The sequence below is a fragment of the Gossypium arboreum genome, chromosome 7, assembly GCF_025698485.1.
Source record: "Gossypium arboreum isolate Shixiya-1 chromosome 7, ASM2569848v2, whole genome shotgun sequence".
NCBI lineage: Eukaryota > Viridiplantae > Streptophyta > Magnoliopsida > Malvales > Malvaceae > Gossypium > Gossypium arboreum.
Genome location: NC_069076.1, coordinates 78,303,304 through 78,375,392, shown reverse-complemented (window position 1 = coordinate 78,375,392; position 72,089 = coordinate 78,303,304). Strand labels below are relative to the sequence as shown.

Genomic DNA, 72,089 nt, shown 5'->3' with positions numbered 1-72,089 from the left:
AAAGGTAAGATAAGTTTAGTAACACCTCAAGCTTGACTCCGGTGACGGTTTCGGGCGTAGGGGTGTTACATTAATCATTGAAGTGATCGTGGGAAATTTTAGTTTGGCAACTCGAAAAACGTTACAGTATTAATAACAGAACTTACAGTCCAAAATCGTTTACATAAAATCAGATTTATAGAAAACACTTTATTAACTAGTTTTAAAAACAACGCGACGCTTCCGAGACCTCTGCAAACCGAGGCTAGCTTCAGAACACTTAAATATACCTGAAAGGGAAATAATTAAAGAGGGTGAACTACACGAGCTCAGTGTGAGTTTGACAAGTGACTAATCACAGAATTACGGAACCCAATTCAATAGCAAAACAAGCTTACAAATATACGCAGATTCAAAAAGTAAACTTGGAATCAACGTCCCAACAGAATGTAACAACTCAAGCACACCAAGTCACACACGGACACTCAGTCACAAGTGTTATTCAGTGAGATAACCTTACACCTAATACACTCAAATAGATGCATATGAATGCAGTCAAGTAATAAAGACCCACCCATCCAACCAAAACATCTCTCTGTCCCCCGACCATACCCCAAAAGAGTTGTTTAAGCTTATCAAACACACCACATAGGACCCCGAAAGGCCTATCCAACCCTACACACCATGTATGTAGACTAAGCCACTTAGATATTAATGCGCAGTAGGGCTGGCGTATATGCAGTACAATGCAATGCGGTAATCTACTGTACAAATATGTTGCAGTTTAAACTGCCAGATCAGGTAATGGTATGCAGCAAAGCTGACATACGTGTGGTACAGTGCGGTAAATCGCTGTACGAGTAAGTTACAGTAAACTGCCAGATCAAATCAGAATCGGTCTTTTTTCTCTTCACAACCAAAACCCCAAAAGTTTTATGCAAATGCATGTATACAGACAGATGTACAAAATCAAAATACAAAATTTCCAGACAGTCATTCGGACATAGAAACTCACATCCAGTCAAACAATTACAGAATTACCGTGCAGTCACAGAATACGCACCACACACAATTACTCACACACCAATCACTCAGAACCAGAATTGCGTACATTCAGCTACTCGGATTCAGAATCAGTTGCATAGTAACCTCAAGTAACAATTAAAAAATCTGCTTAAATAAAGGTATATCTATATAACTTACACCAATCTAGGCCGAATCGAAGTCCTAATCACCTTTGGTAAGACTTAGCTAGGAGTCGAAACATACATAATCACAATCAAGCTTTGATTTTCCATAGAACAAAATTTAGCGAGGTAGGGCCACACGACTATGTACTTCGGGCCGTTTGGAAATGCTTAGGCAGTGTGGGGGTCAACACGCCCATGTGGAGGGACACATGTCTATGTGGAATGAGGCGTACGCCCGTGTGACCTAGGGACACGACCGTGTGATCCGGCCGTGTAACTCTCTGTCTGATTGTACTAAAATAGAGTGCAAGGCAGACACAGTCGTGTGAGGGTCTCACATGCCCATGTGCCCACCAAACATGACCATGCATCCAAAAAACATGCCCGTGTAGGATCTCTAAATCCCCAAATTAGCCACACGGCTATGTGCCCAGGGGACACAGCCCTGTGAAAATCGACTAATTTCCCCAAATCAGCCACTCAACCGTGTGGCACCCAAATTAGCCCAGAAACCCTAATTCCCAGTTGCACATGGGCATGTGAACCGCCCGTGTGGGGGCACATGCCCGTGTGGCCACCCGTGTGGTCACGAAACCACATCGAAATTGACTGAAAGCTCAGTTTTGTGACATCAGAACAAACCCCAGTCATTAACCACTCTTTAAACAATAAAATCTTACAGAAATCTTCTAGATTCAACAACAATTTCATGTAAAAAATAAACAGTTCAGAACACAAACACCAGATGCTGAATTTCACAGCAATTCGGTACCAATACCCAATTTAGTACACACTCGAGATTATCAAATACTACAAAATTGAATTAACAAATAAAAGAATTGAATAGAAGAGTTTCGAAACCCACACTTGATTTGTGATTTAAGTACCCGCAAAAAACTCGAACACTACACCTCTCCAACCAATGCTTTTACCGACGAAGGAGTGACCAAGTGACAAACAAGAAATGTAAATTGAGCAGCGCATATAACACATATTTGACGGTAAGAGAACAAAAAATTCTTTATAAACCAAAGGTTAAGTTTGAATTTTGAAAAAAAAAAGAAAAAAGAAAAACAATAAACAGACAGAGAAAAGAGAGAGGAGAATGTGAGATTGTGAAAAGATTTCTCTTTTTTTTTCACATCTCCCAATAAAAATAAATAAAATAAGTATTTTAAACCTAAAACAAAAATAAACCAAAATTATTTCCCCATATCACACGTATAAGGACTCAAACCCAAAACCTCAAGGAAAACTAACTTACAACCAACCACTATACCAGCAAGCCCATTTTGACACTAAAACGTGGAAAAAAACTCAAATACCTGATCTAGCCGCTGGCCCTACTTACAAATCTCAAAACTTCTAACCCTAAAACCAGAAAATTACAGAAGGTTTTTTGAAGGCGTCTAGGATGACTTTATTACATTCAACCCCTAATGTCTTATTTATAGAGGTGTTGAAAACCCAAATTAGGTCATTGGCATGTCCTAGGTCTTCATATAAGTTTGATTACACAGATGAAAATAACCCTGAAGTACTTGGGTAACATGTCGGCTTTGTGTCGCGCGACACCCCTTGAATGGCACAGCACGACACTCTTATACAACCTTGTGTCATTCCTTTGGTGCTTTGACATCCCAAGAAGCTTGTGCATCACTTGATCCTTACTTCCACATCAGTTGGGCCTTTATATCTCCATCCTACACAATCAATTGAACCAATTAGCACAACCTAAGACCCATGTCGGCCTATTGAGTCACAACATCTACAAAATGTGTTAAAAACACTTGTTTTTATTAACTTTTAATCCTAAGGCCTAATTATTGAAAACGTAAGTTAAAATCCTATATTGCCTAGAAAACAAGCTCCTTGAATACAGAATTGACCCGAATTGACAATTACATTTGACTGCAGGTTAAATACCCCCACGCTTAAGTCTTTGCTTGTCCTCAAGCAAACTACCCAAAAATAAAAACAAAAACTAAAACTGCGAACAAGAAATAAATAGGCAAGAAAAAGAAAATGTGCTTGAGCCTGCTTGATACATGAGATTAGATCGGAACATTGACACTAGAATGATTTGCCTAAATATATAATTCTAGCTAGAAATTTAAATAATTCAATGTTATTTACATCTAAACAGGTTAGTTCAATAAATTACAAAGTAAACATGTCAAAGAAAATTAAATATAAAGCTTCATCAAAATGTATGTACAAATATAGTACTTACTTGTGCATAATATAGTTAGTTTGAATATTTTTCTCTTACTCAGGTTATTTTAATCCGCGCCTTGAACTATAATGCAATAATATTTCCCCGTTCTAATAACCGTGGATTTTTCTCGAGCATTTTTTATAAAGGTTATACTAGTTATACTACATTGTTCCAATACCAATAGATTTTACCGAGTATTTTCTATTTAATTCGAACATCCTATATTTCTACATATATAATAACCTATTCATATCTACTTTTATCACTTGGTATATTTAATCTATTTTTCGTATTTACAATATAATGAACTTAACTAATTAGTCTAAATATAAACAACCTAAATTATTTAGTTTCAAGCTAAATTTACAATTTACACAAACAACTTGGGTATATGCTCCTAACCAATCACTTGTATTTCTACAAGCTCAAGTACAAACATGTAATTAAAAATTGGAAATAAAGCAAAGAAAATAACCAAAAAATTATTTTCTTTTAATTTTTTTAAAAATATTTTCCTAAGTCACCCCCACACTTTATTCGACACATTGTCCATAATGTGTAATTTAAATATAAAGGAAAGAGGTTACCCGATTGGCATTATACATGCAATCTCAATTGGTGGGACTACTCCTCCTTTCGGTTTTAGCTCACAAATGCAGTGCCATCATAAATTGCGGGGTTACTACTGAGAAGAATGCAATATATAAAATACCAAAGCTCCTAAAAAATTTAAAATAAACTAATAACCAACATCCCAAAAACTTAAGTTCAATGTTTGAATTAAAAATAACTTAAAAATTGTCCAAAATTAATCGGAATCAATTTTCGACTCATCGTCATCGTCATCGTCATCGTCATCGTCATCTTCTACCAATTGTGGGAATCGTATAAATAGCTTTAGTAGTGGCATTGGTATCGACCATCCATTCTATTGTCAATGTGAATTAGGATGTTGCTCATGTCTTGTTGATCTGCTGTAATTTGGTGTAGCTTATTAAACTAGCTTTCGTACTTGAGGAGCTTGAATACTAGCAATTTTAGTATGTTTTAGTTATGTTTTCTTAGTTTAGTTAAATTCAATCAAAAGTATATTTTGAATCTTTTATTGTCCTTAGGGGTCGAATGAGGCCTAAATGCAAGACCATTCAAAGGCATAGGAAATAAAAGTTGGTCACTGTGTTTGTAACACCCCTTACCCTTGTTTGACGCCAGAACAAGGTACGAGGCATTACCAAACTTAATCACTAATCAACGTATAAAAACCGATTCGTAATTTCACTCTAATTTAAAAATTTTTCAAACACATTCAAGTTGTCCCTTAAAAAGAGCTTACAAGGCCCATATCATGCTTTAATTCAACCACACACATAGGCAAGCATGCACATTCATAAATTGCATCATTTAATTAATAACATAATCAAGACTATCTACATTAAATGACTTTATACAATAGAAACCTTCAAATAACATAGGTCAGTATTTTAAGCCAATTCCTAGCAACTTAATAACAATTAAACGAGTCTCCATACATGCCAAAAACTTAAAATACTTTAAAACCTTTATATATCGATCAATAGTTTGATAGTGTGATTTAACCTCCGGCGACCTCCAACTCGAGCTAACATCTGCGACACTATAGGAAAAAGGAAAGGAAGGGAGTAAGCAGTATAGCTTAGTAAGTAAGTATGTAAATATTAATAAACAATACATTATCATACTTTAAACAAAGTCACAATATGTTCCCGGAATATTACCATCACAAACACACATACTTTCACTATTACAATCATAAACAGGTTCAAAATAAGCTGTCTAGTAGAGTTCCAGAAACTAAATTATTTATTTTTGGAGCTATAGAACTTCAAATTACAAACTGTTAATTTTCCTTGAAACTAGATATATTCTTACCATAAAATTTTGAGAATTTTTGGTCTAGCCAATTAGTACATTTTATTCATTGAAGTTACCCCTGTTTCACTACTCAACTGTTCTAACCACTCTTCACTACGAATCAATTTTATCCTCGTACAGAATTCAAAGGATGTTCTCATTTATTTAATTTGAAACTAGACTCATTAAGGATTTCAAGCATATAAATTATATCCCCTAATTATTTTTGTACAATCTTTAATGATTTTTCCAAGTCAGAATAGGGGATCACATAGTCATTCTGAACTAGTCTCTCAAAAACTTAAATATCTCATAATATAGAATTCCTTTGCTTGCTCTGTTTCTGTTATATGAAAATAGACTCATTAAGCTCTAATTTTATATCTCATTCAGCCTCTGATTCAATTTCTAATATTTTTGGTAAATTTTTAGATTCATGTCACTGCAACTATCCAGAACAGTTTTATTGTCAATTTTGATCTTTCACACTTCAATTGTATTCATCACTTTCCCATAACAATCTTTCCAATTTCCAATCACATATCGATCATATTGCTCATAAGTTACACACGTATATACTTACACTTATCATCACAAAGTCATACACAATTTCATTTAATCAATTTCCCGGTTGAACGCTTGAATAATAATGAGATCTGTGATGGTATCGCTTTACACCCACCTTTAAAATCGAAGCTCTCTTGTACACATAGTGGCCTTCACTTAATACCACTCATGTGACCTAGGTCGATTGTACACATAATTTTGGCTCTCTTGTACACATGGTGAACACTTAGTACCACCCATGTGACCTAGCTAGTTTATCTCGTAGCTCTCTTGTCTACATGGTGTCCTTCACCTGGAACCACATATGCGACCTAGCTACATATATCCCATAGCTCTCTTGTCTACATGGTGTACACATAGTATCACCCATGTGACCTAGCTACATCATAATGTCTCGTAGCTCTCTTGTACACATGATGTGCACTCAGCACCATACATGTGACCTAGCTACATACCATCTGTATCATCCAATCTTTCCGAAGGTTCAACCGGGATTTCTCTCTCTTTCTAATACTTGATTCCATACTTCCAATAGTCAATTATGATTCAAAAATCAGCTAAAATACATAAAATATGCTGAAATACAAAAACATAATAAAGATATTGTATTATTTACATACAAACTTACATACTTTCTCATTTCCATGTCGAATTAATATTGAACATTTAAATCATCATAATTATACTTACTTTCAACACCTCGAAAATCATAGTAAATATATCAATTTTACATTGAAACATGCATAAATTAATGCTTATTATACATATGAACTTACCTCGATACTAAAACCGGCCATTTTACCAACTTTCTCGATTTTCAATTTTCTCCCATTCTAGATTCAAATCTCGTTTTTCGGGATATTAAACATCATATTTTACTTATTTAATTAATTTAATATTCAAAACAGTCCTTAACTCAAACTTTGGAAAAATTACAATTTTGCCCCTAAACTTTTGCATATTTACACTTTTACCCCTAGGCTCAGGAATTAAACTTCATCCCTTATTCTTATGTTTTATGACATGCTGATCATTTTTCCCTTCTATGGCAACATCAAATTCTCACTCTAACACATAGTTATGAATAATAACAACTTTTACCGATTAATCCGTTTTACTCATTTTTGCTTAAAACCGCTTAGCAAAAGTTGTTTAACATAATTTCAGCCTTCATATTCTACCATAAAACATCAAAATAAACACATTTCACCTATGGTTATTTTTCCAAATATGAACCCTAGCTTAAATTATTGCTAGAATAAGCTTAATCAAGTTACCGGGATTCCAAAATCGTAAAGAACTTGAAAAACGGGGCTAGAACGGACTTACTATTGAGCTTGGAAAGCTTGAAAACCCTAGCCATGGCTTCCCCCATGCTAATTTCGGCCTCCATGAAAAAGATGAGTCAATTTTGGCTTTATTTTCCCTTTTTATTTCTTTTAATTACCAAATACTAAAATGCCCTTAAGGCCTTTCTTTAAAATTTTGTCCTATTCATGCCCATTTTTGTCCAAATGAAATATAATGGTCTAATTACCATTTAAGTGCCTCCTCTTTAAACCCCCATTTCAATCAAGTACTCATGAATTAGAACACATATTTTGCAACTTTTGCAATTTAGTCCTAAAAGTCCAATTAAGCACTTTATCAGTAAAATTACTTAACAATATTTTTACACAATATTTTAATCAATAAATAAACCTTAAAAATTAATGGGAATAAATTTTTCAACTTCAAATTCATGGTTTTAAAACCATCATTCTGTTTAGGCCCTAAATTGGGCTGTTAAAGCAACTTCTGCAAATAAGCCCTAATAGGCAAATTAAACATGCAATCTATAAAATTTCTTATCAATACTCTAACACATGCATCTAATCACTTGGTAAATCATAAAAATTAATCGAAATAAACTTTTCTATCTTAGATTTGTGGTTTTGCAACCACTATTCCATTTAGGCCCTATTTCGAGATGTTATAGTGTTGCAACATGGGGAGTTTAAGTTGTAACATAAGGAGTAGAATGCCAGAATTGCTACACTGTCATGGGTGTCGCGACATTGCCAAAGGGTGTGAGGATACACCCCTAAAACTACTCCTAAACCATGTATACTACCTTCAATGTCACGACACAAAGACTAAGGTGTCGCGACATCGGTCCTGTACGGAAAACACTTACGAGATATGGGCGTTTTGGTCTTTACAATGGAAATTAAACACGAGAAGGTCAACTTATCGAGGGTTAAGGGTGACGGTAACCCTAAATCTATAAATAAGCTCTTAAAATACTGTTTAGGGACAACTTTTGCATTTTAAGTTTTTCTTTGTAAATTTAGTCTATTTCTTTTTCCTTTTTTTAGGCTTTAGTTTTATTTTAGTTCTTTTCTATTTCGTGTCATCGGAGAACGTGAGTTGTAACCATGATCAAACTTTTGTGGATTCTATGCTTCAATCAATAAAATTCAAGATTCTCTTAAACTTTTCTCTTGATTTATTATTCATGTTTATCTTTATTTTCAAGATTACTTTTTAGGTTGTGCAAACCAAAGAGAATGATGACTTTGGGTTGTACCAAGCCTGAAACCAAATGGATTTATTTTTGCCCCATAATCCTCCACTACTATATATTAGTATACATCATATTTGTGTTCTTATTTATCTCTTTTTTTAGCCATCCTAGCCATCCAGTGTTTTTTGGTTTTGGGCGCAACATATGTCTGTCAAGTGGTTCAAATTCAAGATCTTTCTATGCAATAGTTACATGATAAGTGGGTTTTTTTTTATCAAATAACTCCGTCATTGAGCTCGAGGTTTTAGTTTTTCAGAGTAGTTCCCTCATTTACTGTGACTTGACTAATGACTAAACTAACTTCAATAAAACCCATATTGTGACGAACATTTGCTGCTGCAGAATAAACCAATTTTAAAATGGGATAACATGCTCGATAAGGCATGAGTTCTAATATCATAAGTGTTTCTTCGTAGGAATCTCCACAAATCTGATTAATTATTCATTTTTAGGAGATCCATATAGATCTAATCCTTCTATGGAGGATTAATAAGTGGAAATGTGATTAACTAATCCAAATATTCATTTGGTCAACTTTCTGGAATTTTGCGACACTTGCAGGATTAATGGCATTTCTAATGATGCCATTCAGCTACGGTTGTTTCCATTCTCATTGAGGAACAAAGCTAAACAGTGGTTGAACTCCTTACCATGAGGTTCTATCACTACATGGGACCAAATAATCGATAAATTTTTACTGAAATATTTTCCACTGGCTAAGACAGCCAAGCTGAGGAATGATATCTCTTCCTTTGTGCAAAGGGATTTAGAGACCCTATATGATACATGTGAGAGATATAAGGATTTATTGAGAAGGGGCCCTCACCATGGGTTACCTCTATGGCTACAGGTTCAAACATTCTACAATGGTTTGAATCCCTTGACTAGGTAATTGATCGATCAGTAGCCGTGGTACTTTGAACAACAAAACATCTGAAGCAGCTTATGAGTTTATAGAAGAAATGTCACTGAATAATTATCAATGGCAAGTCATGAGAACAAAGGCTAGCAAAACAGCCGGTGTTTTCAATCTAGATGTAGTCACCATGTTATCAAACCAAGTAGAACTTTTAAATAAGAAAATTGATGGTTTATATCGTTTTACGCAGGTACATCCGGTGATGCAGTGTGATAAGAATGGAGGAGGGATGAACAATCCAAAATGCTTATCCTACAGCCTTAGACAGAGAACGAACAAGTCAACTATATTGGTAATAATTCTAGACCTCAGAATAATCCATACAATAATGCTTATAATGCAGGTTAGAGGAACCATCCCAATTTTTCTCGGGGTGGTCAAGGAAATCAGAGACCACAACCTTCTCTAGGCTTCCAACAACAACCTTACTAGCAAGAGAAGAGGCTGAACTTGAGGAGATGCTGAAGAAATTCATTTCGCTATCAGAAACCTGCTTCCAAAACACTGAAACAACACTTAAAAATCAACAAGCATCGATTCAAGGGCTCGATAATCAAATAGGTCAGCTTGCTAAGTTGATTTCAGAAATACCACAAAGTAGCTTGCCTAGCAACACCGAAACTAACCCAAAAGAGTAACTTCATGCAATTACAGTTCCAGATGAAGAAGGGCTAGTTGAACTTGAACCATAACTAAGGCAAGAAAGTGTGGAAAGTCAAGGTAAGGTTGAGGTGAGCCACAGTGAACAAAAATTGGTAGGTAAGGAGTATAAACCTCATGTGCCATATCCAAATACGACGAAGAAAGACCACACAAACAAACAGTTTGGTAAATTTCTTAAACTTTTGAAAAATTTACATATCAACTTATCGTTTATTACATATCAACTTACCGTTTATTGAAGCTCTTTTGCAAACGGCCAATTTAATTAAATTTTTAAAGGAGCTTTTGGCAAACAAACGGAAGTTAGATGATTCGTTGTATGTGGAGTTAAATGCAGTGTGCTCAGCCATTTTACAAAACAAACTACCCAACAAATTGAAAGATTTAGGGAGTTTTACTATTCCTTATTTAATTGGTAGTTTAAATGTTAATAATGCTTTGGCTGATTTATAGGCAAATATTAATGTCATGCCCTATAAAATGTTTAAGCAACTAGGTCTTGGGAAACCCAAACAAACTAGGATGAGCATTCAATTGGCAGATAGAACCATTAGATTTCCTAGGCGTATTGTTGAAGATGTTCTTGTCAAAATTGAAAAATTTAAATTCCTAGTCAATTTTGTTGTCTTAGACATGGATGAGGATAGTGACGTACCTTTAATTCTAGGTCGGCCCTTTTTAGCAACTGCTAGAACTATCATTGATATTGGTACAGGTGAATTGATACTTCGTGTAGGTGATGATATGATTAAACTCCAAGCTCGTGACTCTGTTAGGACATCTAGTGATCGAGATGAATATACGAGTTCTGTTAATATGAGTAATCTTGTGGCTCAACATTCTTTGCCGGAGACGCCTCGAAAAAATGTGATAGAGCCACGTTCCAGCTCATATGAAAAAAATAGAACAACTCATGAAGAATGAAGGCTACAGATCCATGAACTAGATGAATGGCAGACACATGTCAAGAAGAAACCAAGAATACATGATGCAGAACCAAAGCGATGTCATGAAGAGCATAAGAATGGAAGAAATCAATTTAAGGTTGGGGACCAGATGTTGTTAGATAAAATGGACCCTCGAATTACCACTTCAGAGCTTAATGCGAACGGAGCAACTTCTTTTATGGTACTTAATGTCTTCCTATACGGTACAGTCAAGGTAAATCATTCTGTATTAGGAATTTTTAATGTAAATATTGCTCGACTCAAACCTTATCTTAGTAATAAAATTGACAGCGAGAAAGAGGAGTTTCGACTCCGCGAACCACCATGACCGTACGAATGCGAGGTAAGTCAAGCTTAGAATTTAAATAAACGCTTCTTGGGAGGCAACCCGAACATTAACATTACTAATTTCTTAATTTTATCTCACGATATTTTTAAAATTAATTTAAAAAAAGTTTTTTAACCTACACGGCTTGGACACATGGGCGTGTCCTTAGCCGTATGGATCCTATGACTTAGTTTTAAACTTTTAAAGAAATCGACAGTGAGTTACATGGCTTGGCAACATAGACATGTGACCCACACGGCCTAGGCACACGGGCATGTCCTTGGCTGCGTAAAGCTTGAAACTTAATTTTCTAAAAATCGACAGAGACATGGCTTAAAATAGTCCACACGGGTGTGTGACACGGCCATGTGGACCACACGAGTGTGTCCTTGTCCGTGTAAAACTTGGAGCTAAATTTTTTAATTTTAAAACAAGTCAGAGAGTTACATGGGCAAGACGCATGACCGTGTGCGAGACATGATCGAGTCATATGGCGTAGGAGAAGTGAAGGAGGTTGTACATGGCCATGCGACACAGCTATGTGACACACGGGTGTGTCTGAGGCCTTGTGAAGACTGGACTTATTTTATTAATCGCACACGAGCTGAATAGAAACCACAGGGGCATGTGACACGGCAGTGTGACATAGCCATGTGGCCCAACACGGGCCCTTACACGACTGTGTCACCCCATAAAAACGCTATTCCCTTTTCTTTTTTCTTGTTTTGTCTTCTTCCTCCCCTCTCAATCCCTAGCTGCTGCAACCGTCCAACCACCTATTTTCGACCGTTGTCTCATCCCTGACTAGACACCACACATAACCCTCCCCCGTTCCTTTCTCTCCTTCCTCTGCCCTTCATCGTCGAGCCTTCGACCTCGACTAGTCCCCTCTCTCCTCTCTTTTCCGTCCTAAGGCCAAACCATCCTTCCCCTCTTTTTCCTTCCTTTGTCGAACACCCCTTCACCCCGTACCAACCCCTATCCTTTCTCCCTCACCTCTCCCTTACCCCCACTGACTCTACTCTTTCCTCTAGCACAGCCCCACAACTCCTTCCACCATTCCACTACAGCCTGAGTAGCCCCTAACCACCACACCTTCTCTCTTGTGCCGTCCCCAATCTCGTTGCTCGACCCTTACTCATGCTTCGATTTCTTTTCTTTTTGTTCTTATTATTATTATTATTATTTATTAATATTAGTTTATTTTATTATGTTTCTTGCTTTTACTTATTTCTTTAGCTATTCTTGATTATTTAATCTCTTAAATATTGATTTTGTTTATTCTTCATATAAGTTTTGGACATGTTTTATTTTACTTTATTATTTTATTCCTTTCATTCATTCATATTATTCAATTCATTTGTTTTAGTTGATTTCATTTTAATTTTATTCTTGCTAGTTTTAATTATTCATTTAATTATTAATTCTTATTATTTTTATTTATTCTTTTTACGTTTTTGTTTAGTATTAGTATTTAGTTTTATCATGTTAAAAGACCATTTATTTATTAACTTAATTGTTAAGCTTCACTTAGATTTTAGTTTCCTCTTGATTATTTCTATTATGTTGGTTTGTCCATTTAATTTTTTTGATCGCTTTATTACAGGCATATTATGACGAAAACTTGTAGAAAGTCTAAGGTTGCCGTCCCTGCTTCGAAAAAGCGAAAGACCCATGGTGCGACTTCCTCCTCGAACGCTTTCTTCGAGGCAGCCACCCTTATCGTAGATTTTCTGCGGGCCCCGAGGAGGATCTATTTCAATTACTCAGACAACACCCACTCGGCCTAGGCTACTGTATCGATTGGGCTGCATTGGACAGGTCCACCTAGCTGACTATGTTCGCGTCTTCATTACCATAGCTTCGTGGGACAAATTCTTTTCTATCATCGAGCCCACCTACATAGAGCTTACTTTAAAGTTTTGTGCGACGTTTCTTGTACAGCAGGTCATGACGACTCATGATGAGCCAGACAACATCACTTTTCGACTTAGTGGTCTGGTGTGACATATGAGCGTCCCCGAGTTCGGTACTGCTATGGGACTTTACACAGAGGAATTTATGAGTGTCGAGAACTTCCTTCGACTCATCGGTACATCCATCATGCGCCATTACGTTGTTGGACCGATCTTACAGCGAGCCAAACACTTTATAATGCGAGTTTTTCGAAGGTGACGTCTCTCTCTCCAGCTTTACGGTATCTTCACGTACTTTTAGATTACACTTTGGCTGGTAGGAGGGAGCGCACCGGAGTCGTCAGTACTCACGACGCATATTTTCTATGGAGCATGGAACACAGACATATCTTTGATTTGGCATACTTCATCGCTCTAGCCTTCCGCCATCAGACTGACCGCCACAGGAAGGGCCCCATCTGTTTAAGCTCTTATGTGACTCGCCTCGCTCGACACTTCGGTCTCTTAGACACACCGGATCAGTCCTCCACACACACATTAGTCGGCTATATGTCCCCTCAGAAAATCTCGAGTATGATACACATGAGGATGATCGAGCGGTGTCGTGGAGTGGACCCCCTTAGTATCGATTGTTTCATTCTAACGCTCAGAATGAACCCGATGACTTCACTAATGATGTTCTTCCCTATCACGAGGATCCACCATAGCCTCCACCTTTGAGTAACTGCCATAATCCTTTTGCTCCTACTTCAATGACATCTTAGAGCAATTCACTCGTTTCGAGCAATACTATGCTCAGAGGTTTGACAGTCTTGACGCAACATTACAGAGGATCTGTTAGCATTTCTAGATCTCCTCTTCAGTGCTGACGACTCACGACACCAATGTGTAATATCCTGATTTTGGGCCTAGTCAGAATAGTGGTTTCGTGACCACAAAATATGAGATAGAAATAATTATTTTATGATTATTTTAAGGTCTATGATATGATTTCATGATTGTGTGAAAATTTCGTGAAGAAATTTTAAGCATAAAGTACTTAAATTGAAATTAGGGACTAAATCGAATAATTTGCAAAACTTGCATTCTAGAAGTTTCTAGTATGAAATTGTTTTGAAATATTAATTAGGAGGTCTTAAATAGCAATTTTAACAATTTCTAAGTCTATGGACAAAAATTGGACATGGATGGAATTTTTGGAAAGTTTAGTAGTAAGGGCATTTTGGTCATTTAGGGGTAAAATGAATTAAAATACAAAATTAAAAGCCAATTTTGCTCATCTTCAACCCCATGGCTGAATATAGCAAGGAGAAACCATGGCTAGGGTTTTTCAAGCTTCCAAGCTCGATTAGCAAGGAAAACTAAAATTCGGGCTAAAATAGGGAAAATACCAAGTTGTGGACGAAATGGTAAAAGTAGCCATTTTCGCATACGAGGTAAGTTCATGTGTAAATAATATAGCATAATTGTTATTTTTAAGTTATTGATGTTAATTATATGATATGCTAATTTTTTTTTTTATCGTGAAATATTATGCTTTGTGGTTAATGTTGAGTAATATGCAAATTATGTTTACTACTTGATAAATATGAATTGCTACCGAGTATCGGTTCCAATATTCCATGGAAGACGGCAATATGAGATCGAGGAAAAAAAGCCCGTTTGAACCTTAGGAATAGATTAGGATACAAGTGACATGTCACTAGGATGGTTGAGCATCCGAACTCGTTGAGTTGAGTCCGAGTTCACTTATGGATGCAAATGTCCGAACTCGTTGAGTTGAGTCCGAGTTCGTGAGATGTAACTAGGCATCCGAACTCGTTGATTTGAGTCCGAGTTCACTCATGGATGCAAATGCCCGAGCTTGTTGAGTTGAGTCCGAGTTCGCTTATGGGCGGGTTACATAGTAGCTTGGTTACATATGTGGCGCTTATGTGCAAACTTTCCACGTATCCGAATTATATTCCGATGTGTTCAACGGGTAAAGTTCTACTCAAATGGAGGAATACTCAAGATGAAAGGGACGTATTGGTAAGTGTTGTGAAATGGATAATTTGAACAGGTATGTACTTAACCCTCGGGTTGAAAACTCGATATAACAACAATATGGTAAGATGATAAATGAAAATGTGATATGAATGTCTTGGTGATGATTATGCAAATCATGTTTTATGTTTGCTTATATGGTTATGTTACTTGCTATTTGCATGTGAACTTACTAAGCATTATGCTTACTCCCTCCTTTTCATTCCTTTTAGTTTTGACAAGCTAGCTCGGAAATCGGGAACGGTCGGAGGCACGCTCACACTATCCGTATACCATCTTGGCATAATGGCTTGTATATTTTGAGTTTGGCATGTATAGCATTATAATCATTTTGTATATATGGTCTTATGATATGGTTATTGAGTGGTATAAAAATGCTTGGTAATGATTAGCCATTGGAATGGCTAATTATGATCATATTTGGTGTTATGTATGTCAAATTGCTAGCTAATCCATGGAAACCATGAAATAGGTAAAATTTACCATAAAATAGATTCAGACAGAAGTAGTGACGTGAATTTGAAAAATCACTAAAAATAATAGAAATGGAATTAAATAATGAATAAGTTATGGAATCGAATCTTGATGAGTCTATTTTCATATGGAAGAAGCAAAACAGGTATATGAGCTATATTTTATGAGATGTTTAAATTTTTTTGAAATAGGGCCAGAGCGATTTCTGGATCCCCTATTCTGATTTTGAAAATTCACCATAAATTGTAAAAATATAATTATAAGTCATGCCTTATATGTAAAGATTCCTTATTGAGTATAGTTTTAAGAGAAACAAATTTCATAATCATTGAAATTCTGTACAGAGAGATATCTGATTCGTAATACACAGAGGTCAGAGCAGCCGAACCCTGAAACAAGGGAGATTTTAACTAATAAACTGTACTAATTGGATCAACCAAAAATTCTAGAAAAAAAATTAGTAGATAGATATATGAGTCTAGTTTTAGTGAAAATTTACGGATCTTAATTTTAAGTTTTGGAACTTGAGATACAAATTTTTAAAGTGACTGTGATGCAGTTAGCCAGCTTGTCTGGAAATTTTAAAATGAATTGTATGAGTTGTTTAAGTAATGAATTAAGTCTGTTAACACCTCATGTTCGACTTTGACGGTCTCAAAGCATGCAGGCGTTACATAATGTGTCCGATAATGAGACCATTGAGTCCATTGATTTTATTTTATTTTATTTTATTTTATTTTTATTTTTATTTTTATTGTTATTTTCGTAGACTTATTTTACTTTTACATTTTGAAATACATTTTTATTTATTATGGTTGCTTCTAATTGAGTATAATCCCTTAATCTTCACTACTTGTGTAACGGCCCGATTTTGGGCCCAATCGGAATAATAGTTTCGGGATCACTGATCCGAGGGCGAAGAAATTATTTTTAATATTATTTTATGTGTTGTGGCATGATTATGTGAGACTATAAAAATTTTGGTGAATTAATTTTAGTGATTACATGCTTAATTGTGAAAAAGGACTAAGTCGCATAAAGTGAAAAAGTTCTATTTTGATGGCTAAGGGTGTCAAATAGCTAGAGAACCAAAATTGAGGGTCTTTAAAGGGAATATAGACCCTTAAAATAGTGGTGGCCAGCCATAGGGACAGGAGGGATGAGAAAGTCAAAATTAGGTGGCCTAAATTGATTAAAATAAAACCTAAGAAAAATGCTATCATCTTTTTGTTTTGCTCCTTCTTTGTAACACCCCCAACTCGTATCCATTGCCGGAATAGGGTACGAGGCATTACCAGAGTTTACTGAACATTTTTCAGATAATTTTGATTCATTTATTATTCATATTTTGAAAATAAACATAACGTTTCTCTATTGAGCCCTCGAAGCCCCAAACATACATTAAAAACCAATCGAAATTAAATCGGGATCATAAAAAAATTTCGCAAAATCTTAAATTATATTTTCATCTAAGTACTTACCATTTCAGTGCTCCTTATAATTAAACATGTTACCATTCAATCAATAGCTTGGCACTTGTCTAAGCGTCATACAACAATATTGTTAGTATACTTGCACATACTTCATATAAATTCAAGAATGATATACCTATTTTCTCAACATATCACACTTAAGTTCAATAATAGTCTCAACTTACATAATTTCCTTATATCAACATATCAAAGATAATTATATATGTACATGTCACGAATATATTATTCTCTTACTATTTCTTCATAAGCATATATCATTCATTTCGTTATATCAATATTTCATGCATCATCATTTCCTTATATCTTATGTATATTTACTTTGGTAATAGTTCGTATTAAACTTAACATAAATTAAATTCCATGTATCTATACTTATTTTATTTACCTATCTTCTTAATTATTTCATACAACTATTTTGTACATATATTTCCATATGACCAATTCCTGTAAACATTTCACACAACCATTTTGTACAACCAATTCATATAACGATTTGTCATCTGGTACATATTACCTGAATATTAGTTGTTCAACAGATATCTTGGCGTCTCTCTTCCACGATCTTATTTATCTTTGACATGATGTCATAGTGTCTTTCAACTATGGTCTTACTCATTTTCTGTCATGTTGCCATGGTATCTTTCAACCATGGTCTTATTCATTTCATGTCACGCTGCCATGGTATCTTTCAACCATGGTCTTACACATTTCATATCAGAGAGCACACTCCCATGAACCTCATCCTTACAGTGGGATTACCAGTCCAGGCTAAATCCCCTACAACGACAATTACTCTAATGAGCTTGGATTTGAATTACCAGTCCAAGCTAAATTCAGACCCTAATTCGGATTACCCGTCTGGGCTAAATCCATTTTCCACATATTCTTCGGGAGGGCTATATAAGGATAGGATCACCCGTCCGGGCTAGATCCTTTTTACCGTCAATTCCTTTTCAGAGATCCATCGAATTTTCCTTTCATTCAACTAGGATTTCTTCCCATTTTTATCAAATATATCAATGTTTTATCAATTTTCATACAATGAACATTCAAATCATATTCACATCAATAACATACATTCCAAGCATTTAAGAATATAATTCAAGTTACATAAACTTACCTAGCGAAATTGTAGAAATATTAAGATTTAGGGACACTTTGGTAATTTACCATTTTCCCAATTTTCACCCGATATTAAATTGACAATTTCATTCAATTTATTAATTTAGATAATAAAACAATTCATTCCCTTCAATTTAATCATTTTGATATTTTTACAAAATTGCCCCTGAAGTTTTACTTTTATTCAATTTAGTCCTCAAGCCTAAAACATGAAAATTAGCCATGCTAGCTGGATATTCATATATATTTTTCCTCCTCCTCCTCTCCATTCCACATCCTTAATGTATATAACACACTTGTAAGTAACATCATCTATAATTTTTATTATTTACTTTTATGAATATTCAAGCTGTCCATCTGTGTTATAGCCACTAAATTATTTATATCTGGAGCTCTAGAACTCCAAATTAAGATCCAATAATTTTACCTGAAACTAGACTCATATATATTCTTACCATAAAATTTTCAGAATTTTTGGTATAGTTAATAAGTACAGTTTATTCTTTAAAGTTACCCCTATTCTTCTGTCTGACAGTTGTGACCCTTCTTCACTAAAAATTAATTATCTTCTCGTACAGAATTTTAATGATGTTCCCATTTATTTATTTTGAAACTAGACTCATTATAAATTCTAAAAATATAAATTTAAGCCCATAATTATGTTTATCCAATTTTTTATGATTTTTCAAAGTCAGAACAGGGTAACCCGAAATCATTCTGATGTTGTCTCATAAAATTTATTATATCTCATGATTTGCAAATCCATTGCTTACAAAGTTTCTTCTATGAGAAACTAGACTCAATAAGATTTAATTTCATATTTTTTCATCTTACAATTCAATTTATACAATTTATGGTGATTTTTAAAAGTTAGTATACTGCTGCTGTCCAATATTGTTTTAGTGCAAGTTGTTTATTACCATTTTTCCCTTAAGCTTTAATAAATAACAATTTCGTCCCTACTCAATTAGCCTCTCAATTGAGCTGATTTTTCTTAATTAACACTTTATTCTATCACTTTAAACTACTTTAAAACTTTTGGAAATCATAATTTCAGCACTAGACTTTAATTCCAACATTTTCACAATTATGTCCTAAAATCAATTTCCATTAATTTTACTAACTTAATTCATACTCTATTTCTATTCAAGTTCCATCCCAACTCAAATTTAACTACTAAATTTTCAGCTTATTTAACTAGTTTCAAAATTTCCTCAAATTAGCCCTTCAACATAAAACTTATGATTTACTTTACAATTCAATCCTTATTTCATTTCTAACTTGAATTTCTATCAATTTAACCCTTATTTCATCATTTTACTCAACACGAACATTATCTAAAAATCTAATATCTTTCAAAATATCAACTTAATTTCATCAAAATCTTGTCCAAAGCTTCTAAAATATCAAAATTAAGTAAAAAGGGCTCAATTGACTTACCTATTAAACTTCCAAGCTTTACACCTTTGATTTTCCCTTTTCTTCTTTCTTTTCTCTTTTTCTTTCTTTCCTTCCCCTGCTTTCTGTTTCGTTTGCTTTGTTTCTTTATTTCTCTCTTTTTTTTTCCTTTTTTTTCCCTTTTTATATATACACACATGTATTTATACTTGAATAATAAGTATTATTTATTTATTCATGTGTATATTATTAGTACATTTGTATCCATTTGTAACTATACATTTGTCATTATTTAATATATTTATCATATAAAATCTTATAATATAATTATTTAATTAATAAATATCTATTTAATATCTAATACATGTATTACAAATGTATGTATTTTATCCATACACTTGTATATTTTATTTACTATACATTTGTCTTTATATTAATTTGTTTATCATATAAATATCTTATAATATAATTATAATAAATTAATTTAATATCATTTATTACTAATATATATATTAATTAAAATCTAAGTAAAAATCTTAGATTTTTATTTTATATCTTGCCTCACTTATGCTAAATGGCATAATTACCATTTTGGTCCTTTTATTTTCTTTTAATCTATAATTAAACTTTTACACTTTATTCAATTTAATCCTTTTATCCAATTATCCTTAATTAAGCTAAATTCACTTAATTAAACTCTAATTAACCACTCTGAACACTTTTTTTTTAGTAACGAAAACTCGAAAATACACTTTTCTGATACCCGCAAAATTCAGGTTATTACATTCTTCTCCATTGATATTCCTCCAAAAAAAAGGCCATGGAAGCTTGAAAAATTTTAGCAACTTAAATCCTTTGCAAGTAAGTGACTTTGAGGGCTTTTCTTAAATATTTTTGTACTTTTGAGATCTTTGTAGCATGAGCTTACAAGAGGGCTATTTTGCAAGATGATTGAAAGTATAGGGTTTTACCATGAATGTGTTCATGTTTTTTTCTGAAATTTTATGGAAGAAAATGAATCATGGTTGTGAAATAAACAACTTTTGTGAAGGGACTTCTCATGAAAAACCCTAATAGGGCCATTTTGTAAAGTTTGCAAAATAGATAGTAATGTTGTGAAATAATGGAAATTTTGGGTTGCTATAAGAGTAAAAAGGGTTCGGTTGGGCTTAAGATATAAATAATTTTGATAAAAATTGATTTTTGGACCTAGGGGTAAAATGGTCATTCTACAAAAGTCTAGGGGCGAAATGGTCATTTTGCCCAATTTTTAAATTTTCGATACCTAGATTAATAAAATGACTAAATGTGTGAATTTTCATCATTATAGATCAAAAATTACAAAATCTGGGCCTCGATCGGGGAAAAGTAAAGTAAGTGGACTAAGCCGAACTAGTCGTCAACATTTTGTAATTCGAGGTAAATTGTGTGTAAATAATACAACTACATTGTTATTATATGTGTTTGAATTTATATAGCATAATTGCTTGTTTGTGGAAATGATTATGTATGATGAATATTGAGATAGTAGAACTCTCGTTTGAACCTTAAGAAATAAATTAGATATTCATGCCATGACATTCGGGTTATTTGTGTGCTAGTGTAAGACATGTCTGGGACATGCATCGGCCACATTACGAGAGCCAGTGTAAGACCATGTTTGAGACATGGCATCGACATTGAGACAAGAACTAGTGTAAGACATGTCTGGGACATACATCGGCCTCGAGATGTAAGCCAGTGTAAGACATGTCTGGGACATACATCGGCTACGAGATGTGTTAGTGTAAGACCATGTTTGGGACATGGCATCGGTACAGATATGTGAGAGCTTGTGTAAGACCATGTTTGGGACATGGCATCAGCCTCGATTTCGATAGTCAGTGTAAGACCATGTCTGGGACATGGCATCGACTTGATGGATGAGCCAGTGAAAGACCATGTCTGGGACATGACATCGGCATTATACCCTATGTTTGAGGTTTAGAGAATATCCGATAGCTTTCTAAATGGTTCAACAGTAAGAGTTACAGTTTAAGTTAAATGAGAAAAGTATAACCATGTTGTGAGTGGTACAAGTACTTATTTGAAATGTATGAGACGTGAGCTCAATATATACGCTATGGGAATTGTATTGGTTAGTGACGAGTAAGTTATGCTTATGCCTACTTTTGTATTATAAGCATGATGATGAATGGTAAAATTGCTATTATATTTATTTGCATGCAACTTACTAAGCTTTATGCTTACTCTTTCTCTTTTCCATTTTCTTATAATGTTGCCTAACTAGCTCGAGGATCAACAGACGTCGGAGGCATCGATCACACTATCAACTGAAGTGCTCGGTATAATTAAATTTATCATTTTGAATATGGAATGTATAGAAACTTAGACTTTTGAGTTTTGTGTCATTGTTAATTGGCCAAATGTGATGGCTTACCTTAGCATTTGATTCATTTTGTATAAGGCCATGAAAAACGGATAATATTGAAAGTTATTATATGAATGCGAGATAGTCTTTCATGAATGTGAAATTGTTGTCATGTTTGAGTACATGAAATGTATATAAGCCTTAGCTATGGTTGTTTGGTCAAGAAGTCATATTAAGTTAGATTTTGATATGTTGGTTGGCATTAGATTGTGTTTCAGGGTGGCAAAAGGCTTGGTAGATAGCCTTATATTGTCCACACGAGTAGACACACAGGCGTGTGTCTAGGCCATGTATGACACACGGTCAGCCCCATGGGCGTGTTATTTGGCCGTGTGTCCCCTGTACGTAAAATTTGCAAGTCAGTATGCATGGTAGTAAACAACCATAGCTGTCGTATGAAGGGCACGGCCTAGCACACGGGCGTATGCCTTGGCCGTGTGACCCTTAAGGATTGCTGACGTCAGAAACAGAATGTCAAGGTTTTGAACATAGGCTAAGACACGGGCGTGTCGAGGCCGTGTGAGAGACATGGTCTATGGACATGGGCGTGTGCCAAGCAGTGTGAAAACCCCAGTAGGTTTGAATTGAAAAATAAATCTACACGGGTATAGGACACGGGCGTGTCCCTAGGTGCTTAGGCCGTGCGTGTCACACGGGCCATCAGCACGACCATGTTCAAGTTCCACAAGGGCGTATTGCCCATCTACACGGACGTGTGCCATATTTGAAAAGTCATTTTCCTAGTGTTGGTTAAAGGACCCAAGTTGGGCCCGAGTAGCTTCCAAGAGGTGTTTCGGGCCTTGTAAGCCCAAGACAAGAAATTTTAGACAAAGTTTGAAAAAGTTTTAAGTTTTAACGGGCTCGTATAATTCTTCTTATACATATATATGTGATTTATGAATGGTAATGCCTCATACCCGGTGTTGGCGTCGAACCCGAGTTAGGGGTGTTACAACTTGTGTTTATTTTCTTAATAGCTTGCTCAGAATCATGCAATAGATTTAAGATTTGTCTACAATTCTTCTTTTCAATATTTTGGGGATTTCATCAATATTTAGGGCAATTTCAAATCTCTCCCTCTTTTATGATATTCTGTTTCTACTGTGATTATTTTTGTTTGTACATTGAGGACAACACACATCTTAAGTGTGGGGAGGTTATTTATATGATTATTAGAAAATCCCTGAATTATGTCTTGTGTTTAAGTAATTTTCTCATATTACTATTAGAATGAATTCTTATCGATTTGTGATTATCATTGATATGTTTTAGATTAAATTCATAGATATTTGTTCATTGATTATTTAAACTTTAAGACATGAGAGAACCATGTATGATAAGTCTATTTTCAGAATTAAAAAAAAAATTAAATTGTTTCCCTGAATTGATGTATTACCTTGAAGTTTGAGATTTGCAAGATTGATATAAAAAACCATAATTGTTTGTGAGATTTTGAGCCGTTAGAGCATACACTTTTGGTCATTTTATTATTGGTTATGAATGTGTCAATATTGATTTGTTATTCTAGAACTTGTTTCAATTATGCATGTTAAGATCACATAATTGGTTCAATATACTAAGATGATAAAGGCACTTAGGTTTTAACCCACTTATCCAATAAAAAGTCTACCTTCATAATTAACCCTTAGTGAACCCCTTTTGAGTCTAACACACCGTTTCTTGATTTACCCATTAATGAAAACCCATAACTCATTTTTTGTTCATTGAGAATTTTTCCCATTTTATTGACTCCATTTTTTATCGAGATTTGATTTGGTTAATTGCTTGATTAAGCCTTTTGATTAAGTTGCTGAATTATTTCTTCTTACTTACATAAAAAAAAAGAAAAGAGAAAAAAAATACTTATATAGTTATTTAGTTCTTTGTTAATTGAGTTTGAATAGTTAAATTCATATTTTGAGAAGAAGCTCGTGTTATTCTTGAATAGTTTCAATTGATGTAATTATTTGTAATTCAACATTTGTTATTTTTCTAGTTTGGTAATTTATCAGTTCGATCTTGATTCTAACCTCTTTTTCAGCCTTTCTCCACACCTTTAACCTAAGCCCCATTACAACCTCTTAAAGACCTTTTGATTTGTGTATCATCTCATTTTATAGTGGTGGAGGTTTGATTTTCATGCAAGCTTATGGTAATGACTTTTCATGTTTGACTATTGAGTGCTTATTTTTGAACCTTAAATACTTTGAGTGATTTGAGTGAATCTTTAGTGAGGATGTCGATTCTTGTCGATTTTGAATTAAAGGTAATTACTTAGATAAGGGGAAATACCTATGTTTTCATGCTTTAAAATGTTCGACTTGGATTTTTTGAATCTTTAATACTCTTTTAGTTGAATTATCAATGTATAATTATTTGTGAATTATGACAAAACATTATTGCTGAGAATTATGAGTTGAGAAACTTTAATTATAATTGTGAGTTGAGGATTTTGCTTGAGGACAAGCAAACGCTTAAGTGTGGGGATATTTGATAAACCATAAAAGTAACATATTTTAATCCCATACTTGCCATGTTTTTGGATGATTTATTATGTGAATTAGTGAATTTGATACTCCTAATCCTTTAAATTTATATTTCTATACTTAGGTGAGCATAGGGAAGTGAAATGAGCAAAAAATTGGCCAAAATTGGAAAAAAAAAGAGCTGTTTTCAGGAACCATATGACCTGGGCACTTCCACACGGGCTGGCCACACGCCTATGTGCCAACTTGGGTCGATTTCGCACCCTGTTTCCCTTTTACGTGGAAAAACCCAATTTTTAGGTTTTCTGAGCATTTTAAAGTCTATAAATACACACTAGAAGAGGACTAAAGGGGATTCATAGATTAGAACAAAGAAATTACTTGAAGAACGCCGTCGAAATCAACTCAGAATCAGATCTCCTTTAAGATTGAAGATCTCTAGTCAAATTTCCTTCAAAGTTTTATTGGGTTTCTTATGTCTTATTGTTATTCTAATTTTGAGATGTGCCCCTCTCAGATTATAAACTAAATTCCCTAGATACCTAGGGAAGATGAAACCTATGATGGATCTTATTATTTAATTTTCTGAATTACATGATAAATACTTGTTTCTTGTTTTCAATTATGTATGCTTATTTATTGCTTTAATATTTTCAAGATATTAATTCAAATGTGATGTGCTTATTTCAGTAGAACAAAAGTCCCTGTTTAAGAGTAGATCTGGCATAATTGAGTGGAGTTGCATGCAATCCTAGAAATAGGATGACATAAATCTACTGGATTAGAGTCAAATCTAATAGGGGAATCTATAGATCGAGTTAATGCGACAATAGGGGTTTTAATTAGAAAGAGATTTCAATTAATCAACCTAGAGTCAGTTGTTCTTACTCTCGAAAGAGATATTAATATAATTTAGGGATTTCTATGGATCAAGGCGCAAGTGAATAAATCATTTAATTCAAATTCAGAATAATAAGTGAAGTCTAGGTGGATTCTTTCCTGGATACTCTCTATCTCATTGGTTTTCTTCAAATATTTTCCCAATTTTCTCTCTGTCACATTTTTGGTAATTAGTTTAGTTAATTTTAGATTAAAAACATCCCTTTTAATTTATAGGCTAGATAATAAAAAGATAGTAATTACTAGTACTTTTAGTCCTTATGGATACGATATTCCCAACTCGCCATAGCTATACTACTATTTGATAGGTGCGCTTGTCTTTGTCGTGATTTTAGTTTGTTTAGTGACTCATCAGTTAAATATTAAAATAGAATTGTAGTTGCTTCAACAATGAATATGACATCTCATATCTTAGATCCAACGATCAGTTCGGGTATAGGATATTACAAAACTCATCGCCATCCATCCAATGGTTTATGCCCTAGTCGTCACCCACTATAAGTTATTTGTCCTCTTTTACTTTACTCTTAATTTACGAAGAAATTTATTAGGAAATAATCTTCTTTTATAGCTTTTTTATTCTTCATATTTCCATGCAAATATTAAATTCTCATACATGCAATTTTTCTTAAGCTGGATTTACAATATTTTGTAATATATTTAATAATATATATTTACAAATTTAAAAGATAGAGAAAGAAACAATCACTATTATATTTGGATTTTGTGTTTTAATTTTGGTTTATGTTTTGTAAGAGCTATATAAGCTTTTTTTATTAAAAAATACATCGTATTTTTGGTTTTGCCAATTAACAAACCAAATTGATTGAAAAAAAGCCAATTTGATTTAGTCAATTTATAAAGGTCATTTTTATTATGGTTTAAAAAAAAATTATAAAGTGTGATATGTTTTAGGTTAAAGAGATATGAGATTTGCACCACTGGATGGGATTTTTTTTTCCTTTAACCAATTGTCAACATCTATCATAAGGCTTTTATTTCCTTTAAAATAATTAGCTTTAGTAGCTTTCCATAATGCATCCTTCAATGATTTCTTTTTTTTTTTTAAGGTTTGGAATTGTAATTTTTGTACAATAGGAAATACAATTTATTTTCCTAGTACAACTTATACACCACTAGTAGGAGCAAATCAATTCCAACACACACATACACACACTACAAGCAAGCAATTCCAGTGACTTGAACCCATGATGTGAGTTATAAGGTGAACGCTCCTAGCTAATAGGCCAACAATAAAGGTTCACAAATCTGATTTCTAAGCTCTACACTAGGAAACATTCCTATAGCGTATTCACAAGTCTCCATAGACAACATATGACAAGTTGTTAATAACCATTATGGACCTTAAACTTTTATATAAATAAGTCCATAATATTCCTTTTATTTTCAAAATTAAAAAAGAAAAAAAAAATATAAGAATTTATAATCTCTAAATCCTTTTGCATCAAGTCAAGGAACCATTACCTGAAGCATGGTTTTCATTCTCAAAAGCTGCATGAGCTATGATAATTACAACCATTGCATAATATCCCAACAGTTGGAAGTAAGTTACAACCATAGTATCTTTTTAAGAAACAATCATCCAAGATAATAATGGACCTACATTTAACTTTGAACCTATCTTTATGTACTTGTAGACTGATATACATTCTCTGCAATAACCTACAATTTAGGTAACATATACTGATGTCGTCCCAAGAATGAAATACTTAAGCTCCATTGAGTATTTTTAAATCTTAGTTTATTGTTCTTGGTGATTTCCTACAACAATTTCAAATGCCTTGTGCTTGGCCTATTGCATTTAGCTAGTGGAAAATAAACTATAATTTTTTTTTCATATATTATTGAAGGAAGGCTATGGACTAGTTGAGATTAAAAAAAAAATTTCTAGATAATGATAACTCATCCACCTAGATGTTATGTTTCTATTTTTATATATATCACATATGTTGAGAAACATATGTCTTAATTTTCCAATTAGGGAAACTAACTCTTTTACATTTAACGTTGATGCCCTTAATGTCCATTAACACACTTTACATTATATTTGTTTTTCTTCCTATATCATTTTAGTTCTTATTTTAATATCTCCCTATATACAAACAACCACATTTTCTATAACTCATGATTTCCCATGTCTACCCTACTACCGAATTGTAGTCATTTATAGTTTCTGCTAGAACCATATGAGTCAAACTCATGTACCCTATGCAATGAATAAGATTTCTCAGCATTTGAACCATTGTCTACTACGACACATTTTCCAATATCTACCCTTATGTTAACTACGTTCAAACTGCTCAAATCATTTTTATCTACCAACCCAAGATATACCTAACAAGCTTTCTCTTCATCAGAACTACATTATTATCACTCTCACTAAATTTAGAATTAGAAGCTTCCAAATTAAAGGTTTTTAAATTAATACCTTCCTTATCTTTAGTCTTTTTTCTTCAATCGATCTCTCACCGTAAATTCAGATGGAACTGAAAAATGATTGTGAGTTTCTTTCATTTTCTTCAAAGAAGGGGAAAAAATTTACCCAAATTCCTTTTATCGGTATGTCGAAATTTTGAATTAGCCGTTTTCTTCTTTTTACTGATATCTTCCATCTTCTGAGCTCTTTCAGATAAAACAACAAATTCTTTCAATTCAAAAACCTTGAAAAGTAACTGAATTTATTCATTCAAGCCTTCCTCAAACTGAGTACACATGTTAGCCTCTGCCGGAACTATTTCGTGAGCATATTTACTGGGTCGGACTAATTCCCTCTCTTATTCAACTATTGTCCTGAGGCCCTATTTTAACACGAGGAATTATTTCTTCTTGTCTAAATACTATTGACTAATGTAATTCTTCTGGAACTCAATCTAAAAGAATTCCTAGCTTAATCGGTCTTTCTGTACCACTGCAATTAACATTACCAACTACTGATATGCTTATTCCTTTATTAACAAAACAACGCACCTTAGCAGTCTTCAAGAGAGCATATCAATTCATCTAATACCTCAGGGTATTTTCTAACCAATATTCGACCCTTTTAGGATCATCATCTACTTTTTGATGGAATTCCTCAGCTTCAAATTTACAAATTTTATCAATAGGAGGCCTATGAACTTGTACCTGATGTAAACCTTGGGGAATAGGGGGTATCTATTGTGGTACAGGAGAGGGTGGAGGTTGCTAAGCCATTGGATTTGCTCGCATAAAATAGGTAAACCATTTAGTCATCATACGGAAGAAGGCTCTATGCGCCTCCCTTCCTTCGCTCTCAAAGTGGGCACACTCTGAGCAATCTCATGCTCCGAGGCTAGAACATGACTTTCGACTTCATTGGAATTTGCTCGATTGGATTCACACTATTGCACGTTATAAGGTGGCATGTATTTCTAGTCTCATGCTACTTCAGTCTAAGAATTGACTAGATTGTAGCTTTGATACCACTAAATGTTACATCCTCACCTGTCTTTATCACTAGATTAGGGTTACGTGATGCTACTACACAAACTTGAACGAAACCATGGATTATCAATGTAAAATTTCTCATAAAAATTAGTAATCATCAAACTTATAATCAAAAACATGTTATTCATATATTTTTAGGGTTAAATTAAACTTACGAAAGCTTTAAAATAGTTTAATACAAAAAGCAAGGACTCATATGAAACATTTAAGAAAAACAAGGAAAAAATACAAAACAGGGGTCACACAACCGTGTAACAGAATGAGGCTGTGTAAAGCTACGTGACATGGTCGTTTTGTTCAACTGTGTGCAAGAGATAAAACGATGTAGGTGGAGTCACATGATCTTCAGATTGTGGAACAGACTATGGTTGTGTGTGGGCTAAATTACAAAACTATGCAAACTTTCACATGACCATATGGCTGGGCCGTGTAACTCACTGATGCCATGTGTGCTAATTGTCATCTAAAACACACAGACCACACGACCATGCCATATGCCCGTGTATGGCACACGTTCATGTAGAAGGCCATGTATCAGCTTGTGTATACCTAAAGACCCTTTTTAAACAAGTTAACCATTCCTAGCTCACTTATGCCACAAGCTACAACATACCATCATTCAAACCTATTTAAAAATCATCAAAACATACCCAAAACAACATATAATTCATTCATCTTAAGTACCTAACCAATATGCCACAATTGGCACCTCAATTTAAACATTTACAATTCAACATTCATCAACACTCAAGCATCATTCACATACTATACATATTTTCTCACTTTCAACTTCACATACCAAATCAACCTTAGGAAAATCAACCAAAAGACCAAAGTATATATTTCACTTCATCTCAAAAGATAACAACTTGAACTTAACATTTCAAGCCATTTCAAACATAAACTTACACCTACATGCTTGTAATCAAAATATCTATTTATAAAATGATCAAAAGTCTACTGGGTCGTTGAATGGATAGTGTGAGCTTCAACTTGACTTCCAACTAACCACAACTTCCAATGATCTATAAGAAACCAAAAAGAATAGACTTAAGTAACACAATGCTTAGTAAGTTCATGCAAAAATTAACTTAACTTACCATGTTTAATGTAACATAAACACTGAACGTACAATTATATAATCAAGAACATGTGTCTGTTGATAGCATATGCAAATCACAATCTCACAAGGTTAGTTCTTTCACAAATGAAACAAATAATTATTCCATGCTTATAAATCATATACAAGCAACCATACTTGGTACAAATATCATATTTCATGTATAACACTTTCCCAATTCATATAACCAATTACCATATTAGACCTTCATATGTCATATATATATATATATATATATATATATATATATATATATATATATATCCATTTTTCCATTCCATATATCTATTTTCCATCCAATGAACTACGACGAAATAACATTGGATACACAGGATAATAATGCTCACATGAGCTGTGAAAATGGGCTTGCTCACACAAGCTGTAGGTTGGAATGATAAGGCGACAAGATGCTTCTAACATGAGTTGTGAAGAATCCGCAATGAATGTATGACCTTAGCCATCGGTAGGACATCCAAGACCAACATACAAAATGCCCTAATGGCATGTCATTTTTATCCTAGTAGTTTGCTAAGTTCATACAAGCTTTGATTCATAACCATATGATTTAATTTATGTAAGCATTATCACATTCACAAGAATTCAACCATATAATTTCCATTTTCAATTACATACCTCAATTATAATATTGTTACATTTTGATCCATCCAATTTTTAAGATTACTATACAAGTAAATTCAATCACAAACATACACAACCATATTAAATAAAAAGGCAACAAGTAAATCAATGACATCAAGGACTACTCAGAAATTTTTCCTTTTCTGCATTTGTCTACTAGTTAATCCATTTCTTGATCTATATGATAATTTAATTCAATTAACCAGTTAAATACTTTTAAACATTCAAATTCATGCATATGACCCATTTATTAACATTTTATAATATTACCCTAAACTTTTACCTTTTGTTCAATTTAGTCCCTAAAACCAAATTTGCACATTTTTTTTGCAATTTTAGCCCAAGAATTTTAATTCAATTCCTATACCATCCTTTAATAGCTCAAAATCAACTAAATATCAGAAAATTCATGAAAATTTTAACATTTTATTATTTTAGTCCCTAAACTCAAAACTATCCAAATTCTCTTTACAAATTAGTCTTACTTCTTAACAAAGTTTCACATTCTACCATTTAACATAAAAAAATATAACAATCATTAATGAGTAATTTCAAAACCTTTAATATTTTACAGAATAGTCCTTGGGTTAGCTAGATTAAGCTACAACGATCTCAAAAATATAAAATTCACTAAAAGCAGAAGTAAAAAACACTTACATGCAAGAAAGGACATGAACCAAACACTCCAAGATTTTCTTTAAATGGTTTTTTTGGTAAATATTAGTAAGATGAAGAAGAAGATTATTTTTTCCTATTTTGTTTATGTTAACATTTACCTAGTTACCAATTAACCTTAAGCCAAACCTTTATATTTAATTAAATCATAGCCCTTAACAGTCCATTATAATTTCTTATGGTCTAGTTACTATATAAGACCATCCAATTATGCTTCTTTAGTAAATTAACACATTTAAACTAATAGCGATTAACTTTTTTAGTTTTTACAATTTAGTCCTTTTTATCTAATTAACCAACCAAACATCAAAATTACTAAACTAAACTATAATATGACACTCTAAAAAACTCATAAATATTGAATAATTAATATTTACTGACTCACTGGTCAAAATTGTGGTATCGAAACCACCATTTCATACACCACTGAAAAATGGGCTGTTACATATCTCAACTTCAAGATGTATCTTATTCTGAAACCAAAGGTTATTTATAGAGATATGTGAAGAGGAAAATAAAAATGAAAAGGACTTGCTAGTAATAAATTGCCAGGACCACTTCTTTGTCATCATTTGAGTCATTTTTCATATGTTAATTTCTTTTGTCTAAGTTAACATCTGTAACGCCCCGAATTTTGGGCCTAGAAGTTTTGGGATTTGAGCATAAGGATAGTGAGGAGGTTACACGTATGAGTTTGGCTGCGTAATTAAGTGGTAGAATAGGGCTGCTAGTCTGGTGGTTGAGTGAGTGTTAGCATACCTCAAGGTTTTGAGTTCGAGTCTCTGTATGGGCATTTTGGAAAAACATTTTATTTATTTCTTTTTGTTTTTAGGTTAAATAATTATTTTGTTATGGGTTTATTGTTATTATTATATGTTTTTATTTTTATTTTGCTTTTTTCTATTTTTTTCACGTTCTTTTCTTTTTTGTTATTCTTCTTCGGTTTTCTCTTTTTGGCTTTCTTTGTTTTCTATTAAATTGGTTACTGACTGATTGTGAAATTTCGCTCCTCTATCGTCATCTTCGATCACGTATCAGGTGTGGGATTTGAACCTTGTTTACAGTTTTCTTTTCTATTTATTTTGTTTGTGAACATTTGTTTTCGGCTTTTCTTGATTGAATGCTAACCCATTGATTTTGGGTTTTTAGTAGATGGAAGTGATGAGAAATCGTCACTTTTTGGTCATTGTTGATAGGGCAAAGGTTAGAGACAAGTTTGGTGGCTAAAACAGTGGTTTCAGGGCTATTTTGGGTTGGTTTCGTGACCTCCTCGACGGCCACACGGGTGTGTGCCATGGCACACGGTCGTGTGGATTTGGGAATTAGGGTTCTGGGCAAAATTTGGGTGCGATTTGGGGATTTTTGTCGAATTTCCTTCACACGGCCGTGTCCCTTGGGTACACGGGCATGTGAGAAGTCCACATGGCCGTGTTTCTTTTATTCTTAAGTTTTAGCATTTTTGGATTGTGAGTTACACGGGCTGTTCACACGGGCATGTGCCCCCTCCATACGGGCTTATGGGCCTTTCACATGAGTGTGTGAGGCCTCCATATGGGCGTGTAGGCCCCCACACGGCCTGGGCAATTCCACATGGCCAGGGCTTATGGCCATGTGGTTCTACCTTGCGAAATTAGTGTATTATGTTGATTTAAGTGTAATTGTGACTCTGTGGGTGTCAACCCTCGACTAAGCTTTACTGAAGGTAATTATGACTCTGATTTGGACTTGATATGTGTGTCATATATGATTGGTTGTGTGACAAGCTTGATACTGAATTTGAGTTATGAGTGTGTGCACATGTCTGATTCTGTATTGACTGACTGAATGTGAATGATTTTTCTAATTAAATGCCTAGAACTGGTATTCTGAGTTGGGGCATTTGCATACATACGTCTGCATACATACATCTGCATACAAAGCTTTTGAGGTGGCATGTTGAAGAGAAGGGAGATTTACGATTTGGCAGTTTATCTGTATTCTGGTAGCCCTTAATACCCAAAGGGTCGTGGGCGGTCCCAATACCCTAAGGGTTATAGACATTACTGATAACGGTATAGCGGTTTACCGCCTTGCACTGTACTGCATGTACGTTAGCTACGCTATGTACCATTATCTGATCTGGCAGTTATACTACACGTCTGTACCACGGTTCACCGCATAACACATTACAACTTATACACTAGCATTGTTGTGTAACATATCTGATCTGGCAGTTATACTACATGTTTGTACCATGATCTTCCGCATGACACCATAAAGCTTACTGATAGCCCTAATACCCAGAGGGTTATGGGCGGTTCCAATACCCTGAGGGTCGAGGACAATGTTGATGATCATCGTTGCCGGGCAACCTGGGATGCTGTTCTGTGGTGTATAAGGTTGGATGGGCTTTTCAAGGTCCTCTTCGGAGTGCAGGGATGGGTGGGTCGATTCAATCCCCACAGGATGTGTGAGGTTGGATGGGTTGGTTATTTTATAACTCATTTTCACTCATATGCATCTGTGTGATTCTGCGACTGCAGTATCTGATTGACTATTTGACTAAAATATTTGATTGTCTGATTGACTGAGAAGTCTGATTGTATTATTTGACTGAAAGACACTTGTGTCTAAAGGAACCTTGTGTGATAGGCTAAGGCCCAACCGATTCTGATTCTGGAAAAGGGCTTAGGCCTAGTTTGTGACTACTGAGAATTACTGTTATTGGGTCTAACAAAGCCATATGACTGTAAAGTTACATATGGTCTGTTTTGTTATAGTTGCTCTGTAAGTATGGTCCGATGCTGAACTATTTTCAGGTTTCCTGTATTTGTTTTTACTTCGGTAGCTAGTTGGTTTAATCTCACGCTAAGCTCGTATAGCTTACCCCCTCTTCTGTTCCCCCTTTCAAGTACACTCAGAATTTTGGATGCTGGGCTCGGTATGCAGAGGACTCAGGCAGTATAAACCATTACTTTGTGATTTCAAATTTTTATTTTGTTATTCAGTTGAAATGTAAAGTTTTAATTCTGTGGTACCATTTTGGCTTTAAGACTTAATTGTTTTATTATTCCGATTTTAAATACTTGATATTAATGTTTTCAGAAATTGAATTAAGAGTGACTAGTTTTTGTAAGATTTTCTCACGATTAGTTTGATGATAAATGTAGCATTCCAAATTCGGTCTAAACTTCTAGGCAGGTTTTAGGGTGTTACAACATCTCATAATGGGAAAAGTCTAAGAAAGTTGATTGATGGTCTATGTCTTGTAAATTTAGTGTAGAAATTTCAACTCAAAACTCCAAGTATGCTAGGAGATATGATCCAAACATGGAAATGTATCAAAATTGTCCATCAATATGAAACTTGTAACTTTCTTTTTACTTTTTGATTTCTTTTTGATGCATTTTGGGATTGGTGTTCCAATATTTGAATATATCTTCAAATTTCCTTTCCAAAATTATAAAGTACACCTAAAATAAAGTCTTAGAGCTTGATAAATGATTGAAACACTAAGAAGTGCTTTGGTTAGAAGTTCTGAATGTGTCCAAATCATAGATTTTGAATATTTAAGCATTGGACTATTACTCAAAATTTTGAATAAACTTTAGGCTCTGTACATTTAATCTCATAGTTCCATGTATTGACATATTCTTTCCAAACCTATTTTACCTGCAAATTCCACGTGGAATATCTTATTGAAACTAAATGAGTGAAATACACTATAAACATAGAGTATTTATAATAAAAACAAAAAAAATTCAAATAAACTAAAATGAATCCAAAATATATAAAAATACTCAAGAAATTAAGCAAATTTAAGTAATATATAGCCCAAAATAATCATATGATGAGGACACATCAGTTGCAAAGGTGTAATATCCCAAACTAAGCAAGTCGGGCATGGTATTAAAATCGAGAGCATATGTGTGTGAATAGGCGAGCGCAATAAAATACAAAGCAATGTTTAAAGTGAAGGTTAAGTGATACTAAAGGTAATTGAAAAGACTCATGTTTTGAGATAAATAAATTTGGGTTATAAACTAAATTGTAAAAGGAAGAAAAGTATTGGGGAAAAAGTGTGAAAGTTAAAAATATAAATTATTAAATTGAAGAAAAGGGGAAAACAAAAAGGATTAGAAGAGTAAATATATCAAGGGATATGAATCATGGATGGAATTGTATAGAAAGTTATGGGGCAAAATGGTTTTTTCAGATATATTTTTTAAAAAGTTAATTATTAAATGAATTAGATATTTTGGGTAGAAAAATGTAGAAAACTTACCATCTTCCTTCCATTCTCACGCCACCCTCCTCGCTTCATCCTTTCAACTTTTGTTTCCATTCTGTTTAGGTCTTTTTCACCATTTTTAACCATTTCAATTTTCAAGCTTAATTCCTTTAAATTTTTTCATGAATTCTTAGAGAAGTCAATAGAACAATAACATAGAAAACTGAGTTTCAAGTGGAAAAAAGTAAGTTCTCGTAGGAAAAAAGAGAAATTCAAGACTAAGTGAAATCTTAAGGGTTTAAGGTAAGGATGATAACATTTCTTCATGAATTTTTTGTTCATTTTATACAAAGTGATGGAAACAATATTTGATTATTTTATTAATGTTGAAACATGTATATTTTTATGTGAAAATGAAGAGAATGAGAAGAAAAATGAATTTCAAGTAAGTAACAATGGAAAAGAGGAGGCTAAAGAGTAAAAGAAGAAGGAGGAAGGAAACTTGTTCAAGCCTTTGGTTGTAAGTAAAACAATAAATTTTACTTTACCTAATAAAATTTAAGTGTAAAAATATCTTAGAATACCTATATTAATAATTATGTGAATACTTTATTTATGATATGTTAATATTTAATATGAAATTCACTAATGAATGTCTTGATATTAAATATGTTAGATTAGTTATAAAATATGGAAAATGGACTAATTTGTAAAATGTGTAAAACCGATATGGAAATTAAATATTATGTTTGAGCATATAAATGAAGTGATATATGATAGTGAATTATATATATAGTAATGTTGAAGTGTTATAAAAATGGTTATGGAATTCCATGATGATGAAGACTAAATTGTAAATAATGTAAAATTTTATAAATGACTATTTTGAAATGTAAATATGATACTAAAATGTTTTAATTTCCCAAGTAGACAATAAGTGAACTAGTAGAATATAGATGACATGCCATTAGTAAATAATCAACGCGCATTCTATTATAGCACTTTAGTGCAACTCTATTATGGCATTTTGGTGCAACTTTGTTAAGGCACTTCAATACACCTTTGTTATATTAACTCTTCGGGGCACCTCTGTGATATTTTCGTATATCTTTCATTTTTAATTAAATCTACATCGAGTGCCAATGAAAAGATAGTTAAGAATCAAAATGCAAAGGCTATATGAATCTGATATGCAATTGGTAAAATGTCAAGTAAGTAATAGCTTTAGTGTCACATCCAAAAAATTAGGTTAAAAGAAATTGGGTTAGTGGAACTAAGAATAGTCACGCCTAGATTTTTGAGTTGTGAATGTTCAAATCCCCCTTTCTTTAAAATTTTTATTTAATCTTTTTTTTTTGTTTTTTTTTTGCCATTTTGTTTTTGTTCTTTTGTCTTTTGCGTCATTAGTTCCTCTCTAACCATGGTGAGGGCTTTCCCATGTGCATTTGGAGGTCTAAAAGCTACAGTTCAGGTTCATAATTCACTGCTTAATAAAGTTATTAATACACCTATCCAGTTCTTTGATCAAACCCCAGGTGGCCGAACAGTTAACAGGTCTTTTTCCTGCTTCTTTTATTGCCATTTTGGTACATCTATAACAAGTTGTAGTCTTTTTACAGGTCAACATCTAGAGAACTACGAAGGTCATCAACTATACAAGTTTTCAACTATGAGGGGAAGATCGTGAGATGATCGATTCTTCAACAAATTAAATTCTCGTTTAATTTGCTAATTCGTAAAATGGTAAGTAGTTTCGTTGTAGTAAGAGTTATTTTGTATTGTAAATAAGGTTCGTTGAATGACAGTTGTATCGATTTGGTCAATCGGGTTAGCAAAAATTATGTTAATTAATTTGTGTGAGTTGCTGATTTAGGTTACTGGATTGGTTGTTCGTGAATCTTCATTGAGACCAAATCAGATGTGTGTTTCTAGCTCGAAACCACCATGGAAAATTTTGAAATATCTGTAAAATTTGAAGGAATTTTCGAATCTTCAGTTTGTCATACGGCTGTGTGTCTGGCCGTGTGCACCACACGATCATGTGGCTGGCTGTGTATGGGTTGTATAGGTGCACAAGGGCGTGTGCGATTTCATAGGCATGTGTGAGGCCGTGTGGAGCACACGGGTTGGCTAGTTGGATCGTGTGGGCCTATTTTTCGAAAATTTTCCACTTAGGCCTGTTTAACCTAGAAATGCATAATTAGACCTTTCGTGGGGTCTGTTTGTCTTAAATAGGACTCGAAACGTGGCATCTGTCAAAATGCCTTAGTATGTTCTATGGTTAAGGTAGGTGAAAATCTTATGTACGATTTGTGTTTCGATAACTCTGAAACTACAATTACGTGTAAAAATGTACATGACACCTGTATGTAAAATAACTGTTTGTATAAGCAATATGATATGCTATGATTTGTGTAAGTTAGGTGTTGTATTACACTTCGTATAATATCTGTTTATGTATGCATGCCATACAACCCATGTGATATGTATGTATGTTAATGTGATTTTTCATATGCATTGGAGTAGGTTATGATATGATGGAGGAAGTGTTATATGACAGTTTTTATTTCAATTATGGTGGCTAGACTGCAAAATTTCTGTCTGGCAGCTCAACTACATATAAATGAGTGGCACACCGTCACATATTACTGTGATTGGATGGATGGACTCTCGTAGTCCCATATGGTGTGATTGACTGGTCAGAGATGGTGTGTAGCAGATGGGAACTCTTCGCGAGGAATTGTAGTAAAATATGAAAAGACCAACTTCTCAACTATATCATATATTACAATTATAGAAATATCATAAACATTACAAATATCAAAGCAATCAACCTCCCTATTAGTACATTTCATAGTTAATGTATTCACAAAAAGCCATCATGATAATTATTGTAAAATAATTTGATTTTGGTTTTATAGAATACAATATACAACATATTAGTTAACTCAACAAACACACAATCTCTAAAACCAACACATTAAATATCACTAGATACTACTACTCATGGTCCAAAAGCACATGAATCTAGCATGACATTTTTTTTTTTTACTTTGGAATTAGAAAACAAACATAAATAATAAACCAACAATATTCTATTACCATATGGATGGGTTAGTAAAGAATTTGATGGTTGAAAACAATAACAACCATAAGGCAATAGAAAATAGATAATCATTTAAAGAGAAAACATGAATCCAACTTCTTGGAGGGACTAGAGAGGTTTCTAATTGAGCCTTTGTACAAGCTAGAGGGTTTTAGTTAAGCCATAAAAAACTAAGGAGAAGGTTCTATCTTGACCTTTGAGAAAATATAGGAATTGCAAAGGTTATACCTTTTCCTTGAAAGGTAACAATTCAAGTATAATGAACTGGAAAATCATTGGTTGAAGTATACAAAGGTAGTGAAGGTAGGCAATTGGGGTTGAACCACTATAAATCATTTGTGCAAGCTTTCTTTCCTTTTCCTTATCATTTAGAAAAAAATGTAGATAATTTTCAAATACCAAGTCACCTCCTCTTAGTATTTTCTAGCCTAAAAATTGGTATCAAAGTTAGTTCACCATCAAAGTTTTCACCTCCAGAAGAAGTAATTTAAAGAAAAAATACCAGGTTTGAATATGACATAAGATTTCGGCTTAACTTGTTCGGATGAATGTCAATCCACTGTGAGACCTTCTTACTTCAATGGAGAGAACTGTGCATATTGAAAGACAATGATGAAACTCTTCATTCAAGCATGTGATTGTTATACATGGAGGATAATCTCAAATGTTGACTTGAAGATGCCCAAGGCTGAAGATGGGTGGAAAGGCTACAAGAAGAAGGCTCAAGCTAATCTGAAGGCTATGCACACCTCTTTTGTACATTAAAGCCTAATGAGTGCAGTAGAGTGTTCAAATGTCAAAGTTCTAAGAAGATTTGGGACAAGTGTAAACAAGCAAAGTCAAGGAAATAAATATTAGTATTCTAATACTTGATTATGAGCTTTTCAAGATGAAGTCGAAAGAGAGCATAAAAGAAATGTCTAGTAGATTCAATGATATCATCAATGAATTGAAAGTACTTAGGAAGGCTTATTTTAATAAGGAAATGGTAAAGAAATTGCATAGCCTTAGGAAGGCTTATTTTTTCTATTCAAGAGCTTTGATCAAGTGTCAATATAATATAATCTTTATTATTTATCTATTAGTTAATTTAAATTAATTAAAAACAATAACATGCTGTCATTATTTTTAACGCATGACATAACACTTTATAATGAATAAAAAGCTATTCGTTTACGATAAAAAACAAATTTAATTTCACATTTAATATAAACAGATGACTGCCTGATAACATAGTCCAACAAATCAGTTTTATACGAGCGGCATCAAGCCATTGACGTGGGAGACGCATACCTTTGATTAGCCTATGGACGGCAGCGATGCCACGACTATAGTCTATTAGTCTCGACTCAGGCCATACGTGGCGCCATGTGTCACCACAAATGAATCCCTCCAATCACGTGCGGCACCACAAGCCTCTCCCCCCTTGTCCTTCTCTATATAATTTTACAGCTTTTACCTTTATATAGATAGATAATCCAAATAAACACTTGCTTGCGAAAATCAAGTTTTAATGCTATCGTTCCTTTTGTTGCTACTATCCGCAAGTCAAACTGCTAAATTTGTTTGTTTCCTTCTATAATTTTAGCCAAGGATAGACCAAGTTATCTGCATTTTGGCCCTGATTTCCCATCTTGACAAGCTGGTGGTGGCAGTTACAAATAGGGAGATGGGGAGGGCGCCTTGTTGCGAAAAAGTGGGGTTGAAGAAGGGGAGATGGACGGCGGAAGAGGATGTGTTATTGACCAAGTATATTCAAGCTAACGGTGAAGGCTCCTGGAGATCATTACCAAAGAATGCAGGTATAATTTGCGTTTTTCATGTTGTATTTCTATGTTTTTGCTACCTTTCATTTCACTTTTGGAATGTTGGGTATTGATTGTGTACGGGTTTGGCATTTGAAGGATTACTGAGGTGTGGGAAGAGTTGCAGACTAAGGTGGATTAATTACTTGAGAGCTGACTTGAAAAGGGGAAACTTTACTTCCCAAGAGGAAGAAGTCATCATTAACTTGCATACTACTTTGGGGAATAGGTGAGTGCCCGGCATTGTTTTTCCTCCTTTAAAAAGATCCTAGAAAACAAAATGTGTGTACCCTAACTAATCTTACTTGAGGGATGGTAATTTTCCATGCTTGACTAAAATATACATGCGTGTGAAGCGTCTATGTGGGTGAGATAGGTTTGTACTAGCTGTCATCCTGAATAATTTACTTCTCCACTTTTTGTAAACATTTATTTCTTTCAGCTCTTTTCGCTGTCTCTTTCGGTCTATTTATCAGCTCAGCTTTAAAGTCTCCTTATTTAATATATATATATATTTGGCCTTATGAAATTACATTTTATCTTTATATATACCAAAACAAAAAAAAATACGATGTCAGTATCAGTTATTATGTTTTTATTTTATTAGTTGATAAATTAATAATTTAACTAACACTTTTGAGTTCTGAAAAACAAAAACCTTAAAAATTTCGACATCAAACTTAATAATTAAGCAAATTAATAAAGAGGTTCCTCGCTTCATTCTATAGTTTCCACAGCATCAGGCATTCCAAGTCCATTTTTGATGTATTCGTTATTCGTTTGCTGAAATTTGTCTTCTGGATTATTGCACAGTTTTGACGTGAAATGAATACTCTTCCTTTTTCTTGCTCCTGTTGTCCTGCAGGTGGTCTTTAATTGCCAGTTACTTACCAGGAAGAACAGACAACGAGATTAAGAACTATTGGAACTCTCATTTGAGTAGAAAAATCCATAGCTTTAGAAGGCCATTAACTCAAAGCATGCCAGTCATCATGGACCTCACCAAGACGGCCGTGATTGCTAAGCGGAAAGGAGGTAGAAATAGCAAAGGGTCGATGAAGGAAATCAAAAGCCGCAGTACCGCGAAAGATACTGGAAGTTGTTCAAATAAACCTGCTGAAAACGTTTGTGTTAATGAAGTTGTGCCAATCCCATCCACTCCATTGTTAGAAAAAGAAACCTTGTCCACTACTGCCATTGAAGATCGCATGGTACTGGAGGAGAGAACAACCCATGTTGTACCCAGTCCTTGTCAAGACACCGTTGTTGAAGGAATGTTGGGTTCAAGCGAGGAGAGAGAGAGCCTGGTCAGTGAGGAAGGAACCATAGAGAATTCAATGCAGTGCCCTAGTGGCAACGCTGAGAAAGGGACTGGTATTTTAGCACCACATGAGAGTATTGATAGCAGTGAGATAGAGTGGTTTAATGATATCCTGGATAGTGAATTGCTACAGCCAAGTGGGGATTTGACGTTTACTGAACTAGGAGAAGACAGTGGTAATATGAAAACACACACAACTTCAGCTAATAATGAGGAAACAGTGAGTAGGAACTGTAGTGCAGATAGTGGTGGGGACTTGAGTTCATGTACTTCAACAACATTTTACTTTGTTGATGATTGGGAGTGGGAAAATGTTGTTCCAAGAAGTGAGCTTTGGGATGAGAAGGATTACATGTGTTCTTGGCTGTGGGAGCCAAGCGACTATCATGGGAAAGGAGAGAGACATAAAGTGGATGATAATGGCTTTGAGGGGCACAATCCCATGATTGCTGCTAATGCTTTGCTTTTCTCCTAATGCTCCTTCTGCTTTAGTGTCTAGCTACACTTCCATGTCAATATTTTATCTAGGTAGACAGTGTGAACATGTCCTGCCGTTTTTTCTTTTAGTTTTACTTTAAGATTTTGTTTCTCTTTTCAATTCTGATGCTTTGTTTTCTTTGTAAAATGATTAGTGATGGAGAAAAGATTGAAGAAAACATTTTCAACTGTTTGATTTTTTTTTCCTAAATCATGTATTGCCACCATTAATGTTATAAGTAAAGATTTGTGAGCCAATATTGTGGCACAATGTGGACCTTCATGAAGGGGCGAATCCAAGGCCACTTCTTATAAAATGGTTTAACTTTTTTTTTAGTCCCTCCAAAAAGTTATTAAATTAATTCAAGTCTTTTTAACATAAAGCATTTACTTTTAACCCATAATAATCTCTAGTGTTATCTTTGACCCTTAAAAACAGTTCCTGACTTCACCTTGATTGTTTGTTTGGATTGAGAAGAAGTATTGGACATCTGTTATTGCCATCTGTTATTGCCTTAGCTCGGTCTTTTTCCTTGTGCCAGTTATTATCTTTCTCCTTGTGCCAGTTATTACTCATCTCATGTCATGAAAACTTGATCAATTATAGTATTATAGGTGAACCAAAAATGGAATGCCTTGTTTATTATTAATAACATACATCCTTTTTATACAAGAAATTCAAAGACATGATAATGGAAGTACATAACCAAAAAAAAAAAAAAATAGACAGTTAGATGATAAAAGAGAATAAATTCAAAATAGAAAAAGAAAAAAACATCGACCAACCTTTGACTTAACAAGCTATAGGAGCTAACATATCATATCCTTTATTAATATAGCAATCATCCTTTGATGGAATATAGCAATCAAGATTTAAAATCTTGTTTCCTTATTATTGCCCCTCAAGATGATGGGACATGAGGAAACACCAATCGTGACACAATTTTATTCAAGCACACATTAAGGTAAAGCATTTAGTAATATATCATTGAAAGGATACCATTAACTCTTTATTTGAGAATGATTCTAATATCTATAAGTGAAGTTTCATCATGTATGAGTTATATACCCAACGTACCAAACTTTTGTTTATTATTTCTAGATGTATAAGTTTTTATTGTATCTAAGTATGTGAGCCATACATATGTAGTCTTTAATTTACTTAAGTATGTACACAATGAATGTCATAAGTAAATCATTGATAAACCGTAATTTATACATATTTTTACCCTATGCTTAACGCATTTTATGGATGATTTTTCCTTAGAATTGGTGAATTCGATGCTCCTAATGCCTTAATTTCATGTTTTATACTTAGGTGAGCATAGGAGAGCGAAAGGAACGAGAAACGAGCCAAAAACTAAGAAAATGGGCTAAAGTACGAAATCAACACGGCATGGATTTCCTCACACGGGCAGACCACACGGCTGTGTCAATTTGGCAGAATCGAAGCACGACTCACATGGGTAGACCACATGCCCGTGCCTATTTAACAGGCTTGACCACGGCCTGAAGTAATCGCACATGGGCGTGTCACAAAGGTGTGTCCCTACAGAGCCCAAGTTGAGTCCAAATCGAAAAAGGCTAATTTTGAGGGCTTTTAGGCATTCTAAAGCCTATAAATACGCCCTAAAGGAAGAGGAAAAGGGACACAGAGAGAAGGCGGCAGGGAACTGCTCAAGGGAAGCCGATTGATCCATCTTAGAAGCTGGAGTCACCATCAAGACTGAAGATCTCCCTTCAATTTCCCTTCAGGAGTTTTGGGTTTTCTTTATGTTTTGTAGTCATTATTCTTTTAAGATGTTTTCCTTTTTAGTTATGAACTAAATCTATTAAATACCTAAGGGGAATGAAACTTAAGACGAATCTTGTTATTATTTTCTGAATTGTATGATAAATATTTAACTTGTTCTTAATTATGTGTTCTTAATTCTTGTTTTGATATCTCAGGATACTGATTCAAGATAAGCTCTTATTCAGAGGAGGAATAGACCCTGTCTAAGAGTACATTTGTCATAATTAAGTGGAGTTGATTGCGTGCCTAGACATAGGGTGACAAGATTTTGCCGGATTAGGGTGAAACCTAATAAGGGGATCCATAGATCGAGTTAATGCAACCCTAGGGTGTTAATTAGAGAAAAGTCTCAATTATTCAATCTAGGAATTAGACGTTATTAGTCCTGAATAGGGACAATAACATAACTTAGGGATCTCTACGGGACAAGTTAAATGAATAAATCGTCCGATTCGGAGCCAGAATAACAAGTAAAGTCTAGGTGAATTTTTCCTTAGGTATTGTTTTAATTCAATCGTTTTCCAAAAGTAATCCCCCAATTCTACTTTCTGCAAATTCTTAGTTTAGCTAATTAGTTAGTTAAAACAAAACCCCCTTATTATTAGGCTAGATAATAAAAAGACAGTCATTACTAGTACTTTTAGTTCCTTTAGGTTCGATAATCTAGTCTTGCTAAAACTATACTACTGTTTGATAGGTACACTTGCCTACATCGTGATAATAGTTAGTTTCAAGAACGATTCTTTATAAATATTTAAAACCTGTTACACGAAAATCGCGATCAAGTTTTTGGTTCCGTTGCCGGGGAACTAAGATATTAGGAACACTCAATTTTTATTACTTTAGCCAATTATTTTTCTTGAAATTAAATTTTAATTTTAATTTTATTATTATTTATTAATTTACTTTTTCTTTCTCTTGGCAGGTTTTTATAGTTTATGACTAGAAGAAACTCGTCAGGACCACTACTTTTTGACGAAGAAATCGATCGTACAGTTCACAGAAACCAAAGAGAAATAAGGCGAAGCTTAAGATACACAGAGAACGAGTAAGAGGATGATACACAAACCCCAACCGAAGAGATGGCTGAAAACCAAGACAATCAACTACCTCCTGCAATACACGTTGAACTAGTAAATCAGAATCCTGCTCCTCATACTATGTATGATTATGCTAAACCTACTTTAACAGGAACTAAGTCAAGTATAGTTAGGCCTGCTATTAATGCAAATAATTTTGAACTAAAACCTAACACTATTCAAATGATACATCAATTTGTTCAGTTTGATGGTTTGTAGGATGAGGATCCGAACACTCACTTGGAAAATTTCCTGAAATTCTACGATACATTTAAAATTAATGGTATTTCTGACGATGCTATTCATCTTCGGTTATTCCCTTTTTCATTGAGAAACAAAGTTAAATAGTGATTGAACTCGTTACCACAAGGAATCACTACTTGGGAACAAATGACCGAAAAATTTCTATTAAAATATTTTTCGCCGGCTAAAACGGCCAAATTACGTAATGATATCTCTTCGTTTGTGCAGATGGACTTAGAAACTCTTTACGATGCATGGGAGAGATACAGGGACTTACTGAGAAGGTGCCCTCATCATGGGTTACTGCTTTGGCTACAGGTTCAAACATTCCATAATGGCCTGAATCCTTCGACTCGACAAATGGTTGATGCAGCTGCTGGCGGAACCATAAATAATAAAACACCTGAAAATGCTTATGAGTTTATTGAAGAGATGTCACTGAATAACTATTAGTGGCAAGTCATGAGGATTAAGCCAACTAAAACAGCAGGCGTTTATAACGTCGATTCAGTTACTATGCTGTCAAATTAGGTAGAACTTCTAAATTAAAAGATTAATGGTTTCCTTGGTTCTACTCAGGTAAATCCAGTAATGAGGTGCGAGACAAATGAAGGAGGAGCATGCACAGAGTATCAACCCTTCAACCCTAGCATTGAGGAGGAACAAGTTTAATATATGGGTACAATAACTCTAGATCCCAAAATAACCCATATAGTAACACTTATAATACAGGTTGGAGGAACCATCCCAATTTCCCGTGGGGCGGCCAAAGAAATCAAATGCCACAACATCCTTCGAGTTTTCAACAACCACCCTATCAACAGGAAAAGAAACCGAACCTTGAAGAGATACTGTCTAAATGTATCTCGGTGTCAGAAACCCATTTCCAGAACATCGAGAAAACACTTAAAAATCAATAAGCATCGATCCAAGAGCTCAAAACTCAGATCGGCTAGCTTTCCAAACTAATCTCCGAACGACCACAAGGTAGCTTGCCAAGTAATACTGAACCCAACCCAAGGGAAAAGCTCAACGCGATTAATGTTCAAGATGAAGAAGGACTTGTTGAGCCTGAGCCAGAATCGAGGCAAGAAACTGTGGTAAGCAGAGGTCAAGATGAGGTAGTTCATAATAAAAACAAATCAGAGAATGTCAAATATAAACCTCGTGTGCCATACCCCAATGCGATAAGGAAAGACCGTTCAGATGAACAATTTGGTAAATTCCTTAAACTCTTAGAAAAATTACATATTAAATTACCGTTTATTGAAGCTCTATTGCAGATGCCAAATGCAATGAAATTTTTAAAGGAGCTTTTAGTAAATAAATGGAAGTTGGACGAGGCATCGCATGTGGAGCTAAACGCAGTTTGCTCAGCTATTCTACAGAATAAACTACCTAAAAAACTAAAAGATCCAGGGAGTTTTATAATTCCTTGCTTAATTGGGAGTTTAGATGTTAATAATGCATTAGCTGATTTAGGGGCTAGTATTAACGTTATACCCTACAAAATGTTCAAACAATTTAGTCTTGGGAAACCCAAACAGACTAGGATCAGCATTCAATTAACAGATAAAACTATAAGATTCCCTAGGGTTATTATTGGAGATGTGCTAGTTAAATTCGATAAATTTATAATTCCCATTGACTTCATTGTTCTAGACATAGAGGAGGATAGCAACACTCCTTTGATTTTGGGACGGCTCTTTTTAGCAACTGCTAAAACGATTATTGATGTTGGCACAGGTGAGCTCACACTCCGTGTGGGAGACGAAACAATCACCCTTCAAGCTCACAATTCTGACGCCACATCGAAAATTAAAGGTGATCGTCTAAACTATTCTACTAAAACTGACAATATGGTACAACCTACTTTGCAGGAAATGAGTTTGAAGGAAGCACATGAGTCATTATCAAGTAGTAGCAGAGGACCTATTCATGAAGATTGAAGGCTACAAATCGAGGAGCTAGATGAATGGCGGACGCATAAACTGAGAATACATGATAAACCAAAACTACGCCAGAACGAGCTCAACACCTTCTCACGTCAACTTAAGGTTGGAGATAAAGTCTTATTAGATGCCGCAGATCCTCACATTGTCACTACCACACCGAACGAAGAAATTTCTCTTACAGTACTTAGCATTTTCCCATTCAGTATAGTAGAGGTAAGTCACCCCAAGTTTGAAATTTTTAAGGTAAACAACACCCGTCTAAAACCTTATTTTGATGAGAATGATAGCAAGAATGAGGAGTATAAACTCCTCGAACCACCATGACTATTCAATAGAGAGGTAAGTCGAGCTTAGACTATAAATAAGCGTTTCTCGGGAGGTAACCCGAGCACTAACAATATTAATTTCTTTAAATTTTAGTATTTAACACCTAACTTACTAACAGAGATCTTGAATAAGGGTTTTTCCACATAGACACGGCCAAGCACAAGGGCATGCTTAGGGCTGTGTGAAAATAGGGGAAAGATTTCCCCAGCACAGGCTACGATAAATCGCCACGGTCGTGCGACATGGCCGTGGACGAACCTGCCAAAACAACACGGGGGTGCGACACGCCCGTGTTTAGAACCCATGGTCGAACCTGTTAAACGAACACGGGCGTGGGCCTACATACACGGGCGTGGGAGAAGTGAACAAAGCCAGGCATGGTCGTGCGACACGGCCGTGTGCACCCACACGCCCAAGGAATACGGGCGTGGACTAAAAGTCAGACGCACCCAAATTCAAAATTCGCGAGTCACACGGGCAAAAATTGGGGAACACGGGCGTGTTCTCTGGCCATGTTCCTCAAAATATATAAATAGGCTGCACTATTCATTGTCTTCTTCACCCAAAAAACCCTAACCCTAGCCGCTGGAAGTCTACACGCCCTCCTAACCACGCCCGTGTGCCGCTTCCAACTGCATTTTCGACACTTAACCTCTCTCCTTTAGCGTTTGTTTACTCCTTTCTCTTTTATTTCACTAATTTATAATGTTATTTATCATAGTAATCTATATTTTTCATATTATTTTCATCTTTCTATCACTCAAATGTCATTTATAGAACAATTTATTATCTTTTTCTTGTTCAAATTCTTATTCATTACATGATTTCTCTACTCCACTTGATTAGTTAGAAGTGCATATTCATGGTTAGGATAGTTGAAATATTCATGCCTCTTGTGTTGACATTTATGTTCATTCGTATAGTATGATAAATTTCATTCTTTGCCGTTTTTACTTATATCACCATGCTAATACTACAAAAATAGGTCATTGAACTTATTGTTTTTGCTAAACTTAGTAATTTGGCAGAACATATTTACGAATTTTTCTCTTCGAATTTAGTCGCATTTTCCCCTGTCTACTCATCAAAACGAATTAATGTTTCCAATTGCAGGCATACAATGTCGTCTTCATATTGTAAAAAGGTCGTTGTCCCTACTTCAAAGAAAAAAAAAGGAGCTTCATCTTCTTCGGATCCTATCGCGGAAGTTCGTCACCCTTTCCTAAGGTTCCCTATCTAGCCTCAAGAAGAACATTTCCAAATACTCCGGTCCCGACCTTTAATTACGGGCTGCTGCATCGACTAGGCTGCAGTAGAACAAGTTCAGTTGGCTAATACGATTCGGGCCCTCCTAACCACCAACCCTTGGGAGCTTTTCTTTGGGATCATCGAGCCGACGTATCTCGAGCTCACGATGGAATTATGCTCCACATTTCATCTTCAGACAGTGATGATGAACTACGATGATCCCGGTACAGTACAATTTCGACTAGGCGAATTAGTCCGCCAGCTCAGCGTCCCAGAATTCGGTACTGCACTGGGTTTATATACGGAGGAATTCAAGGAGGATAATGACTTACATGATCTCAACCGCCACATCCATCGTTCTCCTTCACGGTGCTGGGATACACTAGTACCAGACGCGGCCACCTACAATCCTAGCCGCTCCAAGGCATCGGCTTTCTCTCCATCTCTGAGGTACCTACATGCTATTTTGGCTCACACGATAACAGGAAGGTGAGAGAGCACTGGCGTCGTCAATATTCACGACGCCTACTTTCTATATTGTATGTCGCACGGGTACGTCATCGACCTTGCCTATTTCATTACCCTCGCTATTCAACACCAGACGGAACGACATAGGAAGGAGGTTATCTCTATTGGCCCTTATGTGACGCGATTGGCTCGATACTTCGGGCTCTTCAGCACCGCGACCCAAGAATCATCCTTTACCCTTATTGGCCAGATGTCTCCACAAGGCATCTCGAGCATGCTTAGCAAGAGAATGATCAAAAAGCACCGAGGAACCTACCTTCCTCAATATCGTCTCTCCCAATCTACCGAGGAGGAGGCCCTCGAGGACATTACTGATGATGTCTCCCCACAGCATGAGGACCCACCATCTCAGCCATCACCACCCTCTCGTCCAGTTTATGCGGCGGCTTCATATGCTGACATCTTTGAGCGCCTCAGTAGATTCGAGCAGCAGTGTTTTCAACAATTTGACAACATTGATGCTACTCTACAGCAGATTTGTCAGCACCTCCACATCTCATCGCCACTCCTAAATCGCGAACCATTTAGCGATGAAGATGTTTAAAAACATTTATTTATTATTTTATGTTTTTATTTTTATTTTATTTTAAAACTACTTTTTATTTTTCTTTCACCTTATTTTTATTAGGACTTATAATTATTATTTTACAATTTTTAATTTTGGCTAATTCCTATTGAGTACTTACCCTTCCTTATATATTTCCTAAAAGAGTTCCTGATTTTATCACAGTTAGAAAGAGCTCACTAATACTCAGGAACTCGAAACTCTATTGGAAAAGGTTCTCCACGACTGTCATGTCCTGCTCGACCATGATCATAACCAACTTCAGATATAATAGTCTTTTGGCGCAGGACTTATGGACTAATGAACCTCTACCACTGCGGAGTATCCTCCTCCACCCTCACGTCGATTATTCTCCAAAACTCCAGTCCAAGGAAATTCACTCATCACTCAAGAAGTTTCACTCCTCTCCCTATCTTATTTCTATATTCTTATATCTATCTTTGTACATTAAGGACAATGTCTATCTTAAGTGTTGGGGTATTCATTTCATTATCAGAAAAATCCCTGAATGACTGCCTTGTTCTCTTGAAAAGCTCTTATATCATATTTAGGATAAATTTTGATTAATTTATGATTTATTGATATATCTTGAATTAAAACATAGGCATTTATGCATTAATTGTTTAAACTTTAGGACATTAGAGAATCAATCATGATAAGTTGATTTTTAAGAATTTAAAATTTTAGGTTGTTTCCCCAAAGTTTAGGTATTACTTTGAGTTGGAATTCACAAGTTTTAAACATCAAAAAGCCATAATTTTTGTGAGATTTTTGAGCCTTTTGAACATCTATTAGTTCTTTCATGCTCACTTTTATTATTGCTTTGAGTGCGTCAGTATTAAACTGTTATTCTAAAACTTGCTTGATTATGCATGTCAAGACCACACCATTTGATTTGATATGTCAAAATGATTAGGGCACTTAGGATTAACCCACTCATGCCATGAAAAGCCTACCTCCAAAATTAACCCCTAGCAAACCCCTTTGAGCCTGAAAACCCTTTTTTTGTATTACCCGTAATATTAACCCTTAACCTATTATTATTGAAATCCCCTAAATTAAATTTGATCCCTATTTTTTTCTAGATTTGAATTGAAATAGTTACTCAGCTATGTCTTGTTCTTAATAGTTAGTCTATGTTATTTAACATGTTCTTAAAAAAAAATTGTGTATACACATTAGTAGTAATCTTTTATTTTTGAGCTTAAGTTTTTAAATTCGATATTCTGAGAAGAAGCTCTATTGTACTCAAGTGATGATTAAATCTTTTTCTAGTTAAGTGATTTTTCAATTCAATCTCGATTCTAACAATTTCTTTCAGCTTGTGACCACACCCCCTAACCAAAGCCACGTTACAACCCTCTAAAGACCTTTTGATTGATGGATCATCTCAATTTATAGTGGTGGAGATATGATTTTCATGCAAGCCTATGGTAATAACTTTTCATATTGACAGATGAGTGCTACTTACATTGTCCTTAAACACTTTGAGTGATTTGAGTGAATCTTTAGTGAGGATGTTAAACTCCGTGAGATTTCGAATCGAGGTAACCACTTGGATAAGGAGAGATGCCTAAAGTTTTGCATGATTAAATACTCAACTTGGAATGTTTGAAACTTTGATGTTCTTTCAGTTGAATTTTCAATGTATGACTACCTATGGATTATTTTGAGATATTATTGATAGAAATTATAGGTTGAGAAGAATTTATTTTGATTATGAGTTGAGAATTTTGCTTGAGGACAAGCAAATGCTTAAATGTGGGGGTATTTGATAAACCGTAATTTATACATATTTTTACCCCATGCTTAACACATTTTATGGATGATTTTTCCTTAGAATTGGTGAATTCGATGCTTCTAATATCTTAATTTCATGTTTTATACTTAGGTGAGCATAGGAGAGCGAAAGAAATGAGAAACAAGCCAAAAACTAAGAAAATGGGCCAAAGTACGAAATCAACACGGCCTGGATTTCCTCACACGAGTAGAGCACATGGCCGTGTCAATTTGACAGAATCAAAGCAAGACTCACATAGGTAGACCACATGCTCCTACCTATTTAACAGGCTTGACCACAGCCTAAAGTAATTGCACACGGGCGTGTCATACGGGCATGTCTCTGCTGAGCCCAAGTTGAGTCCAATTCGGAAAAGGCTAATTTTGAGGGCTTTTAGGCATTCTAAAGCCTATAAATATGCCCTAAAGAAAGAGGAAAAGGGACACAGAGAAAAGGAGGCGGGGAACTGCTCAAGGGAAGCCGATTGATCCATCTCAGAAGCTAGAGTCACCATCAAGACTGAAAATCTCCCCTTAATTTCCCTTCAGGAGTTTTGGGTTTTCTTTATGTTTTGTATTCATTATTCTTCTGAGATGTTTTGCTTTTTAGTTATAAACTAAATCCCCAAAATACCTAAGGGGAATGAAACCTAAGACGAATCTTGTTATTATTTTCTGAATTGTATAATAAATATTTAACTTGTTCTTAATTATGTGTTCTTAATTCTTGTTTTGATATCCCAGGATACTGATTCAAGATAAGCTCTTATTCAGAAGAGGAATAGACCCTGTCTAAGAGTACATTTGTCAGAATTAAGTGGAGTTGATTGCGCGCCTAGACATAGGGTGACAAGATTTTGCCGGATTAGGGTGAAACCTAATGAGGGGATCCATAGATCGAGTTAATGCAACCCTAGGGTGTTAATTAGAGAAAAGTCTCAATTATTCAATCTAGGGATTAGACGTTATTAGTCCTGAATAGGGATAATAACATAACTTAGGGATCTCTCCGGGACAAGTTAAATGAATAAATCGTCCGGTTCGGAGCCAGAATAACAAGTAAAGTCTAGGTGGATTTTTCCTTAGGTATTGTCTTAATTCAATCATTTTCCAAAAGTAATCCCCCAATTCTACTTTCTGCAAATTCTTAGTTTAGATAATTAGTTAGTTAAAACAAAACCCCTTTATTCTTTGGCTAGATAATAAAAAGACAATCATTACTAGTACTTTTAGTTCCTTTGGGTTTGACAATCCGGTCTTGCTAAAACTATACTACTGTTCGATAGGTACACTTGCCTACATCGTGATAATAGTTAGTTTTAAGAAAGATTCTTTATAAACATTTAAAACCTGTCACACGAAAATCGCGATCAATCATTCCATAAACGAATTTAGAATTGATTCATCTTAGTCCAGTCCAATTTATTGTCAACTTAAACAATCACATCTATGTTATATCTTGGAAGTCAATCCTACTCCAATACCCAAGAGAAGTTATCTCCCCAATTGTACTTATAGACAACACAATAATCCTAACATGAATCATTTGCTCATAGTGATCCCATGGACTATGGACTTAATTTCGATTACCCACTAATATAAATTATCTTCTACATTACAAAACATTTTTTGTTGTGTAACTTATCATTAGTTTAAAACCAGTTGTAATTGGTGAGATGATATTTGCTTTACATGCATTAAATGAGAGAGGACACATGTGCATAGATTAAAAAGTAATAAATAGAGATTTATTGATGAATCAATTTGAATAAGTACAAATCTTAAAGGCACAATGTCCTAATAACCATCCCCAATCAATAATGGAGTAAACATAGAAAGATAAAGAAGAGTTATGGTTAAATACCAACCAACTTATTGAGGCAAGTTTTTGAAGTGGGCTGCTAATTGCCAGTCAAAAGTGGCCATTTCCATCATCTATGCAACAGTATGCTAACTTGCCATATTTGGAGTTGGTAATGTATTAAAACAAAATCTTTAGGCATTAAATTGTGTTAATATTGTATATGTGTAGAAGCCTGATTTTGAAAACCAATCATTTAAAGTAATTATCCTTGAAGATTGGATTGGCCCGGATAAAATAAATAAACCCCTTGGATTATGAAAAATCGGTCGGGACCACATTGAAGATATTTTTAAAGAATGAATCTCTATTAGTTCACTTTACATTAAACTTTATTAGTATTTTACTTCTGTTATTTTGTAGCTACTATACTAAGAGAGTGATAGAGCTTCATTCACTTATTTTATTGTGGCTTTAAGATAGTGGAATTACTCACTGAGTTATGCTCCGTAGAGGTAGGGAAACTGAACAATGTACACAATTTTGTGTGTTTATTGTTTATTTCTTTATAATAGTGGTAACTGAAATGGCCACTATAGTTAGGCACTTCCATTCAAATTTTGGTTTATAAGGAATTAGTAACTATTAGGTTTCAATAGTTGATATAAGAGCTATCCACTTCACATAACTAGTGATGATTGTTGGTTTTGTTGATTGCTAGCAATGGAAAGATCTTTGACTACCCATCCCCTTATGTTGGAAAGTAGTAACTATCCCTACTGAAAAGCAAGAATGAAGGACTACATTAAGTTTACCGATGAGAGGGCATCATGTTCAATGCTCACTAGTTTGCAACCCCCTATGGTTGAGTCTGAAGGTGGTGGAGTTTCCAAATCTGAATTAAAGTGGATTATCGAGGAAGAACGTGTTCTAATGCCAACTCTAAAGCACTATATGTCATATTTTATAGTACTGACCTATAAGAATTCAAGAGGATCTCTAAGTGCACTATTGCAAAGAAAGTTTGGGATATTCTCTAAATAACTCAGGAAAGAACCAACACAGTCAAGCAATCTAAGATGCAAATATTGACTACCAAATTCGAGGGCTTGAGAATGTAGGACTAAAAAACCATTGGTGAATTTTATGCTAAATTGTGTGACCTATCAAATCAAGCATTCACCCTTAGAAAGGAATATTCCAACATATAATTAGTAAAGAAAGTTCTGAGATCCCTGGTTGGAAGGTTTTTGATCAAATTGACTACCATCGAAAATGCCAAAGATCTTGAAATTCTAAAGAATGATGAGTTAATAGAATCTTTTTACACTTTTGAGATGAATCTGGATGAAACCAAGTGAAGTAGGTACAAATGTAAAAGATGTATTGTACTACAAGTGACAGATGAAGTGCCCTCTTTAAACATTACTGTGATTAAAGAATTTTAAGAACATATTTCTCTATTTACTTAAAACTTCAATAGAGCTTTCAAGAAGCAGTAAAAAAGATTCAAGAATATGGAGGTCTCCAAAAACAATCTCAAGGCCAAAAATAAAGGAGTTGTTATCAAAGAATAAACTAAAAAAGAGAAGAAAAAGGGAATCGAGTGCCATGAGTGTCATGGTTATGAACATATTCAGGTCGGGTGTGCTAACACTACAAAGAAGAAAAATAAGAAAAACTCTCTGTGCATGACCTAAAGTGATGAAAGTTCTTCAAGCAACTCTAAAACTGATGAGGATTACCTAAATAATTATGTGTCTTTTATAAAAAATGTGTTAAAAGATCAAAAGTGAACACATATGAAGAATTAAATAGATGAGCTTATGAAAACCTAGAAAACACCAATATGTGATGTAAATGCTCGATCATTACAAGAAAACATACAAATGAAAAAGGGAAACTCTAAGTTGATCAAACATATAAAAGCCAAAGAATTATTGCTTGCTGAAAAATTGGACAATCCAGTGAAAACTTAAAAGGAGTTGGCAACTACCAAACTGATACTTGAAAATTTCAATACTATTAGTGGCAAGCTCGATGAAATATTTAATGTTAGAAGAAAAAAATTCAATCAAAAGAGACAATGACTATGTAAATAAAGGAAAAGCAATCATGAAGAGCTCAACTATTTTTGTAAAAGCCTCAAGTTGCAAAGAGCTAGGTGAATGTTCCACCAAACCTGTGTTGATAATGTCAAATAAGAAGTTAACAACTCACCACGATGTTATTTCCATTACTATAGAACTCTTAGACACATAATACAATGGTGTACCAAAATTCTACATGATCTGAAATAGTGATACATAGTGCTAGTTGAAGTACCCATTTCACGCGGCTCATTGTCTGTAAAGAAGCAAAAGCTTATTTGGAAGAAGAATGAGCCAAAGTGTTTGCTTGTATCTAATTAATCTTTGAAGACTTATTTAGATGATGTGTGATACTTCAATAGTGGAGCCTTTAGACACATGGCAGATAATCAAAACTACTTATTTAACTTTGAACATTTCCATGTTAGATGAGTCACCTTTCGAGATGGCAAGAAGGGGCATATACTTGGGAAAGGCAAACTTGATGTCCCAGAATACCAGAACAAAAGAATGTGCTTTTTCTGGATGGCCTGAAGTCTAACCTTGTGAGTATTAGCCAGTTGTGTGACTGAAGCATGTTAGTCAACTTCACGAAATATAAATGTCAAGTTTCATCCAAGTCGAATAAGAAGATCATGAAATGTGCTTAAAGTTTTGACAATTTCTACAATGCATTTCAATCTTTCAATTGTGGCAAGGCTAGTATGTTTAACTTGGAATTATGGCATGAAAAGCTCAACCATATCACTAGAAAGGGCTACAAAGACTAGTATGATATGAAGTTGCTAAAAGGATACTAAAATTTAGGTGAAATTGTTCCTAAAATGTGCAATAGTTGCTTGAAGGGCAAACAATATAGGGAGAAACATCAGAAATTACCTCATGTTCAAACATCAGAACTACTAAAGCTTTTACACATGATCTCATTAGTCCTATGCAAATAGAAATCATACATAGATACACTATGTGTCTGTGTGTGTTGACGATTTCTTAAGGTATACTTGGGTGAAATTTCTCAGAGACAAGTCTAATACATTTGAAGAATTAAAAAAAACTATACAGAAGTCCCATGCAGAAAAGTAGGATGGTCGAAAGTTTCGAAATGAAGACATCATTGACTTCTTTGATGAGGAAAGGATCAAACATCAAAGGCATTGCTTACAAGTTTTGGGCTGAGGCTGTGAAAATTGTTACCTATGTGATCAACGGGAACCTTATCATACCAAAGACTTGCATGACATCCAATGAGTCGTGGAAAGGAAGAAAGGCAAATGTTAAGTATTTATAATAAAAAGTATATATAATAATAACTAATATGTGTATATAGAGATTATAGAATATTATGTAGCAGATTTGTAGGAATTTAGGTTTAATTAGATTATGTTTTCTTTACTTGTGGAACAAGCACTAAAATATATATGTGTGTTCTTTGATAAAGTAATATACATAATAATTTGATCCTCTCATTCTTTATTTTTCTTTTTCTTTCATCTTATAATTTTATTACATGGTATCAGAGCCTCTTTGGTTAATTTAGTAACTTCATTTTAATTATTTTAAACATGAATCGTTAAAGTTTTTTTTGGTCTCTTTTCAAAGTGGTCTTTTGCATACACTGTCGACAGAGAGAGGTGTTCCACCAGCTCAATAGCCAAATTGTAGTTTCTAGTGTCCATGGGTCTACATGTGAGTGTCACGTATTTCTAGAAGATTTAAGTACTCTCTCCAGATGTCAACACATGAGGGCACATGTTGTGTTACTTGGTCACCAGATTTTCCTTCAATGTTGACTTAAGTTTCCGAACTATTCCATGCGAAGGTGTTTGGTTGGAGGTAATTTTAGATGATGTTTATTTTTTTTACGAGTTTAGTACTATTTCAACACTATATATTGATTCAAAATGAATTCTATAAACTATTTTGTTGTGGGTTTTTTACTTATGTTTTGGGTTGTTGTAGTACTAAGCTTTCGGGTTCCCTAGCTCATGTGAAATATGATGATTAACACAAAAGCGACAATAAGTTAAATGACCCAAAATGTCTAGAATTTTGGAGCATAAGCTAAATAGATCTAATTATTTTGATTGGAGCAAGACTATATGAATTTACTTAAGAAACATTGGTAATGATGATCACCAAACTAAAAAACCCACCAACCGATGAGACTTGATAAGCTTGGCTGAGAGATTATGTACGATTTTTTTGTAGTTCCTAAACTTGATTGATGATTAGGTGATTTCCTTGATTAAATTATTGTGAATTTTTTAAAGAATTAATAAATTACTTGTATTTTCTGTATTCTGGAAAAAGGGAATATTTCTTGTACTTATAAGGTGTACCATGTGTACTACCGTTCAGAAAATCAAGGCAAGTCTGTCACATCTTATTTTATGGATTTCAAGAGAGTGTATGAAGAACTTAATGCTTGAACACCACTTAGTTCAAATGTGAATGTGCAACAAACCTAACTGGAGCAAATGGAATTTATGAGTTTTCTATCTGGTCTTCCTTCAGAATTCAAGGTTGCTAAATCCCAAATTCGCTCTTGTTTTGAAATTTCATTGTTAGGAGATGCTTTCATAAGAATATTATGGACTAAAAACTTACATTGAATCCAAACTCATGGTAATACATTAGCGAGTCGTGATAATAGGACACAAGGATCAAACAACCATGATAGTGGCAACTAGGAGACAAAAAGAATCGTGTGCTATTATTGTCATGAGTGTAACACCCTCAACCCAATAATTCACCGGATCCAAATCTTAGGTGTTATGCTCTCTTATCGCTATTAATTAAACTTGTTCATGCAAAATTTTCATACTTAGACATCTTTTTCATTAATGTTTCTCAGCCAAAAAATTATCTGGGTGTATAATGTATACTTACAACCATTTAACAATACTTATCACCTAACGAGAACTTACAAGTATAAATATATGACACTTATCTTGCCTTGCCTTTAAACAATATCACTAGCACCATTTATTTGGCCAACACATTTTATCTACATTGCTAGGCTTCCAAATAGTTTGCCTAGCCTAATCATAGTATTCTTGTCATACTCAAACACGTCGCTTCACTCACTCTGTATGCTTAACAGCCTAATGCGCCCCTCATTGGGAATAGTTCTGGCATCGTCCCTTTTGGCTTAGCCTTGATCGACTTACCTATGACATAAGAACACAGAGGTAAGTTTAATAGAACTTAATGAGTAAGCCCTCATTTACTTGGGTCTCATCTGAGAACTCTTTTATCTAACTCCTTATCTCTTATTCTTCAACTTAACTTTGGTGGCTACATCCCTTAGATTCTATTCATTATACCATGGGTGTCACGCTTTGCACTGAGGACTATCCTACCTGTCTGTACCACTCTTGCGTTACTTGCCTTATTCTTTCGTGATTCCTTAATCATTACCATTGTAGAGGGCCTTTCAGAGAGAATGTTCTAGGTCCGCCACGTACTCTAGCACACTCTAGTCTCATTGTTCTTACCATGTTACTATACTGGGAAACATTTCTTACGAAGATCTTTTTTGCAGAGTTCACCATACTTATCGTTCCTTTAAAAGACTTCATATGAGGTTTTATTAGAGTTCATTATGGGTTCCTTTCTTTTCGTTTAGAGTCTACTACAAAAGCATTTCTTTCAAATGGTTCTTGCAAGGGTCATTCTTTAGATGGTGCCATGAAGGCATTCTTTTTTAGAGACAGCCACAAAGACTTCCTTATCCATAGATTGCCACAAAGGTGTCATTTTCATTAAGTACTCACCACAAAGGCTTTCCTTACAGAGTTTCGCCACAAAGGCATCCTTTAAGAGGTTCGCCATGAAGGCTTGCCCTTCCAAAGTTTTACCATAAAGGTTGTCCTTTAACAAGTTCGCCACAAAGGCTTACTTTTCAAATTTTTGCCACAAAGGCGTCCTTTACTGGTGTTTTAAACTATAGGGATTTGTCTAAACTCACACTTAATAAGATTTTGCCCTCATCATTCTAGGACACACAGAGAACTACATTAGGTAAGAATCTGGGACACACAGAGAACTACGTTAGGTAAGAACCTTCTTTTAGTCGTTTCAATATGATGTCACCAGTTACGGTTTTACATGATATGGTCTTCTTTCCATATGATGTCCTAACCCACTAGTTACGATCTTACACGATATGATCTTCTTTAGTGACATGGCCATGGATTTATCCTTTCAAATATTCATGTTTTTAGTCTCATTGGTCCCCTTTGATGACTCTAACGATAGATACTAACTCGTCATGCATTGACTCACTGATGACAGACATTCTTATGCATATTAGACACACATGCACTTCCTATTAAACATGTTCTTACTTTCATACATAAGCACACCATATTCATTCAGATTCATAAGTCTTACATTTCTTACCAGATTCGTTACATCACACTATACTAATTTGAATCTCATGCTTTGGCCACTTAGCACAGAAGTTTCTCGGTAAGCCTAATACACATACGAGAGTGAATCTAAGGACCCACCTAGTTTTTACCCTTTTTACAACTTCAAACTCTAGATCCAAACTTTCCTGGAACAGTCAGCTTCAACCACTTCTTGGCATGAAGCTCTCAATGGTGGAGATCCAGATCAACACTTTAACTTTCGTGAAAGAAGGAATAACTCCAGATTGCTTCAGATCTAGACCAAAGAAATTCTTACTGAAGGAGGAGGAGGAGGAAAAATGCTTCTTCTTTCCCATTTCTAATTATCTAATGTACCACCTTTATCCCTATAAGAACTTGACACACATCAAAATCCTATCCTATTTGTCATATGGGTGGTTTACAATTGTAAGAAAATGTGTACAATAATCCATGGTTATATGTATAAATAAATATTTCTAATTCAAATCCATTATTCATTCCTAACCATCTTATTAGAATATAACTAACACCTTAATTGCACAAACTTGGCTTACAACGCCTTTCAACGATATCCTGATTCTTCTCGAACTTTTTTAACACTTCACTAAGATCCACTCTTCGAGATGTCTCACTTTGTAATAAATTTTCACTTTTTGCCTCAATGTTAACAATTTATCCAATCTATCCGCCAAAGTATCATTTGGGGGGATAGAACTATGCTACTGCTTTCTTCTGACTTGTTCTCCTAATCAAGAACTCATCTAAGGGTACATCCGTAGACTTCAACCCCTTGGTTAAGTCCAACACTTAACTCATTCAAAACCTATTCTGAAATTCTTACTCCTAAAATAACATTCGAGCACTAAGGCTTCATTGGGCAGAACGTTACAATCAGCTTGGTTATACATAATATTATTTTCAAAAGTTTTAGAATAAGGCTATTATCACAATCGACACATGTTACAACAACAAATATTGAGCCCATTACACCTTCTAAGAAGGTCATTCCTTCTATTCACTATTATTTCTAAGTCAAGTACCTTTACCAAATGCCTCATTTCTTCATCATCTAACTAGGTCTTTTACTCTGTTGCTATAGATCACATGACAAGTAATCTAATCTTTTCTCTACCTTTAAACCAGATACAAATACTCCTAAAATTTTTTTAGCAATTGGGTCAACCTTTTATGTCCTTGGATCAAGAACCATTAACCCTACGGTATTTATTTCTCTAAATCATATTTTAAACCTCCTTAATAGCACATTTAACCTATTATCTATTAGGAAGCTTACTCTTGATCTAAATTGCTTTGACTCATTCTTTCGTAAAAATGGTCTCTTTCAAGATATTATGAAAAAGCAAATTATTGGTAGGGAACATGAATATAAAAGTTATTATGTTCTTGATACACAAGTTTCAAAATCTATCGCTTTCTTTAGTATGCAATCACCTTTTAAGGTACATTATCAATTGGGTCATCTTTCTTTCCCTTCCTTGAAGAAATTGTTTCTTTAGTTTCAAATTTTTTCATCATTAGATTGTGAGTTGTGTCAATTTACTAAACATCATTATCTTCCTTTAGTTCTTAGAGTTAATAATAGAGCTGGGTTTTTGTTTGGGTTGTCCATTTTGATGTTTAGGGTCTGATCTTATTATCTAAAAGTTTTTGTTTCATTATTTTATTACTTTTGTGGACGATTATTCATGTGTAACTTAGTTATATTTGATGAAAAATAGTTTTGAGCTATCTTCTATCTTCTTACTTATCGTGCTAAAAGTTAAAAAAACCAGTTTAATGCTTCTATCTGTATTTTACACAGTGATAACGTAAAATAATATTATTCTGATGCTTTTGGAACCTATATGAATCAAAATGATATTATTCATCGATCTTCATATGTTGGCACTCATTCTCCAAATGGTGTGTCCGAATGAAAAAAATAATAACCTTCTAAAAGTAGCTAGAACTCTCCATTTTCAAATGAATGTCCCAAACACTTTTGGGATGATGCAGTTTTAGTAGCTTGTTTTCTAATTAACTATTTCTCATTTTTTTCCCTTAATGGCGATATTCCCTACTATACTCTTTTTCCTTCAAGATATTTTTTTACTTATTGAGCCTAAAAGATTTTATAGCACATATTTTGTTTGTGATGTTCTTCCACAAGTCACAAAATTAGACCCAAAGTCTCTTAAGTGTGTGTTTCTTGGTTCTTTTCAAATTTAAAAGGGTTATAAGTGTTATTCTCCTTATTTTAAATGATATCTTGTGCCTACTAATATTACTTTTCTTTAAAATACACTATTTTTTTTCCTTCATCATATGTTGGTATTAGTTATAAGAAGGATGATCTATTAGTTTACACTGTGAGCCATCCAATTAGTTCCCAAAAATAAATATGTCCGATCAAGATACAACTCGCCCACTCATTATTCATGTTTACCCAAAATGAAAAGATCCTCCAGCTCTGATGGAAGATCTTGCTCCTAACCAACTTGATTCTAATACTGATCTTCCTATTATCCTGTGAAAAGGTAAACCACAATATACTTATAATACTTCATCATTTGTTTCTTATGACCATTTTTCACCTATAATTAGCTCTTTATTGCATCATTAGACTCTATTTTAGTAACATGGTAATGACACTCGGGAATTGGTGGATCTATCCTTTGTCAAAAAGCTATTAAGTGTAAGTGGGTGTTTACTATCAAATTTAATCCTGATGGGTTCGTTACACGTCTAAAGGCTTGACATGTTAGTAAAGGTTATGCTCAGAGTTATGGTGTTGATTATTCAAATACTTTCTCTCAAATGGCTAAGTTGGCATCAATTTGATTATTTATATCTATAGAGGCCACATATGATTGGCCTTTCATACCAACTTGAAATAAAAAAATTTCTTTTTACATGGTGATCTTCAAGAGGAAGTCTAAATGGAGCAACCACCGTGGTCTGTTGCTTAAAGGGAGAGTGGGAAGGTTTTTTATCTTCAAAAATTTGTATATGGTTTGAAACAGAGCCTGCTAGCTTGGTTTGGATGGTTTAGTGACGTGGCCCGAAGATTTTGGTTTATAGAAAAGTAGTTGTGATCACATGGTTTTCTACAAACATTTAGGGCTAGCATGATCTTATTAGTGGTTTATGTTTATGATATTATAATTACTGAAAGTAATGATGCATGTATTTTGGCATTGAAGTCCTTTGTTCATACTCAATTCCAAACAAAAGACTTGGGACACTTAAATACTTTTGGGAGTTGAATTTAAAAGGAGTAAGAAATGTATATTTTTATCTAAGAAAAAATATCTTGTTGTCTTGTTAGTAAAATGTGGTTAGGATGTGCAGCACACCAATTAATTCCAATTTGCAACTTATGAACGGCGATAGTAACATGTTTGAGGACCTTGACATTGAATGTTCGGTGAGTGTTGTCTTTACCAAAAATTAAACATTGAACAATATTCAGATTGTAGTATTTTATATAAGAATTATGGCATACAAATATCGAGTGGGCATGCAAACATTGAGTACTTTACAAATGTAGATTGAACATGATTTAAGATGGATAGGAGGTCTACTACAGGATATTGTGTATTTGTTGAGAGAAATCAAATTTAAAAAAATAAATAAAAAGTAGAATATAGTATCATGGTCATGTGTAGAATCAGAATACAAAGCAATGGCATATCTTGTGTCTGAGGTTAATTATTGAATGAACTAGACTTTTAAATGTTGTTGCCAATAAAGTTGTGGTTTCAAAATTAAGTTGTTTTTTATATATCTTTTAATCTAGTTTTTCATGAACGGAACAAGCATATTGAAGTTCATTGTCATTTTATTTGTGAGAAGATTCAACAAAAATTTGTGTTAACAGGCTTTGTCAAAATAGGAGATCAGTTAAGAGATATCTTTATAAAAGCCTTGAATGGACTGTGAATTGATTATCTTTGTAACAAGATGGACAAAATCAATATCTATGCTCTAACTTGATTATAGGAGATTATGTAGCTGATTTTTCACACCCAGATATCCCAAATACCCGAATTCAAGAAAGAGTTGGGATATAATTGAATAGGAGTAGAATTTCGCGGGAACTGATAAGGCACTTAGAAACTTGCGTGGCTAGTTGATGAAGAGTTGAATTTCAAAATCAGTTTGGTTAGATTAGAATTGACTGGTTCCAAAACGGATGACACAATAATTAGGATTAAGTGGTAGAAACAGTCTGTGGAGATCATGCTAATGGGGTATAAACGGTCTGTAGGCTTTGCATGTTGTTATCATTGTATGAAGCCAAGTTTGGTAATAGAGGAATAAAGAACTGCAACCTAGAGGAGGAAAACTTTGGCGAAGTTGACAAGTTATGCCACCAATAAAAAGCAATGTAAGATTCTAATCTCCAATATTGTTGATAAGATCTCTGTCGGGTTAGTAGGATATATATGTTTCATAGCATACAAAATTGTCGTTGCATGTCAATATGCATGAAATAATCATGGTATGATTTAGGGGTATGTGGTTCTTCATGCCTTTGTGTTGTATGACAATGTTTGTATGCTTGCATGATAATTTTGGGAAAACTATAAGAGGTTAGGTGAAGATAAGAAGGGAAATAGAGAGAGAACTTATTAATACTGCCTTGGGTGAAGCTTCGAGTCTTGCGGAGGGAACACTACAGTGTTCGAGCATCAAGGGTAGGTGGTGTAAGGAGGTAATGTGAGGAGGATTCGGGTAATATGAATTATGGAGTGGTATTTACCACGACGATAGTATTGATTGGTCCTTTGGTACGACACCATGATGACAGTATATGGCGTATAACAGTATATGAAAGACGCTATGACAATCTGGTATGTGGTACGTAGCCCAAGACCATGGATGAAAGACGCCATGATAGTAAGGTACACGGTAATGGTATATGGCATAAGACCATGGATGAAAGATGCTAGGGTGACCCGACATGAGGTATAATGTGTAAGATCATAGATGAAAGATGCTATGATAGCCAAGTATGATAAGTAAGACTATGGATGAAAGACTTCATAGCATAATAAGATAGTACGCCAGGATGGCAGATTAGTGTAAAACCATAGGAGAAAGGTTCTATGACATCCATAGAGGTGGTCCGGTGGGATGATGAATATAGAACGAATAGTTCGTCAAGGCAATAAACACGAGGTGGGACCACTAGGACCAAAGGAACATGTGGTAAGAAATATGTAAAACCTTGGCTCAGTTAGGGCATCCAAAGGGAAGTCTGCTGGTAAGCGATGACAAATAGTTCGTCAGAAAGTGAAACATGAGGAATATACTGAGTCAAACCATGGTGGTATGATTTTACGACATTACGAGAAGTATGTCAAAATGGTGATACGGGAAGGTCCACCAAGAAGTAATATGTATGCATACGCGAGGTGCATTGAGTGCTGTTGATCTCTGAATCAATAAAGGGAATTCACAAAGGGAAAATGCAAAGTAAGGCCAACAATATGATAATCAGGTACGCCAAAGCAGCAGTAGATCTTATGAAGGGATCCGCAGGTGATGGTCATAAGGGCAAAACAAGTCCGTTGACAACTTCGCTTATAACAGTTCGCCAGCGAAGAACAAATAAAATATGATGTTAAGGTAAGGCAAAGTTAGGTGTACTAACTCACAGGAAGACTTAAGCATGTGTTGCTATAAGATTCTACCAGATTGGATGAATTATTTGATAGGTTGACATTATAAAACAAGGAACATTAAGCGCTGGCTATACCAGGGAACCCATGTGGCTTCTGACGATATACAAAGAGTGTTAAATCTTGCATTTCATTTCTTATCTCTTGGAATTAGAGAAGATTGTATGACTTTACTGAATAGGATCTCACTAAGTTCATATGAACTTATTTTTAAAATGTATAGTTGTAGAGCCAATGGTTGACTCAAGGATTATGATAGAGGATCAAGCCAAACGTATCCAGACCCAAGTGAATGAGTGTAATTGTTTCATGTGTATAAAGGGGCAGCCCTCAAGGGCGCACCTTATGGATTAGTTGAATTTATTCAAAGCAAAGTCATAAGTCTTATTAAGTTGTAGTAGCTGTTGAGCCTATGGACTTGGAAAGGTAACATGACCTTAGTGCATGTATGAAATATAAATTAATTCACTATTTAGAATGAGAAGTTATTATCATTACTCATGAAATGGACTAAAGTTATATAATCTGTTTAGAATGCAAAAAAATCAGTCTGGTGCTTATTTAGTAATAATGGGTATTTATGGCATCTAGTACCTGAATTAGGCAACCAGCGTTGGGTATAGAGTGTTAGAAGATTTTTAAGGATTTAGATTTAATTAGATTATATTTTCTTTACTTGTAGAATAAGCACTAACTGATATATATATATATATATATATATATATATATCTGTGTGTGTGTGTGTGTGTGTGTGTGTGTGTGTGTGTATGTGTGTGTGTGTGTGTGTGCTCTGATAGGATATTTATTATACACAATAATTTGATTCTCTCATTCTCTATTTTGTTTCTTCATTCATCTTATAATTCCATTACACATGTTTGGAAGTACATGCTACATTATGAAGGATCGTGAATACCAAGGTAAGTTTGATTCCAAGTTAGATGAAGAAATCTTCCTAGGATATTCAACAAAGAGCAAGTCCTTTCAAGTCTACAACAATAGAACTTAGAAGGTTATGGACTACTTAAATGTAGTAGTAAATGATGATGGATCTAGTGAAAATAGAAAAAGATGAGGATGTTCCAATGCAACTTCTAGTGGCTACTGAAGTGCCTACTTCCACTCGTAGTGGCAAATCTAATAAAGGCAGACAGGGGCCTTAGCCTCCAAAAACTAAAAACAATCAATTGAGTTCTCTTATAAATAGTGAAACTACAAATTAATATGTAGTGAAATTGCATTTTGGCCCCAAAAATAAAAATTTTCAATTTAGTCCTTTTATAAATAAAGATATTATAAATTAATATATAGTAAAATTATATTTTAACCCCTCTAAAAATTTAAAAAATTTGTTTAGTCCTTTCAAAATAATAAAATTATAAATTAATACATATAAACTTATATTGTTGATCTATAAAAAATTATAATTAAATTTCGACCCTTGCAAAAAAATTTCTGGATTCACCCATGTTCACTGACACACTTCCACTAACACATCAAAAGGTGCTGAAGAGTCTGTTGATGAGAATAATGAAGTAGATGTTGATCCAACTGATGATCAAAATGTAGTTATTGAGCCACCTCAACCTTTACCTAGAGTAAAAAAGAATCACTCAGCTAATAATATCATTAGGGATATAAATGATGGGGTTTTAACTAGAGGAAAACAAAGGAAAAACTATCATGACATGGTAAGACTTGCTTGCTGCACTTCATAGTTTGAGCGTAAACATGTTAAAAAAGCCCTAAAGGATGTAAATTTGATTCAAGCTATATAAGAGGAACTCTAGAAGTTCGAGAGAAATGAAGTTTAGCATCTTGTGCCTAGACTTGCTGATTGTAATATCATTGCACTAAGTAGATCTTCAAAGACAAAACAGATGAACATGAGCATATAATTTGCAAAAAATAAAGACTTGTGTCCCAAGGATACATTCGAGTTGAAGAAATAGATTTCGAGGGGATATTTACACATATGGCGAGACTTGAAGCCATTAGGATGTTGTTTGTTACGACCATCTACCTCATCATATAACTATACTGAATGGATGTCAATAGTGCATTCTTAAATGCCTTTTTGAATGAGGATGTGCATGTGGCTCACCTTGATTATGTGTAAATACATAGAAATGTATTATATGGTCTTAAACAGGACCCTCGATCCTAGCGCGAGAGGTTATTTAGTTCCTGATTAGTCAAAGATTCCAAAAAAGGATTTGTTAACAAAACATTGTTTATTAAAAGACCTAGGGGCATAACCATACCAGCTCAAATCATTATGAATGACATGATTTTTTGTACAACTTCAACTATTGCAAAAGAAATCTTTATGAAGATGATGCAAAGTGAATTCAAGACGAGCATGGTAGGAAAATTTTCATACTCTCTTAGGTTCCAAATTAAGAAAATGGAATATGGTGATTTACTTTAAAAAGAGAAGTATGCCAAAAATTTTGTGAAAAAGTTTTGCATGGAAAACTTTAAGCCTACTAGAACACCTATGTCGATAGGCGAGAAGATTTTCACAGATACAGCAAGAGTGCCAGCTTTCGAGACCACTTACAGAAGCATGATTGGAAGTTTGTTGTACCTCACATTTCTGGCTATCAAAAAGATCATTAGATATGTTCATGAAACACCAAACTTAGGAATTTGGTCCCTGAAAGATAGTGCAATAAGCCTTATAGGTTATAATGATGTTGATTGGGTTAGAAGCATTGATGATAAAAATAACACATTAAAAGGATACTTCTACTTGGGATCTAATTCAGTGTCTTGGTACAATAAGAAGTAAGCTTCAATTTCACTCTCAACAGTAAAAATATAGTACATTGCTACTGAGAGTTGTTGTATTCAGTTGTTGTGGAAGATTTTAGAGTGGAATTGCTAGTGATCATTTCCTACTATGATAATTTGAGTGTTATAAACATCCTAAAAACCCATTGATACACGAAAAGTCTAAATACATTAACATCAGGCACCATTTCTTTCGAGAGTTTGTTGAAAGTGCTTCAATGAAGCTAATGTTTGTGGCTACTTAGAATAAATTCGCTGACTTGTTTATTAAGGCATTAAACTTAGCCAAGTTCAAAACCTTAAGGAATTCAATTAGTGTTTGTTGATAAATATTTCATAACAAAAGAAAAAGGGTGACATTTCAACTGAAACATTATTACCATAACACAACTATTGAAAACAAACATGATTTAGTTTCATATTAAAAAACAAAAAAAACATTATTGAAGGTTAAAGGGCGAGTAGAAAAGGTAAAAGATAAAGAACCAATATGAGTTATGGGTAGAATATTACCATTACCTATAATGACATCCTTACCATCATAATATTTAGCATGTAGCTAAAAGTTCTGCAAATATAAGGGCATATAATTTGATACACTTGAAGCAAGTAGCTAAGTAAAGGAATGTCTAGATTTGACAATAGTAACATTTACTCAATATCGTTTTTTTAGAGTTTTCAGACATGGAGAGGATATGGACAACCATAGGAAAGCCTCGAGAAGATGTCAACAAGTTTTACTAGGGTGACTAAGATTGTTGCACAATTGGTAAACAGCGCTTGAGATTAAATGGGGCATTTTTTTGTTTAAGTAAGACATTTTTATTTTTGAAATTACCTTGTTTGTTTTTGTGAGAATTCTTGTTCAAGGAGTTGCCTTGTTGTTAACAAAATTTTTAATTATGGCAACTTTCTTTTGCTTCAATCAAGATTCAAATTCAACCAATTTTGGTGTAGTTTTTTAGTCGAAATTGAAGTATTCCTTGCTTCAATCATGACAAAATAAAATCATTCTTTGCAGGTAGAATATTTAAAATGTGTAGAATAAGATTATCATGAGGCATAGGAGATCCAAAACTAGTTGATTGATCATAGAGTACGTGTATAGTTTGGATATAAGTTGTGATAGATAAAGTATCTTTTTAAGAATTGGCAATGTTATCTCATAGACTTATAAGACGAGACATGTTTGATGTAGCATACATATGCTTAACTGTATTCCAAACAACATGAGAATTTTTGGTAGCGATTATAAAAGGTACAATCTCTAGTGAAAGAGTAGAAACAATTCTAATTCACAAGAGATGATCTTGTCAGAAAACGGGTTCAGAAAACGCAACAGAAAATAAATTTAGGGAAAAACAAGAGTTTTGATTTTTTTTCTAAAACAAGATATTGGCTGTGATATCTAAAGTAATAAACACTTAATCGAAATTGTACCTTTTTCATTCGTTTAGGATGAGCGCTTCAACCAAGTAGTCTTCTTCGCTATCCTCAAGCTCATGTCTGTCGAGTGTGCCGTTTTGAATCAAAAAGAATTTCACAAAAATTACTAGTGGGGTAATTTTGGAATTTCTCTAAATTTTTGGGTCAAGTTGTAAATTAGAAAAATATCTCTAGAAATTTTCTGGAATAATCTTTTCAGAGAATTTTTTCTTTATAATTTTCTCTTGAATTCAAGTGTGTGTAAAAAATGACCCAAGACTCTCTTTATATAGGGAGAGTTCAGAGAGTTCAACTATGATCACTTTAATATTAAATTAATATAATATTTATCAAGATAAATTTTAGATTAAATTAAATATTAAATCTTATTAAAATAATAGAATTTTTATCTACAAGATAAACATTAAATTAAATTTAATATTAAGATAATCAATTTAATATTAAATTAATAAAATATATTAAGATAAGTATTTAATTTAATTTAATATTGAACTATTAAAATAATATTATTTTTGAAACAATTAATTTGGAATCAAATTCTCTCGTAGAGTCCCAGTAGGAGTGTAACTCTTACACTGCTCCACTGTCAATAACCAACCGCCGCCGACCACCGAGACATCACCATCGCAGCCATCGGCATTGCCGTGTCCGGTGATGCAGGTGCAACACCCTTACGGCACCCTGAGTCGGTTCGGCTGCTGTCGGTTCAATCCGAGTCAATGACGACCCAACAGATCTTGTTTAGCCACCGGTTGGACTGTCGACTTGATTTCATATACCGAGCCCAATTCGACCAGTTTTTAGGTCTTAGTCTCAGTTTTGGGCTCCTTGGCCCAATTTACGATCTCATGTCCAATTTTCAAATTCAATTACCCATTGGGCCAATTTTCTGACTTGAAAATTAACTTCCAAAAATATCATATTAATTTTAGTTGATTTGATTAATTTAATTTTACTCGATCAAAATTAAATTTTCCAAAAATCACTTAGATTTTTCAAATTAATTTTTAAAGAAAATTCTTTAATCAAATTCTCTAGTTGAACAATTCTCACGACCACCTAATTTAATTCCACATCGAATAAATCGACTCAATTAAATTATTCCCAAACTCGTAGAATTTTCTTTTGATTTAAATGCAGTCCGATCAAGTTTTTGTTGAGCTAGCGAAGGGACCAACCGCACAAATACAATTAGGCTTTAATGATTGCAATTATGTCTAGAAGCATCGTTCTGATAATTCGCAATTACTTAATCATGGAGTCAGTCCACAAGAAGTACCATGATTGAAAACTCCTTATTGTATACTCTTTACGAAAGCAATTCATCCAACTGCTTTGTCCAATGACCTCATCATACGTGTGTTACCCTCATATTATATCCTTGATTCCTTTGAGTTAAATTCGTTCAATCAATACAATCCTATTTTATCTCATTGTCACTATTGTTTCTTCTTAATGATTAATATGACCACTGTCAATAAATGATTGTGATAAATTGCTCGTTCGAGAATAAGAAACCCGTGGTCAAGTTCCATATTTATCAATCCACACAAGAGGAAATCATTAACTCTTTAATTGAGCTATGAATTTCAATGTTGCTAGTAAAGCCATGTCATACACAAATCATGTACCCAACATACCAGCTATGGGCTTGATCATCTTTATAGCATAAGTCTCCACTTATATCAAAGCACATGAGTTTTATATGCATGGTCAGTGACTAACTCAAGATTTACGTAAATCACACCATGAACATCACAAGTGAATTAATTCACAAACGGATTTAGAATTAATTCATCTTAGATCTATTCCAATATATTATTCTATCAATGAATACATCTATGTCTCTACTCATAGAGTCAACTGCTTCGATAGCCAAGACTAGCCATCTCCCTAATTGGAATTGTAGACGATATTACAGACTCATTTAGATTATCTACTGAAGTAAATTGTCTTTCTCGCAATGTAAATTTTCTTTACA

At 34.3% G+C, this 72,089-nt stretch overlaps 1 protein-coding gene and 2 non-coding genes across 3 annotated transcripts; 1 reads left to right on the top strand and 2 right to left on the bottom strand.

The window, feature by feature from the left end:
• Positions 1–9,137: 9,137 nt before the first annotated feature.
• LOC128295837 (small nucleolar RNA R71) lies at positions 9,138–9,244 on the bottom strand. The gene has a single exon (XR_008286386.1). It is a non-coding gene; the product is annotated as a small nucleolar RNA R71 (small nucleolar RNA).
• A 30,751-nt stretch (positions 9,245–39,995) lies between these two features.
• Positions 39,996–42,645, top strand: LOC108486029 (myb-related protein 315). Its single transcript, XM_017789852.2, has 3 exons — positions 39,996–40,571; positions 40,674–40,803; positions 41,440–42,645. Exons 1-3 carry the CDS (start codon positions 40,439–40,441, stop codon positions 42,368–42,370), a joined length of 1,194 nt encoding a protein of 397 aa, XP_017645341.1. The 5' UTR covers positions 39,996–40,438; the 3' UTR covers positions 42,371–42,645.
• A 3,039-nt stretch (positions 42,646–45,684) lies between these two features.
• Positions 45,685–45,791, bottom strand: LOC128296078 (small nucleolar RNA R71). Its single transcript, XR_008286626.1, has one exon. It is a non-coding gene; the product is annotated as a small nucleolar RNA R71 (small nucleolar RNA).
• Between the last annotated feature and the right edge of the window lie 26,298 nt (positions 45,792–72,089).

Excerpts from the sequence above, each read along its gene's own strand:
- LOC108486029 (XM_017789852.2), top strand. The coding sequence starts at position 40,439 with ATGGGGAGGGCGCCTTGTTGCGAAAAAGTGGGGTTGAAGAAGGGGAGA. Across the intron at positions 40,572-40,673 it reads ATCATTACCAAAGAATGCAG|GATTACTGAGGTGTGGGAAG; the intron begins GTATAATTTGCG and ends TGGCATTTGAAG. Across the intron at positions 40,804-41,439 it reads CATACTACTTTGGGGAATAG|GTGGTCTTTAATTGCCAGTT; the intron begins GTGAGTGCCCGG and ends GTTGTCCTGCAG.